Raw genomic sequence first — 68240 nt, 5'->3', positions numbered from 1 at the left:
ACACGGGCTTTTGGAGGACGTTTAAAGTCCCAGAGATAGCAACACCCTTCTCTGATCCTCATTATTCACTGAAACTAAAGCTTCATGACATGCAAGAAACCAGTCAAAAGAGGTTCACCTGCGCCCTTTATTCAATATCAGGGAAAATGTTTGGTTGTCTGTTTTATTTTTCTTTCTTTTCTTACAGTGCCAGGGATGGAGCCTCCCTGAATTCGCTAGGCAAGAGTCCTGCCCCTGAGCTACAGTGCTGGCCCAATGCTAAGCAGGAACTGCTTCCAGCTGTCTGCACAATGCCATTTGCTGTTCAAACTCAGCACTGAGACAGAATAGTTCGTTTGGTCTTAGGAACAGACAGTGAGGAGTTTGCCACAGACTTAGCAAAGCTCTGTAAGCATCTGCTGCCGTAGAAGGATGTCCTAACTTTTTTATGTATCCCTGAGGGTACAAATTGTAGGTCCTGAGTGATACCCTAAAACTCTGGAAACAAGCAGGCAGAGAACTTCTCTCACAGGAATTTTGCAAACCACACACACTCTTATTTTGTTACAGTGCTTGTAATTTGTCTTTTGGGAAAGAGGCACAGCAATCTTGACATAATTGGTGTAATACTTATTGCTTATTACTGAAGCTCTATCAAACAAAAGGGAAAACATAGTAGGGATGTCAGCGTTTCCCACAACAGTTGCCGATGTTGTATTTAAAAACTTGAAACAGGACTGGGGATGTGGCTCAGTGGTAGAGCACCTTCCTAGCTTGTGTGTGCTTTGCCCCGGGTTTCATCCACCAAGACAGAAGATTAAACCCTAACCCTTAGGAGTGGTCGTATTGCAAATTCTCTCAGGAAAACACCTTAGTTAAAATGAAGCAAATAATAAACTAGAACTTCCTATTGTGGACTGAGTTATTTTCACCAAAATATAGATGACTAACTCTTGTCTTAATTTCTATTTATTTGGGTGGGGTACTAGATATCAAACTCAGGACCTTGCATTTGCCAGACAGGCACTTATGCCACAGAGCTGTATCCCCAGCCTCTTTTTGTCTTGATTTTTAAAAAATCTGCTGGAATACTATTTGTAAAGACCCTTCCTCCTTGATATTAGCCTGCTATTGCAACATAGTGCTGTGTAACAAAACAGCCCAAATTCATAGGTGTACACCAACACATATCTGTTATATTCACAGATCTTAAAACTAATGGAAGTTGAGAAACTCCAAGTTGTAGATAAGATTTATTCAAATGAAAATAGCTTTGCCCTATATTAGGTTTATTAGATTTTGCCACTCTGCTCAGTCATTGAACTTGCACTGAAAATGTTTAGCAGCAATGTTTTTCATGTAAGGAACAAAATACAACTAGAGTCATGCCTTGCCTGTAATAAGTTCTTAAGTAATATTTGGAAAAAGAATAAAACAATGGAATATAGAGAAATCAGAGACAGCAAAACTTTCTGGAAATTATAATACTTAGGAGCAAACTTTGGACAAAGCTAAACAAGGGGCCACTATTGACCCATTCCCTTTGCTGTCCATTGTGGGAAGAATGTTCTCAGGAAGGGTCCAGGGCTAACATGGTGGACTGAGCACACCTCTTTCTATCCCATCCCCAAACCACGACAGTGACAGGAAAGGTGTGGAGTAAGCATGAATGTGTGTAAACCAAAAAGATAAGGGAAAATAAATCGCAGAAAGCTACGCACACTGGAGCAGGAGCAGGGGGTTGATATTCTAGTATTAAGAAAGACCTTCAGGGACCTCGGAAGGTGGGGTCACGGTAGGATCAAAAGTTAAGAATTGATGAAATGGTTACACAGAGAAGAACCTGCCCATGTCAAATAACTCTGTTTTAACAGAACAGGAAAATAATTTATTCTGAGCCAAATCTGAGTGACCAGGAGCCATGAGCACAGATCCCACTTAGCCTGAGTGAAATGGCCAACCGTAGAAGAGATTAGAGGAGCTTTTATTTATTTATGCTGGGACCTCAGATTGATTTTATTTCCTCATATGATGTGATCAGCAGTGTATAATATTTTGCAAATATATTACCTAAGTACAAGATTTCATAATGTTTTATAAAATGTCAGTACTATATTTCATATGGTTAGATTTATACAAAACTTTGGTAATTTTGAAAGCATTGATTATGAAAAGAATATACCTGCAATGCAGTGGGGATTGTTTGTGGCAGTAATTTCTATTCATCTGAAGAACATAAAGCCTGTTCTATTCCCTCTGAAGGTGCACTTGAAGTTCACTTTATTTGTTGGGTTTGGAGTGGTTGTTTTTGGCTCATTTTATAGAGTACAATAGAAGACAATCAAATTTAAAACATTCCATTTGGTGGTAATTGCAAAAATGGATTTAGCCTGTAGCTAAGTGGCTGCACTGTTTTACATTCCTACCAATAGTCCGCGAGGATTCCAGTTTCTTTACCACCACCCTCCATCTACGCTTGCTACTTTGCCCTTTTTTCCCTTCAGAATTAGGGATTGAGGGCCTTTGCACTGCACTGCATCTCAGTAGCCTTTTATTTTTTCCAAGACAAGACCTCATTAGGTCACTAATTGCCCAACCTGGGCTTTAACTTGCACTCTTCCTGCCTCAGGCTCCAGAGTGCTGCAATTCCTGGTGTGTAGCACCAGCCAGCTCTGTCTGTCTGTCTTTACTATACCCACCTACCCATCCCAGTGGTGGTAAAGTGGAGTCTCACGGTCTTATGTTTCTCTGATGAGAAGCATGCTGGGCACCCTCTCACGTGCTTTCTGACCATTCGCATCTGAATTTTGGAGACACGTCTATTCAGATCCCTCCTGCTGTCTGTGTTTTCACTTTGCTGCTGGGGATGGAACCCAGAGTCTTGAGCATGCTAAGCACACGCTCTGCGCAGAGCTTCGCCTCCTCACCGCTGTCCAATGTTTAGATCAAATCGTTTTGTTTTGTGCTGTTGTTATGGTTGAGTTGTTGCAGTTCTTTATACATTCTGGATACTAACATCTTATCAGATACAGGATTTGTAAATATTTTCTTTCACTCCTTATGTTGCCTTTTTACTTTGTTATTTCCTTTGATACATGGAATTATGTTTGATAGTCCTGTTTGTCAGTTTTGTTTTGTTTTGTTTTTGCTTTTGTCATAAACAAGAAGTTGTTATTAAACCTAATGTCGTGAAGATTTTTCCCTACGTATCCTTCTAGGAATTGCATAACTTTAGCTCTTAACTTTAGTTCATTAAGCCCTTTTGAGTGAATCTTTGTGGTATAAGGTGAGTCCCACCCCTTCTGCCCCTACATGACCCTTCCTAATGTGCTAGAGACATTTTTCGCACCAAGTAGACTTAGTTCGTCTGCCAAAAATCACCTGTCTATTTTTTGTATTCTGCCCCATTGTCTCTTTAATCTCCTTACCTGTGATTGTCAAGATTTCCAGCTCAATTGTGACATTAATGTGGACCGTCTTCTAAAAGCATATATTCTTTTTTTCTTGCCTTGGACTTGAACTTTTGCTCTTAAATTTTTTCTGGTCCAGATTCCAGATACTTTTTTTTTTTTTTTTTTTTTTTGTCTTTTTGAGACAGGGTCTCACTATGCAGTTCAAGCTGGCCTTTGAGCTCACTTTATAGCCCAGGCTGGTCTTGAACTCACAATGATCCTCCTGCCTCAGGCGTCCGAGTGCTGGGATTATAGGTGTACACCACCATGCCGGGCTTCTGGTCCAGATTCTTAATTCCTATTTTATTATGCTGTGGTATTTGTTCTTAGCACATGGAGCCACATGCGCAGCCTTTGCAGAGAAAATGAGACATCACATAATTCATCAATCAGACACAGTCAGTCAAAAGTTCACAGTTATTGGAGAGGCATGGGTTTACACCTGGAACCATGCAAGACAGCAGCTCTGTCTGTTGTGATTTAGGTCTAGACGTCACTGGTGAGCACCAGGCACTCATAGGCAAGGCTTTTGGAAGGTGACTGAATCGTGGGGGCAGCATAGCTAACTTGCTTTCCAGAAGTGGGGTCCAGGCACAAGAGGTGGGCACTCAGGCTGACCGGAAGGGTGTATCTCCCTCCCCAGCAGACCCCTCTCCCTCTGCTTCCCAGCACCATGCTGTGAACATGCTGCTTCTGCCCTGAAGCCAGTCCAAACTTCTAAAAAAGGTTGGCCAAAACAAAGCTTTTCTTCTTTAACTTGTTGGTATTAGGTATTAAATCCCAGCAATAAGATAATGACTGGAAGAGTCCCCATGGGGGTTCAGATAGCAACATCTGGCTGGGGGGCAGAAGAACTCCAGGGGAAAGAACACTGAGGGGAGACTGGGCTTCTAGTAATATTTATCTTAGGACAATAGGCTGGAAGTAGAGAAAACAGAGCCTTCTCTCAAAGAAAGGAGTCATATGGGACTCCGGTGAGATGCTCTGATTGGCTGAAAACTGGTAGACGGGGCGGGGCATGGTGGCACACACCAGTAAGCCCAGCACTTGGGAGGCTGAGGCAGGAGGATTGCCCTGAGTTCAAGGGCAGTCTAGGCTACAAAGCAAGTTCAAGGCCAGTCTGAGCTGCATAGTGAGACCCTGGATCTCAAAGAAGCAAAACAACACAAACACACAAAAACTTGTGGACTGGCTGAGTGAGTAGGTGCAATGGGACCATTCACAAAGGAACTTGAATAACAATGAGACACTGGTATTTTTTTATTTTTATTTTTTTATTGGTATCAGGGATCGAACTCACGACTGCCTACTTGCAAGCAGGCGCTTATGCCACTTAGCTAAATCCCCAGCCCCAACAATGAGACATTGGAAGCTTAATTTTTTCTGCATTCCCGTCCACCTAGGAACTTAAAGATCATATCGTCTACCAGGATACAATGTCAAGGTTTCAAGCTGAGGATTTATTAGATTTTTCTGGACAAGAATATTTCACCATGAATTGCATATGGTAAATGGAAGTACTGTTTCGGGTGCATATCTGGGTGTGTAACTGGGTCACCGGCCAAATGTTTCTCTCTTACTGCGAGTCATATAATCAAAAAGGTGAAACACTCTGGTATACAGGAAGATATGGTTCTGTCATAGATGAAATATATGGCTTTGGTATTCAGGGAAAAGTTCAGATGAACACATACCTGCACACACCACCCAAAACACGCACATCAGCCAACACAATCACTCCAGACACGTAGCTCGGCCCTCTTTGTAGAGCATGCAAAGCACTGTGCAGTCTCTAGGCTGTGGCAATACACACGTGCCCCATGCTGCGGCCCAACCTGGGCCCTTGCTAAGCCTGGCTCCCTGGGCTGGTAGATCCTGCTGTCTGGCCTGAATGCAAGTTCATGTCACATGCTTCAGACTCAACTGGACCTGATCTCAATCTCGGAGTAGCCACTTATGTGTCAAAGTTGTGAAGCCATTCTGACCACAGTTTACTCTTCTATAAAGAGGGGATAATACCGCTCTCAAAGAACTGTGATCAGGACTTAAAGAATATGTCGCCTTTGATCAAGCTCTGTTCTACTTGTAGGAGTTTATCTGTTAGTTCTCATAGAGGCAAGGATTCATATGGATGATTGCAGTTTATAAAATTAAAAATTTAGAGATAATTCAACTATTTATCAGAGAATTGACTTGCTTCAAGTTATGCTATATCAGTAGACTAGAATAGCTATTAAGAATGAAGTAGCCCTGTATCTACTGATATGAAAAAAGATATCTTCAATACTACTTAGTGAAAAAAACAAGTTACAAAACCATAATACCATTTCTTATAATTCAGGAGTGTGTCATTTCACAATAGGATACATTCTGGAAAATGATTCATTAAGTGATTTCACAGTGGTATGAATACCAAAGAGTACTTGATCACTAGACTGTATAACCCTCCAGGACTGCCATCCTCTGTGTGCTCTGTCACTGATTAAAACACTGTTATGAAATATACAACTCTACACATGCATGTGGATTTTGGGAAACGCAGCATAAAGATGGCTATAATGGCGATCTCTGGAAATCAGAATTATAAGAGATTTTAGCTTTCCATTTCGTAGGGGAAAAAAACAATGTTTTACAATGAGTGTGTACAGCTTCTCTATTCAGGGAAAAACTTAGCTGAGCACATATCTACATACTTACACAAGTACCCCAAAACACACACATCAGCTAACACAATCGCTGGGAACACACACTCAGCCCTCTCTGGAGTTTATGGTGGCTCTAAGTCCCCCTGGAGCACGTGTGTGCTGCATGCTCGGTCACCATCCCTGCCATGGTGGAACAGCACTGTGTCCAGGGCTTCAGTGTGAACATGCACTGTTTTTTATTCTTGGCAGTCATCGTTAACGTTGAGGCATTTTTAGGATGTCATCATTTGCTTTGTTTTTATTTTATTTTTCGGCAGTGTTGGGAGTACAGCTAAGGCCCTTGTGCATACTAGGCAGGTGCTGTGCCACTGAACTACACCCACACCCCCTAATTTTCTAAATAGCAATGAAGCCTAGCTTAATTATTCAAACACTACTACACTTATTAAAGTTAAAGGTCTTCACTTTCTGTCGTTCAGTCTCATCATCCAAAATGGTGATGGGTCAGCATATGGTCTTCATGATTTCCACACATATATAAATGTGTGTCTGTGTATTCTTGGTAGACTAAAAAGAGCATAGTACATATCCCCAAAGTATCCTTCAGTAGGGTTAGAGAGCATATGTTCCTTTCAAGAACTGCATAATATTCCACTTTCTAAGTACGTGATAGTTTGTCATTCCTGTACTGACATAATTTTCAGCTGGGTGTGGTGGCACACACCTATAATTCCAGCATTCGGGAATACGAGGCAGGAGGATTGCTGCAAGTTTGAAGCCAAGTGGGGCTACAAAGTGAGCCCAAGACAGCCTGAACTGCATATTGAATCCCTGTCTTTAAAAAAAAAAAAAAAAAAAAAAGGAAAGAAAGAAAGAAAAGTCATGATTTGTACTATTGCTACTGGTACTTCAAAAATATTGTTTTGCGCATATTTTTGCCCAATTCAGTGAGTAGATCTTTGGATAAATCTTTACAAATAGAATTAGTGTCGGTCAAAGAGTACATGTGTGGGTAACCACTAGTATTACTTTGCACTAATTTACGTTAAAGATTGCATGAGTCTCCCTCATCTCTCCCTTACACAGATGGTGCTCAGCTCACAATAGTTTGATTTAGTGATTTTTTAAAACTTTATTATGATTGGAAAGCATACACATTCAATAGAACACATCTGGAAATTTGAATTTGGACCTCTACCTAGTCTGTAGATACGCAGTCCCATCTTCTGTTACGATGCTGGGCAGTGGCAGGGACAGTGGCTCCCTGTCAAGCCTGTAATCCCAAGGAGAAATAGACTCTGCAGTTCACTCCGTACCTAAGCTAGCACGTGTGGCAGGTTAGATGCATTAAGTGCATCTTCAACTAATGGTATTTTCAGTTTAGGGTGGATCTATCAGGACAACCCCATCACACGCTGAGGAAGCTCTGTATTATATATTACCATTATTATTTTAAAATCTTTATCAATTCCATATATGAACAATGGAGCTCATTGTTTAACTGAGTTTCTTTCATTATAGGTGAAGATGAGTGTCTCTTCCTTGACAACACCTGTTTATAAATGTCACCTGTTTTCTGCAGACCTAACAGGATACCTGACTTAGATTTAGTAGTCCGGGTTAAAGAGTAGCAGGAGCAGCTTAATACCCTTAGATATGTGGTCTGCAACAGGACACTGAAAAAGAGGGAAGAGAAAACAGTGCTGGAGAGTATATTTTGGGTTTCTCTTTTGGACATCCTTGCAGGGATCACAGACAGGTTTGCCTGTGGCTCATTTCCATGTAAAGGAATCCATAACTCTGTGACTGCCAATTCAGCTGCCCCCACCCCCACCCCCCACCCCGTCTGAACTGAGTCATCTATTCAAGTTTCTCCAAAACTACAGACATGGCCTCCATTAGGCTCTCTGCGTCTTTCCCCACTGAACTCTGGCATGGTACTAATTCAGCACCCGGAAGAGCTGCAACAAATTTACTGAGTGTGCATCGCCCCCTAACAGTGCTCGGAGGCCCGAGGGGTTGCGTGGAACTCCGTTTCAGGGCCACGACTTGACACATGCTGACTGAAGACCTCTGCAAAGAAACATTTAAACAGCGGCCAACTACAGGCAAGGCTGACATGTAAAAAGTGTTTGAATGTCTTTACAATCAGTGTTTTGGTGATCTCTCCATTATTTCTAATCTGTGAGTTTCCATTTGTAGGACATCTGCCCACTGGCATATATGCACTAGAAAGTTTCTTCCCTCCCGGAAGCAGCAGCCTGGGTAGATGGGAAAGCCTCCTAGAAGGGAGAATGCCACTAAGGAGAATGTTCACAGGAGATGCTGTGACAATGGGGACTCCGGTAAACATTTAGGGTGTCTCTGCTGATTTCTTCACGCCACTATACAGAGATATACTGAATTTAAGGAATACGGTACTTTCTGACTACCTATGTGTCAGAATTAACTTTCGAGACCATTTTCCCTGCTTTGGTTTGGTCTTGTTTGGTCTGCTTTGGTCTGCTTTGATCTGGTTTGATCTGGTTTTCCTCAGTGCCAAGGATTGAACCCAGGGCCTGGTGCATGCTTGGTAAATGTTCCTCCACTGAGCTATGCCCTAAATCTTTTTTTTTTTTAAGCTCAATCAGCTTTTAACCCCATTACGTTAACCTTACATCTTAAGATTTTTGTCTTCCAGGCACACAGACTTCACAACTAGTTCATTGTTTCCCTTTTTTAAATCAAGAAAATATGCACATAAAATTGCACATGTAGGTTTCTGGTCAACCAAGGCAACCAGCATTACCTCAGAAGTGTGAACTCAGTCAAAAACAAGGGAATATAATACGCCAGTTTTCCTGTGGGTAAATATGGTCTCATCCTCCCCACACTGCTCCATTTATCTTCTTTATATTCCTAAAAAGGGAAGGACCCTGGGCTGGGAAGGCCTCAAATTATTCGGCATGATATGAGTTTCCTTCAATCCACTCCTCTGCCTTTGATGGTTAGTCTGTGATCGGCTAGGAAAGAAGGTCCAGAACCTCCCACCTCAGTCCTCACCTGAAAAAACAGATTTTTCTTCAAGCTTTGCTAGTGACAGGGTCCTCCAGCCAGGAGCTGTCTGCAGGAAAGATCTGGGGAGGGGCTGCTTGGTGCCTGGCACTGAGGCACATTGAGTTCCCTGCCGGGGATCAGGCCGTTAAGACCACAGGAGGATGAGAGGCTGTAAAAGTGCCGGCCTGTTCCTATTTAAGTTACCAGAGCACATAAATCCACTGACAGCTGCTTTAAACCATAGTTCTTGACTTTTAGTAAAATTTTAAAATGAGCACCTAGCTTGATTATTTTTTTAAAAATTTTCACGTGAGATAGTGCAGTAGAAAGGTATAGATTGGGGCCCCACAGAAGGCATCCAAATACAGGGAGCGGTGACACACTTTTATCTGAGTTACACATGTTCGAATCTAAACTCAGGTGTTACCAAATAGTTGGCCATGCGGCCTTGAGAAAGTTACTTTTCAATTCTGACGGCCTTTTCCAGGAGTGGGAACAGTCCTGGCTGGCAATCTTAGGGAAGTTTAACTGGACAGGCCCGGCTGAGGAAAGCGTAAGTCGCCTGCCTCCTTTCTCAGCTCTTCAGATCGCCCTGTGTCAGGCCTTCCATTGTGACTGCAGCTAAGGGAAGCCCTGGTGACACTGACTCAGAAGGTGACAGACCACGGGCAGGGGTGAGGTAGGAGACAGGTGATTGCATCTTGCTGTTAAAAGCAGGTCACCCTGAGCATCGGCCTGCAGGAAGCGCTGGGAAGCTCTCTCCTCCTCCTCAGGGCTTCCCGCCGCTGCTGCACTGCCATCTCAAGGGCAGCCGAGCAAACACAGCAGCTCCTTCCTGGAGAGCCGAAGAGGGCAAGAGGGAAGGTGAAGCGCCCTCTCCCTCTCCTGGCTCTGGCCTGTGCCTCCTCCCCCAGAAGTTTCGCTCTGAACTGAAGCTTTGTTTCTGGCAAATGAAAGGCAGCAGACCCAGGTTAGGGGTCCCAGCAGCAGCTGCCCCCTTTCTGAGACAACTGCTCTTTTTAGCTTCCTTGCCAACCTCCCTGGAAAGGGGAGAAGGGTTAGAAGCTGATCACAGCCACTGTGCCTCTGCTCTGGGGAGCACCCTGAGCAGCTCATTAGATGAGACAGAGAGAGAGACAGAGAGACAGACACAGAGACAGAGGGACAGAGACAGACAGAGGGACACAGAGAGAGAGACAGAGAAGACAGAGGGACAGAGAGAGAGAAAGAGAGAGAGAGAGACAGAGACAGATATAGAGAGACAGAGAGAAAGACAGAGACAGAGACAGACAGAGGCAGATAGAGACAGACAGAGATAGACAGAGACAGAGAGAGACAGAGGGACAGAGGCAGATAGAGACAGACAGAGATAGACAGAGACAGAGAGAGACAGAGGGACAGAGACAGACAGAGACAGGGGCATACAGACAGAGATAGACAGACAGACAGAGAAAGACAAAGACACAGACAGAGAGAGTCAGAGAGACAGAGACAGAGGGACAGACAGAAAGACAGACAGAGAGAGACAGAGAGATAGAGACAGAGGGACAGAGACAGACAGAGAGACAGAGAGAGACAGAGAGACAGAGACAGACAGATAGAGACAGAGCATAGAGAAGGGGAGGCAGAGGCAGAGACAGACAAAAATGGAAATAGAGACCGAGACAGACATAGTGAGATAGAGAAGCAGAGACAGCAAGACAGAAAGAGACAGACTCAGAGACAGAGACACACAGAGACAAAGACCCAGAGAGAGAGAAAGAGAGAGAGAGAGAGAGAGAGAGAGCGCCTCACGGCCCCCTTGGGGTCACAGAGCATAAGACTAGAAATGAAGACTAGGGAGCACAGAGACCTCAGGCTGATTTTAATCTGAGACACTGACACAAAACAGTGTCCTCTGCTTCCAAATCATTAAAACAGGCTTGGAAAACTGCGATCCGCCCCTCCCACAGCAGGGAGGGCGCCTTACCAGGAGAAAGCCTGAGCTCCGGAGGCAGGGGAGACCGGCTCTCTTTGGGCTGTCCCGGAACATGTGAGAAGCCCAGCAGTCCTGCGCCTCCAAATCTCACGGTCTCACCACACGCCGTGGGCACTGTCTCCCAACAGCCCTGTGCAGGAGGTGCTATTGTGACCCCCATTTTAGAGATGAAAACCCTACAGCTCTGGGTTAAAGGATGTGCCCACAGTGGGGCCAGCAGCACTGTTCTCAGTGCAACCCTGCTCAGCCCTCAACTCTTCTCTACAAAATGGGGGTTAAAAAATATTACCGCATGGAGTTAGAGAAGTAATGAATAATTCGTATCTAAACTGTGGCATGCGGTAGGTGTTCAGTAAATGTACATTTTCTTTTCCCGTGAGAAAGAATCCTAAAGATACCAAAAAGGGGTAAGAGGCCCTGCTCATGAGGATGTAGCCTGGAGGAGACCACAGTTATGACACCATATACACAGCCATGTGTCACCTAGCAAAGGGACACATTTTGAGAAATGCATTATTACGCGACTCTGTTGTGTGAACACCACAGAGCCGGACACTAAGACAACAACATCACTAGACAGGATAATCCTACGGACCGCCATCATACATGTGGGCCACTGTAGAATAAAAAGCTGTCAGTTCCCACATGACTCTACATGTACAGAAATGAGATACTGATTTGGTTTCTCTTAGGAATCCTAAAACAGTGTCCCACGATTGGGAAAAGTTAACAGATATGATGAAAAACTATTCAGCCGCTAAAACATTTATGAAAACAACATAAAGTGAAAAGTATTTATAACATTACTATTATAATATTAATTAATGTAATATGTTACTATTATAATATTAATAAAGAAAAACACAAAATAGTATATGCAACCTGATTTATAAAATTTCAAAGATATAAAGGCAAGGATTTGGAAATGAAATACAAAAATTAGGGCTGGGGGTTTAGCTCAGTGGCACAAGCGCTTGCCTGGCAAGTGCAAGGTTGTAGGTTCAATCCCCAGTACCGCAAAAAAAAAGAAAGAAAAAGAAATGCAAAATTAAAAATTGTTAGAGATGATTGTGTCTTCCTGTTGTATATTGACTTTCAATTTGAACACAAAAGCAAGTCCAACAAAAACAAAGGCAGGGCCAAGTTCCATAAGCAGTAGCCGCTGGCAGCGAGATCAGGAGATAACCTTATTGTGTGCTAAATGTGCAGAGAACGCCAGTTCCTCTCGACCACACCAGCATATGCAGAAAGTGGGCCCCATCAGAAGCATCGTTTTGTTATTGTTGTACTAAAAGTGGGAACACATCTTTTGGACACAACCTGAAGAGAAAGAACCCTTGGCTTCAGGAGATACAGTGAACGCTGACCTCTATGATTTGAGTATGGTTTGAGTGTGACCCCAAAGCACTCATGTGTTGAAATTCCAGCCCCTTTGGGAAGCATGAACAGGATAAAAACTTAATCCAGCTACAACATTAGGAGCCTAGTCCTTTGGAGGTTATCAGAATTAGGTAAGGTCATCAAGGCAGAACCACCATGACTGAGTCCTTGGTGGCTTTATAAGGAGAGACACCAAGGGACAAACACACACACAACATGTCTCTTGCCTGTGGTGCCCTGCCCTGCCTTGGTACTATGCCATCAAAAAGGCTTATCAGATGTGAGCCCTTGAACCTCCAGAGTTGTAAACCGAGTAAAACTTTATCAAGGTATCCAAACTCAGGTATTTCATTACAGAAAAGAAAAGCAGACTGCTACACCAGTCAACCGATTTCATTGTGCAGCTTCAGTGAATTTCACGGGTCAGTGATTCGAAGGTGACGTCCACAGAGAGGTGAGAGCTTCGCGCAGAGGCCTCTGCCCTCACCCAGCTGAGGTTAAGCAATGCGCAGAATTTCTTTGATTAGAATAAAAAGTGCTCTTGCACTTAACCTCCAAAGGGATTATTTCATAAAATATTGATTTTTTGCACAAAAAGGAGACAGTTTATGAATTAAAAATGTAAGCGTAAGCAAAAATTCTTTGGTTCTCTCAGTTCATAAGGATGAAAATTAATGAGTCCAGCTTACAAACCGAGGCTGACATCTAAATCTGCAGGGAGCGGGGCAGAGCTAGGAAATTCTTCTTCCTCGGCCCTGCAGCACCAGATGGAGCCTAACCTGGATGGCACAGCCTCTTCCCGCAGGCTGTGGCAGCAAAGCTGTGGTCCTTGTCCCACACTACCAAAAAAATTGTTTTTGGTCTGTGGACATCCCAGTCTTCAAGGACGCTTTTTTCCCAAGATAAGACCCATCTTCCTGTACTGTTCTAGGTCAACACTGCCACTGGTTTTTGCTGAAGGTCAGCAGCAGTGTCACATCGTCTAAGGTGGCTCTGAAGGACCATGTCCTGATGGCATTTCTGCCTGAGCTCCAGTCCCCACTCTACCTCTAATCCATCATCATTCTTTACCTGATTACAGGCAGGTTGCGACCGTGAGGTTGGAATAGGCTGGTGTGGGAGGAGACTAGTAGCCTCAGAATCCCGAAGCATGATTCCATCTAATTCACATTCCGTCGCTAACCAAGCTACCTGGACTGAGTTGGTGAATTAGTCTTGATGTTCACTCCTTTGTGTGTAAGCCATGCTGACAGATACTGTGAAGATCAGATGAGAAAATGCAGGTGAAAATGCTCTAAAACCAAGCACAATACCAAAATGAAATATTGTCTCACCTGCTAAGATTGCTATAATCAAGAAGACAGAAAATAACAAGAATTGAACAAGCATGTAGAAAAATTGGAGCCCTGATAGGTGGTACCACTGTTTTTCAGAACAGTGTGACAGATCTTCAAAGGTTAAACATAATATGACTCCTAGGTATGTGCCCAAGAGAAATGAAAACATAGCTACACGAAAATGTATACATGAATGTTTTATGCTAGCATTGTTCAATGGTACAAAAGGGGAAACTACTCAAGTGACCATCAACTGAAGAGTGGATAAAATATTGTATTATTCACACAATGGAATATTATTATTCAATAACAGAAGGATATATTTGGCAACATACATAGACCTTGAAAACTATGCTAAGTGTAAGAAGCCAGTCAACAAAGGTTACCTGTTGTGATTCCATTTATAAGAAATATCCAGAATAGGCAAAATTCAAAAGTAGCTAAAAAGTAGATTAATAGTTGCTAAAGGAGAATTGGGGAATGAGATGGATGTGCTAACTGCTAATGGTTTCAGGATTTCTTTTTGGAATGATGAAGTTGTACTAACTTTGTCAGTGTACTCCGTGAGTGTATCTAAGTGTCACTGAATTTTATTCTCTGAGTTGGTAAATTGTGTAGTATATGAGTTTTATCTCAATAAAGCTGCTCTAGAAAAAGAATAAATGTGATACAAAGACCATTATTAATAACACTATTTTCTGCAAATAACCAAACAAAACTGAACTCTAAAACTAATTCATTAAGGACTCAATAAACTTACTACCAACATCAAAGTTCAGGATCCAGTCAAGGATGTCACACAAGTCTACTGGTCAGGCCACGGCTGTCATTACCTACACGTACAAGGACGTCAGAAGCACTGTGTTTGAGTTTAGAAACTGAGTGTTACTTTGAAAAAATCCCAAAGGAAACTTGACATAGTGGCTTACAGCTGCAATCCCAGCACCCTGGAGACTGAGGCAGGAGAATGGATAGATCAAGGCCAGTTTGGGGAACATAGCGGGTTCCAGGCTGGCCAATCCTATAAAGTGAGACCTGGTCTAAAGAAAAGAAATCCCAGAGAGCAGAGAGAGGCAGTATTTAATCTCTGAGAAACAAGTATTTGCAGGAAAGGGACTGGGAAGAATGATAAATTATACCATGGTTGGCCATATCCTTGAAGCAGGAATCAAAATTACACAAGCAAAAAGCACAACCCCAAAAGCACTGGGGACCTGCAGATCCCCTTACAAAATGATCCATCAGGGAGACTTTGGGGATCCAAAGTCTGGCACTTAGGGAATAAGCAGTAACACGGACATGAAGGCAAACAAGTGGTTCAGAATCCCGGGACTTGGAACTCAAAGACAAATTAGGAGTATTTTAAATCAGTTTATTTTGCTTAGATTTTTTTTCACATATGCAAAAGCGTAGCAAATGTTTCCAAAACCTAAATCTAAAAGAGCAGTTTCAAAAAAGATAAAACAAAAATCTTAAGTGATAAGAAAGCCTCATGTCACAGTTTCACTGGCAGAATTTTTTTCTTTCTTAGTGCTGATTAATATACAGTGCGATCATCGATAGCCTTACATTTGACAGACTCTGGCTTCCCACAATTCAGCTTAAAATGTTTCAACGTTGCCCGGTCGTGAAAGTGACATAAACGCAGCAGAAACTGCATTCAGATGTAAAGGTCGATCTTTTCCCGGGCTAAGGCTGTCCATACCCCATGACACTGTCCCAGCACGATGACCACACAGTGACCGCAGCTCCTGCCAGCCCACAGTTGCCAGGGAAACAACCCATACCATGTGGCATCATGTACCCAAAAATGTAGATGAGTTATTCCGCACTTCATTCACTAAATAGGCTTTATGTTAGATGACTTTGCCCAGGGACAGGCTAATGTCAGATTCTGAACATACATAAGGGAAATTAAGCCATGAGCATCATATGAACTTGGGTATATTAAATGCATTTTTGACTTACAATATTTCAGCTTACAGTGGCTTTATTGGATGTAACCCCAGTGTAAATCATGTAGCATCTGTATTTGGTAATTTTTTATTTAGTAAAATTGTTCATGGAGGTGACAGGACCTGTTTTCTAAGTTGCATGTAATGCTCTTTGCTACGTTGAACTGACATTCCTAGCTGCTTGCCTGAAGAATGTTATGGCATCATTCTTACTCCTAAAACTAATCAGCACTTTATTCTAAGACTTCCCAGAGTCCTACCGTGAAGGTAAGAGCTGTGTGCTATTTTGCTGACCGATCCTCTGTGTCGGGCACCAAGCTGAATGCTTTCCTTGCATTTTTTCTGGTCACCTAACAACAACCGTGTATGTATACACATAGTTCTATTTCCTGCTTTTCAGAAGAGAGGACCGAGGTCACAGCATATTGAACTAACCCTTTAGGGACTAAGTAGCAGGACTAGGACGTGAATCTATTTAGTGCCAGAGATTCCTGACCACTGGGCCAGGACAGCTCGATGGATGATCTAAGTCGAGTCCTAAAATCACAAATGATTAATCAAGGTCTGAGGGAAGCTGGAAAAGCAAGGTAGGGACAGGGGACAGAGGAGTCTCGGCCTCTGCTTTCTTCCTGCAGCTGGGAACCTGAATGTGCTCCGGTTCCAGCCCCAGCGCGTTAATAGATAACCTGCCCCTGGGGTGGGAGGTGCAGAGCCCAGAGCACGCACTGGACTTTTTCATTTTTTAAGTTTTGACAACTGACCAAGTATTGTTTCTAAGCACCTTCTTCATTGACATGGAAATCATTTTTTTTTAGCTAGAATCCTCTTTGTAATGGTAATTTAGACAAAGATATTTTACCTGTATATGCTTTTGATGATTCCCTGAGTTTGTAAAATATCTACACTAGCCTGATTTTTGTGTCTTAAAACTAAAACGTAACCCCAGGGCACACAAACTGTGTGTCTAGGTACATCTGTGCTTCAAATGATTCCTTTCATAGTGTTTGTTTGTTTGTTTGTCTTTGTGAGACAGGGTCTTGCTATGCAGTTCAGACTGGCCTTGAGCTCACTTTGTAGCCCAGGCTGGTCTTGAACTCACAATTCTCCTTCCTCAGCCTTCAGAGTGCTGGGATTACAGGCATGCACCACTGTGCTGAGCTTCCTTTCATGTTTTTTAAGCGCATTTCTCCTAAAATAATGTTTTTAGCAAATTAATAAATGTAAATTAGCATGACAGATATTTAAAATTAAATTTTTTTGTTTTTTTCTATGTTAATAATAATTCTAGAATTCCAATTGACATTATAGCTTTATGGTGATTAAATAAAGTTATTTCAATTATGGATATTTTCCTAGTGAATATTTATGGGATGTAATATTAAATATTAAATTTTGCTCAGTTAGGGTACTAAAAAGAAGTACATCTCAGTTTTCCGCTGCTGTATGACAAAAGTGGTCACACACACACACACACACACACACACACACACACACACACAGGCTCCAGTACCTAGCACCTAGCATCCTGCTCTTCAGGACAGAGTCAGCATGCCAGAGCCAGGTTCTCTGCTCAGAGTATCACAAAGCTGATGTCAAGATGTTGGCCAAATCTGCTTGGAAGCGTGTTTCTTTTCCATGGCAGAATACACCTCTTGTGGCTTCTGATGTCCTAGTTCCTCACTGCTGGTCAGCAGGTCCTTTCTCTCTGGTCTTGAGCCCAACTCGCCAGTCCTTTCCCCACACCTTCCAGCCAGCAAGCTCGAGTCATTCATCCTGAGCTCGAAGCCTCTGTTTGCCTTTCTGCCTTCAGCTATAGTAAACTCAACTTGATTTTGTTGTCATTGTTTCTGTTGTTCATTTGTTCATTTTAACTTTCAACATGCACAAAGATTGTACCTACTGCTGGGCATAGTGGTGCATACCTGTAATCCCAGCACTTGGAAGGCTGAGGCAGGAGGATCCTCACAACTTCAAAGCTAGCCTGAACTACATAGTGAGATCTTGTCTCAAAAAAAAAAAAGAGATACTGTGTGATGCTTCAATACATGTGTGCATGGTGAAATGTTCCAACAGTGAAGCATGCATTTATCATTTCACCACTTTTTATGGCAAAAACACTAAAATTTCTTTCTTCCAGCTTTTTGAGGTGGTATTACGTTATTGTTACCTGTAGTAACCCTAGTGCTACTGCAACAGCACACAGGACTTCTTACTACTGTGTACTGTGACCTGTGTGACTTAGTACCCACTGATCACCCTCTCCCCAGCCTCTGGGGACCTTCGGGGAAGCACCTTAAACAGCTGACTGTGAAGTCAGCCCCAGGGGAGCCCTTCTGCACTGAGAGCCAGCGGTGCCATCTGACATAACCTTGCCCTGGAGTCCAATCTCCTCACGTTCACCCAATGCTTCCGTTGTCTGAGGGGAAGGGATTTAAAAGGATGGGGGTCACTGAGGGTCATCTTAGAATTCTGCCTGCCACAAAATGACACCTTTGAATTCTTCAAAGTTTAAAAACTCGGAAGTAGATATGATCAAAGTGATCAAAATATGATGAGGATGTGAAATCTTTTTAATGACTATTTGAAACGAATCAGTGCTGTAGTCATTCATAGAAGGTGACACCAAGGAAAACAGCTGTAGGAAAGGCCACAGAGAGTTTTAAAAGACTGCACGAGGCCCCGGGGGATAAGAACCGCAACAGCCAACATTTACCGTTTTAACCCTCCAGGACTGTGTTCCTGCTGTGACATTCTCGCTCTGTCCTTGCCATCCCTAGATTTTACCGTCCATTCTATTCTCAGTTTACAGATGAGGAAACAGTTGAAACTGCTGGCAAGTGACAGAACCAGGCACGGCGCCAAGCCAGCGTGTTCCTTGCCATCACCTGACATAACAAACATTTGCTAAGTCGTGACCCTCCGCTGGGTCCTGGACCAAGTGCGAGAGATACAAAGGCGAGATCCGACCCCTGCCCTCCAGAACTCACCTTAGGGCCCAGGAAGCAAATCCGCGCCCAGAGTACACAAGGGGGCGGGGGAGACACAGGGGGTTTATGTACAGTTTGAGCGTTCCTAATCTGACAATCTGAAATCCAAAGTGTTGTCTGAGATATGAGCTAGTGCTCAAAATTTATATGTGGGGGTACTGCAGATTTTGAATTTTCAGATTAGTGATATTAGTGCCAAAGTGAAGTTCACACAAATATTCCCCCAATCCAGGAAACTTCGAGATCTATCGCCTAAGTGGTCCCAAGCATTTGCAACAAGGGATATTCAACCAGCCTCACAGGACAAGAAGTGGCCAGTTCTGTTTCAGTGTAGGTCGCCAGAGGCTTCTCGGAGGAGGTGACATTGGCGGTACAGTCACAAAGGGTCTTGCATAACATAATGGCCACTCTGAATTCATCCTGTATGTCGGAGACCCACTGCATTGTTGTAAGCAGGAGAATATGGTAATGGTTGTGTCCCCACCACCATGCACACAAGATTTATACACCCAGCCCTTTTTATTTATTTTGAGGCAGGGCTTTGCTAAATTGCCCTGGCTGGCCTGGCATTTGCAATCCTCCTGCCTCAGCCTCTGAAGCAGCTGGGCTTACAGGTGGGAACACCTGAAAAATAACTTTAACAGCTATCTTTGGGAGATAACTTGAGCAGTGTCAATGGAAGACACATTGGGGAAGAACAAAAATAGAACTTCGAGGCCAGTTACAAAAGCATCCACCACACCAGCTCAATGTAGGGGTACAGGTGGTGGCCAGGGCAGACCCCAGACAGCCCGGGAGCTGGCGGAGCTAACTCTGGCAAACTCAGAGAGACAGAGCTTCACTTTTGAAGGAAGCTCCAAAAGACACTCAGATGAATGGCAATGTTATTCATGGTCAGGATCGGTATCTGACAACCAAAAAGCTCCAATAATAATAACAGCAAACGACAGAAGGAACTGGAAGCCGAGCAGCTGTTCAGTGAATCAGCTGCTTTCGTGGCAGGTGTAGTGAGCGCACTGCCAGAGGTTCAGGACCAGCTCACTGAAAAGGGGGAGCCAGGAAGTGGAACGCAAAGTGACTACCTGCCCGGATTTGCGCCAGGAGGACCGTGAGGATCCGGAGAGATTCGTGCAGACAGCCAAACGCTAAGGGGGTTCTTCGCCCTCCTCAGGGAGTCATCACAGCCAAACAACAAATAATCCATTTTTATTTTAACAAAATTGTGATATAACTACGCAAGTGTGTTTATGAAGAGGGCAAAAACTACAAAGAAATAAATAAAACTGGCACAGATAGGTAGATTAGATTAGACTGGGAAGTTAAGAAAAATGTGATGGAAGATTGATCCGAGTTAAGTGAAAAACCACGAACTGGCCCCTGGAGGTCACAGCAGTACAGATTTCAGGCGGTGCCTGTGCCTCTGTGGCTCTGAGAGTCCGTCCTCATGCTGTGACCAGGCATCTCTGTGCGACATCGCATTGTTTGCTTTGTGTCGTTTTAGAAACAGCTGCAGGGAGATGAGACGTGGCTGTGACCCAGCACACAGCCTCTGTGTGTCTCCCTGAGTGTGACCGTCCCCCACAAACCAGCGGGCCCTGGTGGCACCTGCCAGCCCCTCCATCGCGTCCTTGGGTTTGTCTTGTGCCAACACAGACCACAAGTCACACTCCGACATGGGCTGTAAATACCTGGCACTTCTCTTATTTTATTTGGTGTCTTATTATTTTCCTATTGTTTTAACCACCTTGCTTTCTTCGGGGCATTTGTGTAAGGCCTTTGTTTTGCTCATACCTCCCCGCTGACATATCTGATCATGTGTTTCATGCAGTTGCCAGTATTCTTAACTGAAAATAATGTGGTTTACTATAAGTAAAACGGGAAACTTGGCTCTGTGGTTTTCTGCAGAGGGAGAAGTGTTTATTTAATAATTACCTATTTTAAATCTCTCTGAGTTGGAAGCAGTTTCACGTTCAAGGAACAGGAGAAGCTAAAAATTGTAAGTTTAAATCAGTCCTTTAAAAATATTTTTATTCTTTTGTATAGATAAAATTCTTAGGTTTTGACTTAAAAAAAAAAAAAAAAAGAATTCTCACAACCATGCAGGTGGCAGTTACCCAAACCATGACATGAGAGGCAGGCAAATATGAACGAACAAGAAAAGGGGAGGGGAGATTTGGTGGCTAATTAGAAAGAGAATTTAGGAGGACCCCTCAGTGTGATGTAGCTTGTTGTTTGGATAATGGTACCATTAACTAAGGGGATTTAAGATGAAAAAGAAAATTCATTATTAGCCAAATTAATGTTATCAGTGTCACAAGTAGGTGCAGATAATCAGAAGTTGGACACAGGTGTGGAGCTCAGGGTTAAAGGCTGACCCAGGAAGATAGTTTTCTGGAATCTTCTGAAACGTGTTCAGCACTTTTTTATTCAAGTTCTTATTGCCTGACGCTAGGCCCCGGGCACAGACAGGACAATACCACTCCTGCCCTCAGGAAGCTATAAGCCACACACACCTGCGCCAAGGTTGCAAGGTTGGCTGAGCCCGTGTACCGCACACGAGAGCAATTGGAGGAGGTTGTGTCTTGAAACGGATGATTCTGGGGAGGCAGGAACATAATCAGGAGGGCATGGTGGAAGAAACCTGCTAAGAGCAAGTGGAAAGGGGCTAGAGAGCCAAAAATTGGGGCAACTAGAGAGGAAAGCGAACCCAGCAAAGACAGTGTGGATTCTGGGGGTGCAGCCTCCCCATGCACTCAGCCTGGGCAATGGAGAAGACACAGCTGGGGAGAGGCAGGTGCTCACCAACAGCTTCCCCAGGGCATGTCACCCTCGGCTGGCCCACAGTGGCCCTGGGCCTGTCCCTCGGGCTCTGAACTCACTTCATCTGTTAGCTGCCATCAGTATTGCTGGTGAGCTTTCCCGAAGTCCTGCTCCCCAGGCTGGTTGCTCATATGTAAGCATAGATGTAGGCACAGTTAAAGGCCGAGGCCTGTATCGGCAGGAGGCCTGTATCTGCAGGGCAGCCGTCCTGGGCAGCCTGGCTACCCCAGGCAGGACTCCCACCTTGGGAAACCAGACTGCTATGATTACTCTGCAGTCACAAACCCATGAAAGCGGTTGTTAGGTGGTTTCAGTGTCATCTGGGGTCAGAGCCTGAACTGTCCCCTCTTTCAAGGCCAGGGGAGCTCACGGATGACTGCCGTCCACTTCAAGCTGCTTGTCTATCCTTCTGTAACTCTTCTAGTCCCCTAAGCCAGGTTCAAGTTTGTTTCTGCTCCCTAAAAACCATGCACTTTTAAATCCCGCTGCACTGAGACCACTCCCAGGCTTCCAATGATGTTTTGGGTATTCCAAACTCTCCAGCTGCTCATTTACAGGGTTGGCAATCTCTTCATTTACTCCTCCTGCAGGCCACTGTGGGTAGACTCAACTTTGCAAATCTCAAATGACAGCTTTAAATCTCAACACTCCTGGCAAAGATGAGTCAGAGAGAGCAGACCAGGAGGGTAGGATTAAACCGAAATGTCCTTGCTTGAAAATCTGGCCAAAACATCTGTGCCTGTTCTGGGAGAACTGGGGAGGCCCTGAAAGAATGGGTTTGGGATGGGACAATGGTCGGGTGCTATCAGTGTTTGGTGCAATTTAATTTGTGGCTGAGCATAAGCTGCACGGAATAAGACAAAGGTCACAAGGATCCACTTAGGAAGCCAAGGTAATGGAGCTGGATGAGACATGCAAGGCCAGAGCTGCCGTGGTGGCAGTATCAGGAGAGGAAATGCCACATCCCCCAGACACTGAGAGAGAGAACCTGTGAGAGCTGGTGTGTGATGAGCTACAGTGGGTAACTAGGAGGAAGATGTTCACACTTCTTAAAACACTTACACTGTACGCTTGTTCCAGGAATTTCAATTGATCTATACTTTGTTTTAGGTGTATGGATTTTTCTTCAACTTTTATAAGACCATATTAATTACACGAAATAATGCATTTTGTTTGGCATATTGGTACTTGCATATAACAATGTATGGGTTGTGTGTAGTCATTTCTGAAGTGCTGGGGATGGAACTCAGGGCCTCATGCACGGTAGGGTAAACACTTTACCTTTGGCCTACGCCACCAGAGCCCTTCGACATAGGTTTATAAGCACTGTGCGTGCATAGCTTTACTGATTCTGGCACTTTCACCCTGGCTCTCTTTGAGCATTTATACAATCAGCAATTAAAAATTCAATCTGTCAGCTAATCAAGACCCTTAAATCTCTTTAAAAGTTTTTTCCTGGTATAAACAATAAGTTTCACAGCCTTCCTGTACACGAATAACAAACTCCCTGAAAGAGAATTCAGGGAAGAAACATCTTTCACAGCAGCATGCAAAAAAATGAAATGCCTAGGAATCCATCCGACAAAGGATGCAAAAGACTCTACATTTTAAATGACAGTACCCTGAAAAAGGAGACTGAAGAGAGTATATTAGAAAATGGAGATTCTATGCTCTTGAGTAGGAAGAATCTGTATAGTGAAAGTGGCCATAATTTCAAACTGTTATACAGATTTAATGCAATCCCAATCAAAATTCCAATAGCATATCTCACAGAATTAGAGAAAACACTCCTAAAATTCATTTGGAACAAGAAGAGATCTGGAATAGCAAAGGCAATCCTGAACAACAAAGACAAGGCAGGGGGCACCACAATCCCTGACTTGAAATTATACTATAAAGCTACTGTGATAAAAACAGCATGGTACCAGCAAAAAAAAAAAAAAGAAAGAAAGAAAGAAAAAAAGAACAGACCCAAAGATCAGTGGAACAGATTAGAAGATACAGAAACAACTCCAGACACACTAAGTCACTTTATCTTTGACAAAGGTGCCAAACACATTCACTGGAAGAAAGCCTCTTTAATAAGTGGTGCTGGACAATTTGTGATAGCTAGATCTTGGAAACAACCTAAATACTCATTAACTGAAGAACAAATAGAAAAGATGTGGTTTTTTTATACAATGGAGTACTATAGGTAAATGGATGCAACTAGAGACCATACTCATAAGTGAAATAAATCAGACTCATGTGTAAACATTGTACTATCTCCCTAGTGTAAGAAGCGGAAAGAAACTATATATAAATCATACATATAGCTATATATGATAGATATGATAAATTATGATATATATAAATGATACATATGATAGTTAAGATAGTTATATTACTAAGTTCTCTTAGTTCATTGAAAAGAAAAGTTTTGCAAATATTGTTTGGACAATTAAATGCAGATATCTTGTTCTCTGAGTAACTAAAGACTACCGTATGCAATGTATTAATCATTGTTACCATATAATTATCTTTTCTTGAAGTTTTAAGTTTTTTTCTCTTTAAAATAAAAAAGTAGAGTCAGGGATATAGCTCAGCAACACAAGTACCTGCGTGGCAAGCCCAAGGTCTTGAGTTTGATTCCCGGTACCAAACAATAATTAAAATAAAATAAAATAAACAGTAAGTTTCAAAGAATAACGAACAATATTTAGACAAAGCTGAGCAAAGTGGAGGGCAGGAGTTGGGTGGTACTTTGGTCACTTTTCACGCTGCTGTGACAAAATACCAGACACACAAAGTTAAAGGAGGAAAGGTTTATTTAACTCAGTTGTAGTTGGCTGGCCCCAAGGCAGGATGGCATAGAGAGGGGCATCACAGAGGAGAAACACTTCATGGCAGGCAGAAGGCGGCCAAGCAGCAAGCAGCAGGTGGCAACAGCGACCCTCTTTCTATCCCTCATATGCCATCCCGTAGGGGGAGTAACACACCCCGTGGGCTTCCCATCATCCACTCCCAGGCTGCGGCCAGCCAATCAGTGGACGCACCGCCCCCTACCATGCTCCTCGCTAAGGGCAGCCTCTGCCCTCCTCCCCTCTCCCGCCTACCTCTCCCGCCTACCTTCCCCGGCCGCTGGTTGCACTACTCTACCCTCCCGTGTTCCACAGAAATCAGCTTCTTTCTATTCCACCCCTAAGTGGGGGCGCACAACTCTTGTCTCTGAGGCAGCTTATCTCACTCAGCATAGTGATCTCCAGCGCCATCACTGCTGTGCAAAGGCAGGAATTGTTGCTTCCTCTTCTCGGCAGTCCTGGGCACCGAACTTCAGCCTAGGGCCTTTGTGAAATACATTCCCCTTTCGAAAAGTTTTTTAAAAAGTGAGAAAAGGAGGAAAAAACGGCAACAAAACTTTTATAAATAGGGCGTGGAGGAGAGCTTGAAGGGAGGGGAAAAAAAAATCAAGCTATTTCAGGTACAGGTGTAAATTCCTATAGTGAATATGATCCATTATGTGTTTCTAAAGTGTACCAAAACTTCTGATGGAAAAACATGTTTGCCCTTTCTAAATATTTATTTTGAAGGCTGGGGATGGTGGTGCATGCCTGTAATCTCAGCAGGCTAAGACAGGCAGATTGCTGGGTTCAAGGCCAGCCTGGGCTACGTAGTGAGTTCAAGGCCAGCCTGAACTACATAACAAGAATCTGTCTCAAAAAAACAAACTAACAAAAATAATAAAATATAAGTACTTATTCATTTATTTATATTCATTTTGAGACAGGCTCTCATTAGGGTATGATGCTGCCGAGGTGAGGCTTAAACTCAGTTCTAGGATTATAGGAATACACCACCATGCCCAGTCAGGATTTCATTTTTTATGGTCAGGTGAGAATTTTTAAGTACTTTTTACTCTATACCTATGGTCACTCATGGTACTGTGGACACTACAAAAGCTGAATGAATATCTCTTCCATTTCAATAAGGAACTTACAGCCTTCTTGATAGCTAGATCTTACTCTCAGAAATAACCAGAAGCAGCTGGAGACATAGCATTTGAGTGCAGGCACAACCCTGGGTTCAATCTCTAGTCTGGAAAAAAAAAAAAAAACAGAAACAGAAACAAACAGTATTAGAGGGTAAGGTCTGAGTTATTCTTTCTTTTTTTTTGGTTTTGTTTTGTTTTGTTTCCAGTACCAGGGCTCAAACTCAGGACCTGGTACTTTCCAGGCAGGAGCTTAGGTCTCCTGAGCCATATTTCCAGCCCCAAAGGCCTGAGTTATTAAGCATATATATGAAGACCAGCAGAGTTCTGTACACCTCAGTGCTGGTCCTCTGGAAGTCTCAGCAGATGAAGAAAATAAAAATTGAAGAGAAAACAGCCAGGCATGGTGGTGCATACCTGTAATCCCAGCACTCAGGAGGCTGAGGCAGGAGGATAGTTGCAAGTTCGAGACCGGCCTTGGCTACAAAGTGAGTTCAAGGCCAGCCTGGGCTACATAGCGAGCTTAAGGCCAGCCTGAACTACACAGAGAGACCTTGTCTCAAAAAGACAAAAAAGGGGCTGGGGATTTAGCTCCACAGCATAAGCGCCTGCCTTGCAAGTGTGGAGTCGTGAGTTCGATCCCCAGTACAAAAAAAAGACAAAGAACAAAGAAAGGAAACTTTTTAAAAAAGAAAAAAATCATAGCTTGAGAAGAAGAGGCAAACGGGCTCGTAAGTCTAGGAAGAGACTCCAGGAGACTTTTTATCCTTTTTTCTTTCCCTAGCGGCTTATCCTTTGCAAAATTCTTTCATGTATATTAATCTCATTTTAGCCTTGACACCATCCAGCAAGGAGGTACGGTAGGGATCAAGAAAGGGGAAAGGATTTGAGAGAGATTCATGATGTAGGGCTTCAAGACCGATTAATCTTCTGGTAGCGATCTGAGGTTGACTCCTCCCACGCCCTCGTTCAGTTATTAAATCTCTCACAGAACAGATGCCTGCTGGATCTGCTACAGGTCCTGTCTCTGCACGGTCCTAGACTTCCAGGTTCCAGGCTGAGCTGCAGGGAGATGACACTGCCCTTGCCCAAGGGAAGAGGCAGGACGGGGTACGTGGAGCTGGTATTGATCACCTCTCACGGTCCGGCCTCCACCCTGGTGATCTGAGATACACATGGGACTCCTGGGAGAAACTGACAAGTTTCACAGAAAAGTTTGGTTTTCTTAGGACAGAAGTCTGAGACATGAAACAGACAACTATTAGCCTATAGATAAGCGTTAAAACTGAGAATAAGGATACCAAATGTGCATGCCTGTAATTCCAGCTACTTGGGAGGCTGAGGCAGGAGGATTGTGAACTCCAGCCCAGCCTGGGAAACTCAACAACTTAGCAAGACCTTGTCCCAAAACAAAGCAGTTTTCTAAAAGGGTATGAAATGTAATTCAGGGTAAAATTCCTGGGTTCAATCCCCAGCACTGCAATAAAAAGAAAAAATGTTAAATTAAGGGTTGGGTAGGACTGGAACTCTGAGGGGGTAGAGCTGTCGCATGTGTGAAACCCCGGGCTTGATTGCTAGTACCACAAAAAATAGATAAAATTAATTAATCAATTTTTTTCTTTTTTCTTTTTATCGGTACCAGGGATTGAACTCACGACTGTGGGGAAAAGGGAACCCTTTCTGCTGTTGCTGGGAGCATACACTAGTGTACTGTGGAAATCAGCGTGGAGACTTCTCAACGTAGAGTTCCCATTTGGCCCACCTATTCCCCTTCTGGGCATCTTCCCGAAAGTATTAAAAGCATCATACCACAGCGATGTACATGCACTCATGTTTATAGCAGCACAGTTTGTAACAGCCAAATCTTGGAAACAGCCCAAATGCCCATCAACTGGTAAATGGATAAGGAAGTGTGTGTGTGTGTTTACACAATGGAATACTACTCTGTCATACAGAAGGATAAGCTTGAGACCTTTCTAGATAAGTGCATGCACCTTGGGACCACACTCTTAAGTGAAATAAATCAGACACACATGGTTAAATAAATACCATAGGGGCTGGGGATTTAGCTCAGCGGCATAAGCACCTGCCTTGCAAGCGCAGGGTCATGAGTTTGATCCCTGGTACCGATAAAAAATAAATAAATAAATACCACATTGTTTCTCTGGTGTGAGAAGGTGAAAGTGTAGATAAGAATAAAAATGTGTAAGAAGTACTGTAAAAAGGAAGAAAATGTTCAGATGGGGAGAGGAGCAAGGGAGTGGGGAGGGGGAAAGGAAAAAAGGGAAGCAAAGCTTTTGTAAACAGGTAAGGGAGGAGGGAAGGGGGAACGAATTGAGTTGAATCGAGTTATATCGCGTACAGGGTCAAATTCTAAGACGAATGTGATCGCTATGTATTATCTAAAATGTACCCATAAAATCCGATTAAAAAAAAATAAAGACGTAGCTCAGTTTGAAGGCTCCTCCTTCAATCCCAGTACCAAAAAAGAATTAACGTAAACGTGTGTTTTCATACATTCTGACCATTGGAAAGTGAAGAGGGGAAACTTACAGAAGTTTGAGAGAAAAACTCTAGTTGTGATTAGGAAATCCCCGATTGTCAAAATGAAAGACCAGGGGAAAGCCAGGATACTTTTAGAAAAATATTCAAAGCAAGATTGCAGGAGGCTCTGTCTTAATGGCGTGCCAAGGTGAAACAGGCCCAAGAGGTAATTTCCCGGCCTGCTTCTATTTATTTATTTTTCACTTCCAGCTCTGAGGTGTAAAGTTGACTCCCTTAGATGAGTCATTCTTGGAGGGTGATGCTCCTGTACCTCCATGCATCAGAGTGAAATGGAGTAAGAGAAAGCTTCCTGGCACTAGACACTGAGTTACCCTTACTGTTAGCAAGGCGAGGTGAGGCAGCTTCTTGAATTTCTATTTATCTAGGTGGTTTTTGGAGCAGGGTCTTAGGTAGCTCAGCCGGGCCTCCAGCTCACCATCCTCTTGCCTCAGCCTCCCAAGTACTGTGATTACAGACATGTACCCCTGTACCCAACTCTTGAAGCTCTGACTCTCGAAATTCAAACGGTAGAGCCAGTAAGGGCCAAGGCTTAGTTTATTTTTGGTGTTGCAGGGGCAAAGCCAAAAGGAACCAGATGCTTTGTTCCTTCAGTCATTCATCAAACATTTACTGAAGCTTTACTAGGTGCCAGACATTGTGTTGATTGCTAAGGATGCATGCATGAAATAACAGTCCTTTGCTCCTAACGATCTTCCAGACTAGTGGAGATCACATTATTGGCTTTCTCCTGACACCTCTGAAAGCACATGCAGAATGCTGGGGGGTTAGGGCTAGAGCCAGGATGTCACACAGGCTGAGGCACTGAAGGTGCGCACATGAGTGCGGTTGCATGGGGGAGGGGGGTTGAACCTAGGGCACTGCAGACGCTAGACAAGCGCTCTACCACTGAGTTACATCCCTAGCTCCTCTCACCCCTTTAATTTTTTATCTTGAGGTAGAACCTCACTAAATTCCCCAAGCTGCCCTCCAGCTTGAGCTCCTGCCTCAGCCTCCCAAACACCTGGCGGGTGGAGGGGCTGCAGCCTGAGTCTTGGAGGGTGAGTAGGCAGCGGCTCAGTGAATTTGGAGTTGAAATCTCCAGGAGAACTCACAAGGGGGCTCGGAAAGTGGGAGCCCGGGGACGCAGGGAACTGGGGCTGCAGAGCGGCTGGCGTGTCACCGGGGTGTGATGAGATCGCCCCGGAAAGCCTGCTGTCCACCCCGAGCTGCTCCGCCAGCCCGCACGGACGGAGGGAGCGCGTGGTCCGGCCGGCGGCTCCCGGCCCGCGGTCGGGCGGCGGGAGGAGCCAGCCCGGCCTCCGCCTGCGCATCCGGACGGGACGCGGAGCCCGGGCCCCAGACGGCGGGCGCGTCCGCGGCAGCCCACGCGCGTCGCCGCCGCTGCGGAAGCGCCCCGGGCCCGCGCCGCCCTCGCGTGGCCGTGGCCGTGGCCGTGGCCGTGGCCGTCGGTGCGCTGCGCTCGCGCGCTGCCCGGGACGCAAGCCGCCGGAGCCCCGCTCGGCCACACCCTCGCCGCGCCGCCCTCCGGGCACCGCCAGCCCCGGCCGGCAGCCCTGCCCCGCCAGGCCCCAGCGCCACCCGGCCCCCGGGCTGCAGAGCCCCGCCCCCTCACCGTGCCCCACTCCGGACTGGCTGGCTCTGTCCCCCTCGCCGCGGCGTCTGTCTTCTCCTCTAACCAGCTCTCCGTGTCCTTAGATGAAGACAGAGCTGACACCGAAGTCACTCGCGGAGTGACTTCCTGCGCTCCGCTCCGCAGGCAGCAGAAGGGAGACAGCAGGACCGAGGGCAGGTAGGTGGCCTCGCTCACCCTCCTCTCCGTGCCTGTGTGCTTGCGCTTCTCCCCAACACAGGGCTGAGGGCTGGGGACTTAGCTCAGTGGCATAAGCACCTGCCTGGTGAGTGTAAGGTTGGGAGTTCAATCCCAGGAACCCAAACAAAACACAAAGTTGAGAACCAAAATAAAGCAGTTGGTGTCACCAGCTGGTTGGAGCTTGCTGGTAGAGGGCCTGTCTAGAGCATGCAAGGTGTTGTGGGTGTCACAAGAAAAATAAAAAAGGTATTTTGGAAAAACTGACTTTACAGTACTACATCTTTGCCAGTTGACTTCATAAACCTATATATTATTCGACAAGAAACAAAGCACAGATTTTTATATGAATACGATGGTTTGGGTGGTTCCTCCCCTTTCTCACCTCCAGCCCTGTATCTGGTAATTCTCCTCTCTGGTTTTAATCAGAATTTCCCTACAGTTTCGCTTTTGTCTTAGTGCACTCTGCAAAAGGGAAATTTTATTTTTACTGTTCATCCCAAAAGATAACTCTCACTGTAATGAAATTGCTGTTTAAGTCTAACCCACAGCTACCCTAAGCTTTTCTTTCTACCCCAGCTCCAACTCCTTTGTTTAGTTTTGTTTTTGCTTTTTAAACAAGGCCTTGCTATGTAGTTCTGTCTGGCCTTGAATTCTCTGTGTAGCCCAGGCTGCCCTCAAATTTGCAGTGATCCTCCTGCCTCAGCCTTCCAAATGTTAGGATTACAGCCAAATGTCACCACGCCAAGGTTAGCTCTAATTTTGATGTGATCGGACTAACTGGTTGTCATACTTGTTTTTAAATTACCACCCTGGACATCTCTGCATTATTATTATTACTATTATTTTTATCTAGCTTTCTCATAGGTCTTCCATGTTTTGAAAAGAAATGAACACCACTAGCCCTGAAAAGATGCTTATTAATGCTAAGCATGAGAAACAGGTTTTAGATATAAGAGATTATCTTGGTTTGTTGGATGGAGCGCAGGAAGACAAAGGATAGGACACCAATTTAGTCCAGATGTTTAGGGTGGAGCTTTTATCCCACGCTGAGGTGGGGCCAGTCCCTAACTGTCCTTCCTTCCAGCTAGCCTGCTCCTTTCCAGCCCCTTCTGATGGTTGCAAATTATCTTCTAAATAAAACTCACATATCTTAAAGGAAATAGAAAGTATTCCTAATCTGATTCACCCATCTCCCAATTTGTATCTGGAGATTTTCCTGGAGACTTAGATTCTCCTTCATCGTGCTGATTCTCCATTCTCAAAGCCCCAGTGGATCCCCTCCGCTATTTACATTTTCCCTACCTCAGCTTTTCTGAGTTCTGACAGTCTGCTTTATCTTTATCTGGGTCTCTGCTTTGCATATGGGAGGTTCCCTCCCCCCCAAAAAAATACCTCCCAGGATCAGTTGCCAGTGAAGAATTGTTACAGCTCCAAATTGTTCTCCTAGTTTCATTTTGTCTTTTTGAGACAGGGTCTCACTATGCAGTTCAGGCTGGCCTTTAGCTCACTTTGTAGGCCATGCTGGTCCTGAACCTGCAATGATCCTCCTGCCTCAACCTGCCAAGTGCTGGCATTACAGGTGGGTGCCACCACACCTAAAGTACTCTTGTGGTTTCTTTTGCAGTTGATTTCCAGTTTCATTGTGCTATAATATTCATGGAGTAGTTTTTTTTCTTTTTCTTTTGTTTTTTATACCGGGAGTTGAACACATGAGATAAATTCAATTCCTTTTCGTTTACTTAAGCATGTTCTACGTGGTCTTTTTGGAGAACATCCTGTGTGCAGCTGAGAAGAATGTGTGTTCTCATATTGTGGGGTGAAACACTCTAGATGTCAACTGAATTCATGTGTTCAGAAGTTTGTTTCAGTTCTGGTGTTTCATTGCTGATTTTTGGTCTAGTTGGTTTGTGAAAGTGGGGTGTTGAGATCTCCCACTACCCAAACTGATGTATTATTTCTTTATATATTTTTGGTGTGCACTTTAGTGTAGGAGTTCCTGCTGCACCAAACACTTCGCCTGGGTGTTCATTTCTGTTGACTCCTCTCCTTTATCCCTTCAGGTCTTACAGAAAGGAAAGAGTTCTGAGGCTCTGCTGCCTGCATTACAAGCCCAGCTCTGCCACTTAGAAGTTATTCTTTTAGTGGACAGATTACCTGGACTCTGCTGTAGTCTCCGTGTCTGTAAAATGGGTCTGACCACAGTAAATGCTTCATGGGGTTGGGGGGACCTCAGAGGGAGCCACAGCCCATGGCAAGCACCCGGGAGTTTCTGGCACATAGTAAAGGTTCTGGAGCTGTTAACTGTTAATATTGTTATTTAAAGATGCTTTAAAAATGCTAAGGGTGTGTGTGTGTTTACAGTAAATTTTTCGACACAAGATTTTTTGTAAATTACAGTAACTTTCTTTTTGCCCACTGAAATCACAGAATTATCATAAACTATCTAATTACTCTCTTTTAGCACACTTTTTCTATGAAACCTGACAAGGGACATATTTTCTTTTTAGACAGTAATTTATTTTTTTATATTGACAAGAGAATATCAAAGTTTAGTTACTAACATAGAAATGAAAATTTTCATATATATAATATTAACGATCTAAACCATGTGTGATGGCGCACACCTGGATTCTGGACTCCGGAGGTTGACGCAGGAGGATCACCATGAGTTCAATTTGAGGCTAACCTGGACTGCATAAAGGAATGCAAGGTCAGCCTGTGCTGTGTAGTAAGACCCTGTCTTAAAAAACAAAACATCTAGCTGACTGGAATCTTAAGTTTAAAACGTATATCAATTTGTAATTTTATTTTATTTTGATTTTTGGACAGAGTCTCACTGTGTAGCTTAGGCTGGCTCTGAACTCCCTGTGTAGGTCAGGCCGACCTCAAACTCATGTTGATCCTCCTGCCTCAGCCTTTCCAGGGCCGGGATGACAGGCGGATACCACCAGCCAAAAATTTATATTTAAACTCCACTTGCTTAAATTATGATAGCATTTATGCAACCCTGAAAAATACCAAAATATATATATATAATTGTTTACTTTGCAGAAGTAAATTTGGAACATCCAAATATGATGTAAGGGAAATGTTTAATTCCCAACCTACTAGACGTCTGATAAGCCAAGCTTGTGTTCTCTAAAAATCAAAAATGAATTCTAGAATCAGTGGAGGTTAAGGGTAGGAAGATACGTGTTGAGCGGATCGAAAGCTGCTATCAGAGGAACAGAGGGGTCCTGAGTAGATAACAGAGGGCCCGTTTTATAGGGAAGTATCACCGAGCAATACCCACATGGATGCCACATGGGCTGTAGCTGTGGTTAATCAGTAAGAAGAGTTGCTTAGGTAAAAACGATCCAGTGAGGGAACCAAGTCACAGAACAAGGATCATGCAGAGAACAAGCTTTTTTCAGGAAGTCTTGGTCTCCCACGGAGGTGACTGAACATTCAGCCTGGAGTTTGCCCTGCGAGGAAGTGCACAGGCCTGCTCATTTCATCTTTGTCTTGGGCCCTGGACCCCAACAGATGTCTCTCCAGCCACAGTTGAGATGTGTTTCAAAGGCCTAGGCCGATCTGATGGCCCATCATATTCCTGGCTAGTTTAACCATCTATAATACACAGATATACGGTCTGTACTTTATAGTTCAGTAAAGCTGTTTTTAAAAGCCTGTATGCAGGCTAAGTGTGGTAGCGTACATCTATAATCCCAATGTTAAAAAGGCTGAGGCAGGAGGATTGGTGCAGGTTCAAGGCTCTGTAGTGAGTTCAAGGCCGGCCTGAACTACACACTAAGGCACTATCTCAAAAAAAGAAAACAGAATCTTACAGAACAGTGGTAACCAGGGCAGAAGCCCAGACACCTGGCAGCCTTGGAGGAGACAGACACCTCCCGCTGCGGGCCAGATCTCAAGACAAAAGGCAAGGCAAATAAATATGGCCACATCCTGAGTATAAACATCAGGGATTGATATTCTAAATCGGTGTGGATCACCTTGAGGAAGCCAGGAGCCCCAGCCCAACCCTTGCAGGAAGAGTCACTGCTCTTTAAGCATGGCCTCTTGCTTGGGGACTCACTTCCTCATTCATCCCTGATATAGTCAGTTTACCTGAACTTACTGATTGACCATAATTCTGTCCCACCTCATGTCCGTCTGTCTGCCTTTTGAGTTCCCAGTTTTTCCCACCTTGGACACATCTCATCTTGTAGTTTTACTCAATAAAAGTCCCTAGAAAAGACGAGGCTTTGGCAACCCACTTGGGACCCCTTCTGTTTCTCTCCTAGACAGAAGCTTTCTTTCTATCAATAAATATATTCTGCTCTTTAAAAAAAGAACAGTGGTGGCAGAGCTATGGCATGCATGCTGTTTGGATCTCTGAGAGTTCTAAAAGGTTCACCATCATTGCTATCTAAGCTGTTCTGGGTAAATGACCAGAGAAGCTCTATATAAAAAAAACCTGCACACATAAAATTATTAACAAGAATCTTACAAGAAGAGAATGAGATGGGGAAGTGGACCCTAAGAATACATTTGACTTTTTAAATTCTATATCTGATGTTTTATAAAGAGCATAGATATGCTTTACTTTTGGCCTGCTTTGCCCACTTATGGAACCCCAGCACATGGGTTACGGAAAACAGAGGTTCAACAGAACTCATCAGATAAGTAAATAACTAATGTTTTTTGAAATATACTTTGTTTTGTTTTTATAAAGTATATTTTAAATGTAAAAAACAATGAAGTACATAATACCTTGATTGGTCTGTGTGTGACCAAGTCAAACCTAATTTTTAAAATCCATTTCGAAGACAGACTTATTGAAGTGTTACTGTTTAAGATCTATTCTAGAATATTCTGAATGGGTTCTGGCTTTAAAAATCCAAGCTCTGAATTTGATTTTAGACTTCAAAATTTGGCCATGCTAGGGATTTCCCTAGCTTATCTTTTAATCAGTCTGTCATAAAGTATGCATGGTAATTTATCTTCTTTATATAAGAAGATGAGATGTAACTCAGGCACTATGTTAAATGGTTTAAACAGGTTTTTTTACTTATATGTGCTATCAATTACTTAACTGAAGGTTTTTGTTTTGTTTTGTTTTGTTGTTTTGGCCCTAGGGATCGAATTCATGACCTCATGCTTGCCAGGCAGGCGCTGTACTGCTGAGCTAAATCCCCTGCCCCTACCTGAAGGTTTTCTGAGATAGTAGTGGAAATAGCACATTGATAAATGCAATCAAGGTTAAAAATTTGTGTTTGACCCTCCCCTATGGATTTCTTGTGTGCATATTAAGGTAAATAGTTAATGCATGTCTGAAACGCTAGCATGGCGTAAATGTAGATTGGTGGTTAAATGCGGTTACTAGTCATGTGATCCTTGTTTATAATACTGACATGTTTTCTTGCTGTGTGCTGAAATGGAAGTTATTTGTTATTGTTTAATGCAATGATAAATATAAAAAAAACCTTCCCTCGATTTTGGTCTTTCTCTTCTAAAACAGGGGTTCTTTACCTCTTGCAGGCTCTAAAGCCCTTTGAGATCTGACGAAGACCACAAACCTCTGCTCCATGAAAGGTACAGAACCTGTGAGGATGGTGCCTACCCTCAAGCTAACAATTCTGATTCTTAACCTCGAAGATCCAGAGACAGCTCCATATCCAAATTTGCACATTTGCATTAGTAGCATGTAATGTGACCAACCCTCTTCGCCTTCATATGGATGGTGACTCCATGTAACCTGAGATTTTGGAGATATCCAATCCTTTATTAGAATATCATATCTGGGGCTGGGGTGTGGCTCAGTGGTAGGGTTCTTTCTTTGTATGCACAAGGCCCCAGGTTTGATCCCTAGGACCACACACATGAGAAAAATAGAATATCATAGTCAGTTTGCTTCTCAAGGCATGAGATACTCAGATGGCTATCGGGTGACAGGCCAGTGATCTTCAGATTCACTTTAACCAGCGGTTTGGGACAGAGTCAAAACAAATCTGTGGCACACGCCCATAATCCCAGCTCTCGGGATGCTGAGGCAGGAGAATTGCTGCAAATTCAAGGCCAGCCTGGGCTACATAATGAGTTCAAGGCCAGCCTGAATTGCATAGCAAAACCTTGTCTCAAAAAGAAAAACAAAATCTCGAGGGGGCATTTTTCCCCAATCAGATTTTATTGGTACATTTTAGATATACATAGTGATCGCATTCATCACAGAGAATTTATACCGGTGTGTGATATAACGTGTTGCTTTTTTTCCCCCATCCTCCAACTTTCCCTTCAACCCCTCATTTACAAAAACTTTATATTCAGGGGCTGGGGATTTAGCTCAGCGGCATAAGCACCTGCCTTGCAAGTAGGCGGTCGTGAGTTCAATCCCCGGTACCGATAAAAATGAAAAAGACAAAAAAAAAAAAAACTTTATATTCATATTTTTCTTCTTTTCTCTTTTTACTTTCTCCCTCTTTCCTTCCCCCCCCCACCACTCCCTTGTTCTCCTCCCCAACTGAACATTTTCTTCCTATTTTAATTCTTTTGGAAAGATACCCAGAAGGGGAATAACTGGGTCAAGTGGTGGAGGGGGAGTTTTGAGACAGGGTCTCACTATGTAGTTCAGACTGGCCTTGAACTCATTATATAATCTAGGCTGGCCTCAAATGCAAAGCGATCTTCCTGTCTCAGCCTCCCAAGTATTGGGATTATAGGCATATGTCACCATGCCTGGCCCTAAATGTTTTTTTAAAATGCATTCAGCAGCTTTCTAAATTATTGAGATAAAGTCGTTGCATAATTATTTTCAGGTGATGTAACTAACAGATTGACTTTTTTTTTTTTGGTGCCGCGGATCGAACTCATATTCTCGTGTTTGCCAAGCAGGCACTTACGCCACTGAGTTAAACCCCCAGACCCTCAGATTGACTTTTCTTTTCTTTTTTTTTTTTACCGGTACCAGGGATCGAACTCATGACTGCCTGCCTTGTCTGCTGAGCTAAATCCCCAGCCCCTACAGATTGACTTTTCAATGTTCCTCTTTGGTCTTAGGGTCCTAAGAAGTAGTAACTATGGTTTTTAAAGAGGGTGGGACCCTCAATTCATGAAGGGTTCTTTCTCATGCATTGTGCTTCTGTGAGAACAAGGAAAGATGTTATGGTTTCTAATGTGGTTTGGGGCACGCTCCTGAGAGTGGGAAGATCAGTTGGGGGTCAGACTGCGAGGCTGCCTGAAAGACAGCAATATAGGGAAAAAGTCAGCATGAAATAGGAGAAAAGGAGACTGGAGGAAGTACCAAGTTTAGGGTGGGTATGGGAGCTACAGTTGTGAACACTTGAGGAGCAGGATATTCACTGATGAAGAAGCACCCAGGGGGGACACCAGAGATGGAGTGGGACCACGTCGAGCTGAGCACACCGCACACACGGGGAAAGGAAGGGGCTGGGGTGATTCCGGCCTCATCTTCAGGGCAAAGAATTAGCTGGTTCCCTTTCCTCCATCGGTGGGCTATGGGGGAAGAATCATTGCATTCATGTGCAATTCTGTGTTAGGCAGCTCTGTGCTACTGTAATAAATACCTGAGGAAATCTGTTTACGAAGAGAAAGGGTATTGCCTCATGGTGTCACCAGTTCCAGTCCGTGGTCAGCGGCACGTTATGGGAGGGCCATGGAATGGAGTGGAACAGGTCGCTCACCTCTTAGCCAGGAAGCAAGACGGACACAGCGGGGCTCCATCCAGGGCTCCCCTCACCGTGACCTGAAGACTTCCCTCCAGGACCCACCTGGTAAGGGCTTCACCACTTCCCACATTGCTACCCCAAGGAGCAAGCCTGACCGTGCGGCCCTCTGGGGAGCACGGAAGGCCTGGACTGTAACAAGGTCTGTAACTGACTTGGGCGGGGCTCAGGAGCAGAACTGTGAGGGGCAGAGTGAGTGAGGCAGGCCTTGCCTAGCCAGCCCTCCCAGCACCCCCAGCACCCCAGCAATGCTCAGTCCCCGGGCCCCGCCCACTCCCACCTGACCCTAACAGGATAAGGACAAGTGTGTGACAGGAGAAACTGCAGAAGACGACCATGGCATCTGTCATACACAAGTCCTGATTGAGCTTAGTTGTTGCATATTTTCCGTGTTAATGAAAATAGAGTAGGTGGTGGATTACAAAATGAAATCAGTCTGAAATAATCGTTGGAGATGCTCAGCTGTGAGTGAAAAGGCTGAACAGATCAGTGCATCGGTAGGGACCCTCCCCAGTGGAGAGTCCTGGAGGCCAAGGGGAGGAGAGGAGGGCGGTGCTGAAGAGGAGATGGGTGAGTGCAAAGGTCTGTACTTACAACTGCAGGGCAGGAAGGCTGCACTGGGAGGGGCCGGCTTGCCCAGTTCCAAGTGTTAATCTGACTCTGTTCTCTTTGATAATTCTGAGGATCGGACTAGACTAGCACCTCCCTGCTAGGCAAGTGCTCCACCGCTGAGCAGCCGAAACTTCTAGAAAAAGGAGTGGGAAGGACACCATGTGTAAGCCTCTGGGATGGGCAAAATACATTAGGAGGAAAAATCTATTAGGGCATCAGAGGCGTCGCTGTAATAGAAGAATGTCTGTGTGGAGGAGAAGTCATGCTGAAGAAGGAAGGGATGGACAGACGGAGAAAAGAAGGGAGGGGAATGGGGCCTCCAGTCAGGCTCACGGAGTCTGTTCTCTTACATGACCCCAGGTGTCAAGAAAGTTAGCCGGGAAAAGCATCCTTGTCGTCACCCCCTGGATATGTTGTATTTCACTCTGAAAGTCCATCCACAAGGATGTGACACCTCTTTCCTAAAGAGCTTCTCCCCTTGATAGCTGCCTAGAGAAAGATCAGCTGGAGACCACATCTTGGTGCTCCATGCAGTGTTTGGCGGGGTTTTCTCTGATGTTCCGTGTCTGAACTGCTGGATGTGTCACATAAATGCATATGTGGGGTTCCTGACAAGAGCCAGCATTTCCCGCTTCTAATCACCCAGCACCGTGCCCCACAGCTATCAAGGACGGGGCTGACCGCTTAGGGAGGAGGTCCAGGTATCAGGCCGTGAGTTCGGAGATTGGTGGCAGGCCGTTACTAAGGACCAGCCTTTGGTGAGCCACTGATAGGAGGCCTGAAGGGAGGAGAGGTGTGGCCATGCTCTGCACCTGCTATCAGGAGCACAGAGATGGCACCCATAGACCAAACTGCTAAAGAAAAATAGTCTCACAACTTCCACCCTTCCCTTTCCTCTGACCTGGTTACCCTTCTTCAGGTTCCTGGTGGAATCATTTTTCTTTTATTTTTTTTTGTCTTCTTGAGACAGGGTTTCACTATGTAGTTCAGGCTGGCCTTGAACTCACAGGGATCCCCCTGCCTCAGCCTCCCGAGCGCTGGGATTACCGGCCTGCCCCACCATACCTGGCTCTTGCCACTTTCTGAGGCAGATTTGAAAGTCTTCTCTCGTGACCATCTTTGATTGCTCTGTTGTGGTTGCCTCAATGCCCCGAATCCATTCAAAAGATTTGTCTTTCATAGTCACTTGGACTTGGGGGGAAGAGTTAGAAGTTGCACAGTGCCAGATCTAGAGAGTGAAGAGGCACCGTAATGCTTTTATGTGGCATAAATCACTAAAAATATTTTGTTTTGTTTTTGTTTTTTAGAACAAGATCTTTTAGCACAGGCTGGCCTCCAATTTACCGGGATCCTCCTGCCTCGGTCTCCTGAGTGCTGGGATTACAGGCAGGCCCCACCACACCTGGATCCATAAGCTTTTTGAATCGATGCAGGACATAGGGTACGCCACAAAGAGACACTAATGAGATAGAGCTCCCCAAACTTTCCTAAAGTTGCAAGAACAGTGGAATAAATGTGCTCAAAGTCAAGGGGCAGATTTTGAGGGAGATTAGTGGCAGTATGTTTTGTTTTGCTTTGCTTTTTACATGTTGACTTTGTATTTGAATCTCATTATGTTTTTTATCACACCTCATACACTAGATTAAAATAAGAAAGACGCTGAGTGTGGGTGTGCTCCTGTAATCCCAGCACTCTAGTCCCGCAGAGCCTGAGGCAGGAAGATTCCAAATTGGAGCCCAGTTTAGGCAATTTAGCAAGACCTTGGCTCAAAATTTGAAAAGGCCCGGGGGTGGGAGTGTAGCTCAGTGCTCCCTGGGTTTAGTTTCCAGCACTGCACACGCAAAATGGAGCAAAACTCAAAAGAGCAGGTCAGCATTCAAAGATGGATCACGTTTCAGTTTGAAGTTGTACACATGGATCTGTGAGCCCTGGAGGCCAGGACCCCAGCTTTGGGAAAATGACGGTGGCAAGGCAGACCACACGAAGGAGGAGGAAGCTAAGACGGCCAGGCAGTAACCTACTGAAATAATCCAGGCAAGAGGCCATGGTGTAGAACCTAAGAGAGGAAGTGGATGTAATGGGTGGGAAATGGCCCAACTGTTCTTAGATGGACCTGAATTAACCCAATGATGGAATACTATTCAGTCATACGAAGAGTGAATACTAGCTAGGTGGGGGAGTGCACTCCTATAATCCCAGCACTCCGGAGGCTGAGGCAGGAGGATCGTTGCAAGTTCGAGAGCAGCCTGGGCTACAGAGGGAGCCCAAGACCAGCCTGAACTGCATAGTGAGACCCCGTCTCAAAAAGACAAAAAAAAAAAAAAAAAAAAAATACAGTGGCGGTGCCCAGTGGGACAAGAATGGGGGTTTGATGCTTAAAGGGTACAGAGTTTCAAGGGGTGCGGGGTGCTTTTGATAAAAAAGTCCTGAAGATGGATGTGATTGAATAACAATGTGAATGGATGGAATGGAATTGAACCGTGCGCTCAGTAATATTAAAGCAGCTTTATGCTGTGTATATTTTATCACAGGAAAAACCCCCACTGTTGTGAACTTGAAACAAACACAAATGTGAGAAATGAATTTGAGAAAAAATTTAAATGTACATCTAAAAGAAGAGCAGAGGTGATCACCAAGCTGTCTCGAGTAACTGATGGGGCGGCTGACTGATGGGGACACTAGCCAAGACAAAGACCATTACTGAAGAAGAGAAGCCAGCCTGGGAAGAGCAGACTGTGATTCAGTCTGAGAAAGGGGAAGACTGAGTGGCTTGAAGAGTATTCCGTGGCAGATTCCTTAAATAACATTTTTTCCGGAGTCCTATACAATAAATGTACACTATTCAAAGTATGTGATTCAGAGTTCTCTCCGAAGGTCTCTGTCTCATTCCTGCCTTCCCGCCCCACCCAGGTCATGGCCCGTCTGCTGTTACAGGCTACTTTGCATTTTCTTGTATTGTATATAAATAGAAGCTCACAGTGTGTTGGGGGTTTTAATCTGACTTACTGTACTCAGCATGATGGCCAGAGCATCCATGTTGTTCTGAATGGCTGTGGTTCACTCCCTTTTGTTATAGACTGACAACTCTCCAGCTGTGGCCTCTCCAGGTGTGGCTGTGCCACATTGCGTTCACCCGCCCACCTTTGATGGGTGGTGGGGCATTTGGTTTGCTTCTGGTTTTCACTGTTACAGATAAAGGTACAGGACTGTGAATGTCACTACATCTAACTATGTAAATAGGAATAGAACAACTAGATCAAAAGATTATTTTTTTAAAGGAACCGTCCAAAAAAAAAACAAAAGAAACTCAGCTTTCCAAAATTGTACCATTTTACATGGGTTCATTCATTCTTTCTTTCTTTGTTTTGAGACAGGATTTGTAGGTATGCACTTCAGGGTGGCCTTGAACTCACTAGGCAGTCAGGGCGGCCTCAAACTTGCAGCAATCCTCCTGCCTCTGCCTGCTGTAATCACCGGTGTGTGCCACCATGCTTGGTTTCTACCACTTTAAAGACTGCATTGTCTTACGAGTTTTTGTTTGTTTGTGTGTTTGTTTTTGTTCCAAGGTTCAAACTCATAACCTTGCGCTTGCCAGGCAGGCGCTTACACTGCTGAGCTAAATCCCTGGCCTGTCCTACGAGTTTTACTAGTGCTTTATATAGTACAGATACAGTCATTTATCAGGTGTACATACTGCAAATATGTCCCCATTTATACCTTTTGCTGTTTACTTCTTGGCTCAGCTTTGATAATTCGCATGTATCTAGGAATCTGTACATTTCTTCTGTGTTTTCCACCTTTTTGGAAAATAGGTTCCTGTAGGACCTATTGTGATTTCACCCTTTTTATTCCTAACTGCATGAATTTGAATCTTTTCTTTCCTTTTTTTTTTTTTTTTTTTTTTTTTGATAAGGTTGGCTGAGGTTTGTTAATTTTATTTCATTTTTCAAAAAAACTGTTTGATTCATTGATTCTTTATATTGTTTTCTTAGTTTCCAGGGCATTGATTTTTGCTCTACTCTTTATAACTTCCTTCCTTGTACAACTTTTTTTTTTTTTTTTTTTTTTTTTTTGGTCTTTTTGAGACAGGGTCTCTCTATGCAGTTCAGGCTGGCCTTGAGCTCACTTTGTAGCCCAGGCTGGTCTCGAATTTTACAATGATCTTCCTGCCTCAGCCTCCCGAGTGCTGGTATTACAGGCTTATGCCACCATGCCCAGCTTCCCTTGTACAATTTTTGGGCTTAATTTGCTCTTAAGAACCATCCATGATAAGTACCTTTTTCTAGACATCTTCGGTTCCATATTAGGTTATTTGAGCTCTCTTTATTTTCCTAATATGGTCACTCACTGCTGTAAGTTTCCCTCATAGGACTGCTTTCATTGTCCCATGAGTTCTGCTTTGTTTTACTGGCATTATCATTTAACGGTAGAAACTAATTTCTAATTTCTTCTTTAATTTCGTCTGCATCCTATTGGTTGTTCTGGAGGATGTTATTTAATTTCCATGTGTTTACACAGTTTTTGTGGTTCCCTTTGCCATGGATTTCCAATTTTCTTACATTATAGTCTGATAATATGTGTGAGAAAATTTCAGTTCACTTGCATCTACTTAAGCAAGATATGTGGTTGGTTTTGGAGAATGTCACAAGTGCAGCTATGAAAAATGTGTATTTAGATGTGAGGTAGAACACTCTGAAAACTAAATCCATTTGTTCAAAAGTTTGATTTAATTGTAATATCTCATTGTTGATTTTTTGTCCAGTTGATCTATTTGTGACTGGGACATTGAGGTCCCCCGTTATAATTGTATTAGTGCTTTTTCCAGGTTCCTGTCACAACGAGTACTGTTTTCTATCCTTTGATTTTTTAGCCTCTGAATTTTTTTAATTAACTGTGTTTCTTGCATGCAGCATATTGTTGGATCTCGCTTCCTATGCATTTTGCCAGTCTATGCCTTTTGATTGGTGAATGGAGACCATTCACATTGGTGGTTATAACTGAAATGTATAGATTTATCCTGTCATGTTATTTTCCTGTTGCTGGCTCTCCCTTTTTCCCTCTCTGGTTAATTCTTTGTCTTGCCTGGTGAATTCTGTTGGTGTTCATGGAGTTGCAATCCTTGTCATTATGTCTTTCTAGAATATCTTTCAGAACATTTTGGGATGCTTGGCTTGGTGTTCATAAATTTCCTCAGGAGTTCTTTGTCGTGGCAGTGTCTTGTTTCTCTATCAATTTTGAAAGATAGTTTTGTGGATCCCTTTCTATTTTAAGAAATCTTCCTTTTCAGGATCGCTGACCACAATCCTGTCTTCTGTCTCTGAAATTCTGTGCTCATGTTGGCTCATTCTGCCACGTACACTTTCAATGAAATTTTTAGTCTCCTGGACATCTGTTTGAATCTGTTTCATGGATCTGATTTATTTCCTATGTTGAACATTCATGATTTCCATCACTTTCTTAAGCACCTCTATTTTTTAAAATCTGTATATACTTTACTAAGCATGTCTTTCCCTATGGTCACTGTCTCTATAGTTATTTGTGAAACTATTTCTGATTTGATTTTTGGCTAGTGCCTTGTTCACCAGCTTTGTTTCTTCCACTGTTAGCACTATAGAGTCCAGGTGGGCGAATTTCAAATGGTTCCACCACATTGCTGGTGAGTTTGCCTTTGGTGAGCTGGATGTTTAGGGTTGCAATCTTATTTGTGTCTTCTCATTTTCTTTCTTTTCTTTTTTTTATTTTTAGTTTAATTCCTGCACTGATGCTTATAAATTGCCCATGGTAAATAACTTCATTGCTAGTGTTTAGAACCATTAGGAAATGACTACTTCTCAAAGGTGTCTTCAGGGTTGAGTCTGTTGGAGGATCCTACGTCTTCACTGTATTGGGCATGAGAGGTTGCTACCCACTTGGCCCAGCCCCTGAATCTTTGGCACTGGCCTATAGTGCTTTTTATGACCCTTAGGCAAGCTCAGTCGTGGTATACCAGAACCCCTTATATCACCTTAGCTAAAGTGATACAATCAGCAATACAGTAGCATCGAACACAGCCTAGAAAATGACAAACTGAGGTAATTATTATCTTGCCAGCTTTAAATAAATTAACCAGATTTGTGGTTTTATAACAAACTGTAAAATGAACCAAAAAATTGTATGCAGTAAATAAGCCCTCAGTATGGCAATTCTACCCTGAGAGGAGAAAATTTAAAAGGAGTTGGGAAAAAATAGAGAAGTAGAAGAGGGAGAGATTAGAAGCAAAGCTGTAGAACAAAGGAAAATCATGCAAACTTTGAGAAACTAGTGAAGAAGACAGGTGAAGAAAGAAATAAAAACAAAAACAGAACAATAAAAAACTAGAAATTGGGGCTGGGGATTTAGCTCAGCGGCATAAGCGCCTGCCTTGCAAGCAGGCAGTCGTGAGTTCGATCCCTGGTACCGATAAAAACAAAAAAGACAAAAAACAAAAAAAACTAGAAATTGTGTTTATACTCATACAAAAGCAAGACCAAATAACAAAACACAAAAACAAGAAAAGAATTGGGTGTGGTGGTGCACGCCTGTAATCCCAGCACTTGAGAGGCTGAGGCAGGAGAATCCGGAGCCAGCCTGAACTGCATAGTAAAACCCTGTCTCAGAGAAACAAAAAAACAAAACAAAAAGAAGTCCACTTCCAAGTGTGTCTCCACCGTCAGTGGTACAGTGTAGGCAGTCAGTCTAGATGAATTGACTAATCCCAGTAAAGCAGCCATAACTTTATTGCCGGGCAGTGGATAATCCCAGTGAGCCTGCACATTAGTTCCTCTGAGGTTTAGGCTGGTTTTCGGCTGTGAGGCTGGCAGCAGTTTTGCTCAGCCCGCAGCAGTCCGTGCACCTCTTGCCTGCCTGAACTCAGCTCCCTGACCTTATCACTGGGAGCCACTAGATGGACCCAGCCAGAGCTGTTCTGAGCTCAGTAGTCATCTCCTGGGGAACATCTGAACCTGAATAACTCGCCGGCCACTGCAGTCCAGTGTGTCCACTGCTCCGTTCCCCTGGTACATCTCTCCGTGGAGGCCTCTGTGTGTCTGCAGGTTCAGGTCACCCCTCCATGCGTGAGTCGGGGCTCACCTACCACGTCCTCCTCCTTCTTCATTGCACCCCCCTCTCTTCACGGTCCCCATGAGCTCCACGAATCACTTCAGAACCTTCCTGGGTCGTGGGGACCCACTTCCCTCCTCCTCGTCTTCCTCTCCTTGTTATATTCCAGTGTCTGGACCCCCAATCTTGGAGAGGCTCTTTCTGTGCTACTCACTACACCATCATCTTTATTATCATTTTCTTAACTATTTTTCTAGGACCAAATTTTAACTTTTGATAAAGTTTAGTGGGGCTGGGGATTCAGCTCAGTGGCTTAAGTGCCTGCCTGGCAAGCACAAGTTCCTGAGTTCAATTTTTGGGACAAAAAGAAAAAAATTCCAAACTTGGGTCTCTGCCATGGTAAATGTATAGTAAACTATATGTAAGGTCAAGTTTAGTTTATTAATTTTCTTATTTATAAAATTTGTGTGTGTGCTGAGATTTCTGTTCAACTCTAGTTTTCTAGGTTTTGGTTTTATATGTAGGTCCAGCATTCATTCTGGTAATTTTATATCCAATGAAAGTAAAGATCAATATTCATTTCTCCGTACAGGTACGCAGTTGTAGCACAATTTGTTGAAAAGACTTTCTTTTCCCTGCTGAATTACTTTACCACTGCTTTTGAAAATCAATCGACCATATATGCATAGAACTATTTCTGGAGTCTCTGTTCTGTTCCAGGTGAAGATATCTGGTGGAATGTTTGAAATAGAGAATTAAAGCCTTTTTTTTTTTTTTTTTTTTTTTGCTGATATATCAGTGTATCTTTGCCAGCCCAGAGAGAAAAGTATCTGCCTTCAGGCAAGCCTGCCTACCACCATGAAATTTGCATGCCAATCCTTGAATTCTTTTTGGTTTGTTTGGGTCATCTGTGTGTGTTTGAGGCAGGCCTCCCTGTGTAGTTCAGGCTGGTCTTAAACTCACTGTGATCCTCTTGCCTCAGCCTTCTCAGTGCTGGGATTACAGGTATGTGCCGCCATGCCTGACTGAATCCTTAAATTCTTTTTTTTTCCCCCTTTGGTAAGGGAATCGAACTCACAATCCCGAACTTGCCAGGCAAGTGCTTATGTCTGAGCTAAATCCCCGGCTGAATCCTTAAATTCTTACCCAAAATATTTATCTCCTACTGGCTTAATTAACAACAGCTGCTGCAGTTGCCTGTAATAATAAAGCAGAGAAAAATATGAAAATGTAATTTCAGACTTGGTCAAATGCAGATTGGCAAAAAGTATAATGCGGAACCTACTGCTTTGAAACTCCAAATGTATTCATTTATTACTTCTGGGAAAAATTTACAGGCCAAAGAATTGGAAATACCTAGAAGGCAGCTTGAAAAGCTGGGATTTTCTTTGCAGAGACTATTGGAACCTAGGCATCGGCAAACTTTCTAGCTGCTCCTTATTCCTATGCGTGTCACGAAGCCCATCTTGCAGGGTACCAGGCCCTCTGGCCATCCTTGTCTTGGCATGAGCACAGTTGTATGGGCCTTTTTTTCCCTCTGGCATCCAAGAAAAGCAAGTTTTTCCCCAATACTTTATAGAAATTGATTCAGCCCCTATCAGAGACTCGTGGCCCTCTGCCTGCCTCTGAGTGTTTCAGGAAGGTCCCCTTGTTCCCATGAAGGGTCCCCTCATTTCCCCCTGTTTATGTTGGAGTCATGGCCACAAAGAAGGAAGTGTGTCCAAAATACTAAGTGTGTGGTAAATAAGAATTTTAAAATAAATATTAGGTCCATTCCAAAGATGTAATAGTAGAACAGACTAAATAAGAAATGTGATTTTAAGGTGTCATTGAGAAGGACAGAAGAATATATTGAAAAACAGGTATTCAGAAGTGTATGACCCAGTGAACCAAAGGAATCTCAGAATTCTAATTGAGGCACATAACCTGGTAATATTAACCTCTACTTTTTAAAATTGTGGGTACATACATAAATACCTACTTTTTGTTTCTGCAGTTTTTAAGGAGACCCAAGGCCTTGCACATGCTAGACGGGTACTCTCCCACGGAGCTGCATTCCTAACCCCAGTTCTTTATCTTAATGAGAGTTACGCATGCTATTAGGGCAAGTAATAGCAACTGTTTATGCCTCCTTAAAACAAGTCGATCTTTGGAAACAGATTACAAACAGACCTTCCCACTACCACATGCAGTGTTTTTGTTGTCGTAACTTAAAATTTCTACCCTTCTCCCACCAGGGCAAGTGCATCTTCTGGTTAAGATAGGATCTTTTAACAGAGGAATTCTGAGTTTTGTATCTTTTAACAAGAATTTTTAAAAGTGCCTTGAAATAAAAAGGTTTTGTATTGCTGAGTGAATGAACTTTCTGAAAGAACAGTGTCATCCTTAGACACACAGGTGGGAAAAAAAAAGAACAGTGTCAGATCCACCAGGTGCCAACCCTCCATCTTAACTCACAATGATCTGTGTAGATTCCCCTGGTAAATAGAAAGGAAAAAAATTTTTCTCCAACATTTGTGTTACTGTTCACTTGCTGTAGTGAATATTTGCACTGGATGCTCAGGTTAAACCTTTTGACTAATTATTTCACTTTAGGTTCTGTTCCTAAGCTATTATCATATGTATATACATACATGTTTGTATGTTCATATGTGTGTATATATGTTAGGTATGTGGAGAGTAGCGTAAGATAGATGGCTTGAAGTTTTCCATAACTGCAAACGTTATGGGCTGCCTGGAATTACATTAAGCCAATGAATACATTCAAGCACTGTCTATTCATTACTGGTGCTTGATTAACTACTTTGCATCTTTTGGGTCTAAATTATTTTATATTTATCACTATAGTAGCAATTCTGATCCATTTCCTAACGATGTTGCAATAATTATCTTAGCATCCAAATTAGAAAATACATTGCTGCTAAGAGTTTGGTTTTGTTTATTTAAAGTGGTAGTTTCACATTTTGTTGCATTATCATTGTTATGGTTATTATTGTGTTTGAAGTTTACCAGTAGGATATAACTAATGGTGTACATCTTGGACATGTTTGGTACATAAATACAATTTTGTGTGGGCCACCTGTTACATTTTGTTGGGTCCCCAAAAAGTTATGCAATAGTTCTGTAACTCTTTAAAGACATTGGCAAAATGTTTTCCCCCTTGATTTTTAAGCATTGTTTTGGAAAAGAATTTAATTAGAAAACAATATTTTTTTTCTGAAAAACTGCAGGCCCTTCCATTCAGCCAGTAATTTGTTTGAAAATAATCCACAGCTCCTAGAACTACTAAGAGTATAATTTTTCTCTTTAATTGGTAGCTTACTTTTTTTTTTTTTTTAAAGCCCAATGCCAAATGCAATGTGAGCTTAAGTTTTTTAGTTCAGTTCTAAACTTAGAACCCGTGATTTTCAAGTGGGTTCTAAATTTGGCAAAATATCTTCTCCTGCCATAGTAGCTGGTATTTTCCCATTCTTAAGAGTTCTTTCACCTCATTTTCTAAACAAACAATACTGTATCTCTTTACTTTTTGATAACTTTTTTCATTTGCCTTTTGTGAAATACCAAGTATAATACAAACTCTTTTAGTTGATAAAATAAAATAGATATATCAGCTTTGAAGAAAAAGGAAATGACATGGGGAAAAACATTTCACTTGCTTTTTTTTTTCTTACACTGAAAAGATAAACGTACTGTATGACTTAGAGATTGAATTATCCAACATTTATATATAAATTGGTAGAAATCAAGTCAAAACTCAAGTTAGACTTATTTTTTCTGCACCCTCTGCAAGAATACAAAGGAGTCCCAGCCCCCTCCAGAGAGAAGTGAGAAATGGTGCCCCATGCCATCCCCACTTAGAGAACAGTGTCCAGCAAGACTGGCTTTTGCATTTGCTTTTCACTGGAAGCCTGATGGCTGCCCATGTAGATGAAGACCCCAAAGTGAAGTGCAGAACTTGGGCGTGTGGTGCTCAGGCCAGTGAGCTAGAGGTACCGGCCTCTGCGGAGTTAGGTTGTCAGTGGACTCATGGGATAGGCGAAAAGACCCACCTCCTCATCCTGCAAGGCAATGCAGGACAGAAACCTGGTCGCTCCCAAAACACACTGCACACATCACACTCACCTGCACCCCTCTCTGCCTTCCTGCCCTTCTGGCTCAGGCCCCCCACTATCTTGTCCTTCTATCATTTTTTGGTGCTTTATTGTTTTTTGGTCTCCCCACCACCACTGGAATGTTTCCCATAAATTAGGATGACCCACAGGAGAAAGACTGGCATGAAAATCAAGGTGAAATGGCACTTCTGTTCCTTCTGTTCCCCTCCCGTACAGACATTTGGCACAGGTCACTCCACCTCCAGCATACACCTCTGCAGCAGCTGGCTTTGTGTTGCTCCAGCATTTTGGTGCATTGTTCCAACCCAGTTTCAGAGCTCTGCTTTGCTGCCTGGTACACTTCCTGGAGGGTTTGCAAATAGGCATCCTACCGCTCTGGTCGCTCTGGTCTCTGCGGGCCTTGCCCTGCTCTCTACTTCGAAGGAAGAGCCATCCAGCCTTGTCTAGCAGCAGGAGGCCTGGAGCACCTGGAGCTGCCTTGCCAGTCCTGTCCGACAGGTTCTCCTGCTGGTTTTTCTCTTGCTTCTGCAGTGCCAACAAGCAGGAAGAGACTACTTAAGATATTCCCCCACTCCCAGCCTTCCCGGGCACTGAGATTCTGCCTGTGGGAATGGGTGGAGTGGGCCACAGTGGGATTCTCCGGAGGAGAATGGGCACCTTCCCTTCAGCCGCACTGCCTCCACCGACAGCTGCTCCTGCCTTACCCAGGAAGTGCTGGTTGAATTCCATTGACCTCAGCATTCCTAGAGTGACTGGCATTGGCGTGCAGGGCCAACCGTGAAGGGAATGTGGCAGTGGAAAGACCTGTGCACTGCCCCTGCAGCCCAGGCCATAGATGCTCGAAGAAACTCAAGTGAGTTCGCTTGGGTCAGCAAGTTCTCTGGACCAGCCTCCTGCCTCTGTGACACCAGGGCTATTTCATGAGAGAACACCCTGGCTCCACCATGTCATCCACAGTTTTCAAGGTGACTACCGGACGGTTCCACCTTACCTTAACAATACGTTATTTATCAGGCCTTGTCTCCAACCTCTGTTTCTGGTCTCTATCATCCGCACCAGTGTTGCAATATTAAATAGGTAACACACAGACCCTTAGAGTAGGGTTGAGCACTGCCATCAAGTGCCATCTGATACTGGGTGAAGCACCCGGCCTTTCTGGGCCCTACTTTGTTCATCTGAAACCGGGAGGCATTGAAACTGACCACAACTGTTTTTCAAAATTCTGAGATGCCGAGTGTGGTAATGCACACCCGTAATCCCAGCACCGGGGAGGTGTAGATCTCTGTGAGTTTGAGGCCAGCCTGCGCTACATAGTGAGACCCTGTCTCAATAAATAGTAAGTAAATAAATAAAATGCCAGGATTTTCTTTAAACTGGAATAATAACAAGCAAATTGTATTTCAACTGTTTGAGGTTGGCGGGCTTATCACATGCCTCATACATGCAGGGTCCTGGGTTCCATCCCCAACACCACTGGAAAAAATAAAAAGATTTTAAAATGGTATTTTTCAAGCTGGGCGTGGTGGCACGTGCCTGTAATCCCAGTGCTCAGGAGGCTGAGGCAAGAGATCACTGTTAGTTTGAGACCAGACTGGGCTACATAGTAGATTTGAGGCCGTCCTGAACTGCACAGCGAAACCTTGTCTCAAAAAAAATTTTTTTTTTCCACACAATCATCACAATTGTCTCAAAATTACTTTGGTCCAACCCTATGGCATATTGCTATTTCTAGGCTTTGGGTCACCCTATGTGTACCTTTCGTGACCGAATTGATTTAATTCTTTTTGTTCAGCTTTACTGATTGCAAATCTGTGCGTTCTCTGTCTGAATTTTATACCTTCACACAGAAAGTCTTAAAAGTGTTCGGATCTGTGGGGAGAGCCAGGGAGAGCCGGGTCTGAATAAAGCACAGATGCTCCAGGGAGGACAATGGGCTTCCTGCCTGTCCCCCGCCTGCACTGCCTGGCCTGCTGGTCCTGGAGCGGCCGCTGCATGCCTGTGCGGTGCTTCCCGGGAGCTTCTTGTGTGTTGCGAGTGGAGGGTCGGAGTCCCTCACCTTGTAAACACATCTGGAATGTTCACCCCAAGTGCTCCTCTTTGCCTCCTGCTGTTTGCACCTTTGCACATTGGCACAGCTTTCCTTTTTCCTGTGCATGATAGCTGATGAACCTTCGCAGGCTGGAGACCAGTGCTCTGCCCCCAGCCACACTACAGCCCCAGCACTGGCAGCCCTGAGCCCCTTGGGGTGCTGGCAGTTGAACCTAGGGCCTCCACTCTGAGCTGCATTCCCAGCCCCAGAAGGTTTTCTTCGGAGACAGGGTCTCGACAAGCCTCTAAAGTGTCCAAGCTGGGCTCAGGAAGAGAAAAGAGAATGAGAGAGAAAAAAGGTAGAGGAACAGATCCAAGTCAGATTTAGGAACATTTCTAACTAAATGAAAGCTTTGCCCTCAAGAGCACCTTCTAGCATTCGGGGCTGCCCTCTCACAGGGGCTGGCCTGAGTGGCAGGAAGCTGGACGTGGCACGCAGTGCTGACCGGACACCCCGAGCAGCACGCCCGCGGACCAGAGAGGTGATGACTTCCGCACCCCCCTGGGCTGGGTTCTCTCCCAGGGTGACAGGTCTGAACAGAGGCATGCTAGGGCAGACTGGCCCCAGCAGAACTGGAATCCTTCCTTCAAGGCGGAGGGTGCCTTGTGCCCCTGGCCAGATGCTCCACCAGCCCAGCCTCGATCCTTGTGTCCAGTAGTTACTAGCTCAGCTATGGTGAGACTGGCATCTTGCTTGGGAAAAAAAAAAATGACTGTTCTTTGCATTGGGTCCTCCCCAAACCCTTCAGTTTAGAGCGCACAGAAATTCTTCCTCCTCCTGGATATAGATAGCATCTAACCGTTGGGTTTAGGACTTGCAAACCTCCTCAGGCCGTGTTGGATACACCTGAGGAGCATTTTTGAGTGGATCTCTCTTTGGCACGCTGGCCTCTGTTCCTCAGCCTTCCCTTTCCCCTTCTTGGCATTCTCCCGTCACTCTGGCAGCTTTCTTCACTGGCATTCTTCTGCTCCACCCAGAAATCCCTTTGAAAGAGGGCCCAGTAGTGTATGCCTGTCATCGCAGCTATCTTGAGAGGTTGAGACCGGAGGACTGCAAATTCGAGCCCGTTCTGGGCAACATGGTGAGACCCTTTCATAAACTAAGAGGGGCTGAGGCCATAACCCAGTGACAGGACTCCACGGTTTGAAAAAAGCTCCCATGCATTTGTGCAGGTCCGTGCACACATGTGCACACAGCCCTTTAAAAAATGAGCCAAGGCTACCCACTGACGAGCTCGGAGACATAAAAATATCCATTGAATTTTCTGTTATTAATGAATATATCTGGCATACCTGAAGGCAATTCAATACCAAACACTACTTAGGTTAGGACATACTTTCTACCAGTAAGGAATTTTACATTTATTTCTTATTGTGAGATTGAGGGGAAAAGAAAAACAGCTGCAAAAAGATTCAAGAGATAAATATTATACTGCTTTCTAGAAGATAGGCAGAGAAATACAAGAGAGCCTCGCAAAAATCCATTCTTCTGCCTTGGATGAAACTATTGATTTTCTTTAGTTACTGTTTTTCTCTGAAGGGTTGGAGTAAGTGCCTTTTGATGCACAGAGTTGAGAAAAACTTGTTCCCCAAAGCCACTTGGCCCCTATAAATCTCAGGAACTAGGAAGCACGTGCTTTAAAGCCCTGTGTTTATAGAGAAGGAACCGGGGTTGTCGGAGAAGGGCTGGAGGGGCAGCGAGAAGGGGAGAGGGCAGATGACAGTGATGGTTCCAGAAGGCTGCTGAGAAGAGAGCCCCCTGGAATCCAGAGAGGCTCCTCGGGGTTCTGCCTTGCCCTCCCTCTGAGTTTCCAGCTCCCCCCAGGAACTGTGCATCACTCTCCCACCGCACCTGTTAGATCCAGGATAGTTTACGCAAATGTAACTACTTTCATCCAAATGTAAAACTCAGACTGAAGCCTTCAGGGGTGCCTGCCTGTAATCCAGCGAGCAAGAAGTCTGAGGCAGGAGGATCACAAGAGAGTTTCAGCCCAGCCAAGCTTGGGCAACAGAGAGAGACCTTATCTGAAAAAAGAACAGGAAACACCCAGACTGAACTCTGGAACAACCTTTTGGATGTGAAGTGGATATTCACAAGGAGAGCGGTGATGTGGGAGCTTATGAGCCGTGGTGCTGTCTAGCGCTATGTAGAAAAGTCATACTGTGGAAGAGCATCCCTGCGGACACACCATGCGTCACTTAGACACCTGACCTAGGCCTGGGAGCTGGCTCAGGGTTAGGGCACTTGCATAGCACGCACAGCGCACTGTTCCATCCCAAGTATGGCAGGAAAAAGAGGAAAAGTAAGGAGGGGAGTTGAGGAAAGACAGAATGAAGGAAGACAGATGGAGGAAGGAAGGAAGAGAGGAAAAAAGAAGCCTGATGTTATTGTTTTAGTTTTGAAGGTCTGGAGTTAGGAGTTCAGACAAGTTTCACTGTGTAGTTCAGGCCATGTTAAACACACTGTGTAACCCAGGCCTCAAACTGATGGCCACCCTCCTGCTTCAGCCTCCCAAGTGCTATTGTAGGCCTGTGCCTCCAACTTGGCTGTAAAGATTACTTATTTTGGTATCAGAAATTGAACTCACAACCTTGTGCTTGCCAGGCACATGCTGTGCCACTGAGCTATATCTGTGGTCCTCTGTAAAGATTTTTGATAAGACACATGAACTGATATAAAAACATATTTACAAATTTTCAACTATAACATTTCACATAGCAAAAAAAAAAAAGTTAGCAGTTTGAGGGGCCAGGGATATAGCTCAGCATAAGCACCAGGTCCTGAGTTCTATTCCTGTACAAAAAAAAAAAAAAAAAAAGTGCAATTTGCAAAAAAAAAAAAAAAAAAGACCCCAAATCATCAAGAGAGGGATCAATCCGAAGCAATAGAAACAAATCACACAAAGCTGCCAGTATCAATTGATTTTGAACAACAAAAATGATAATGTGATAAAGGCTGGCATACTATAACAGTATAACTTATGAAGGGGAGGGAATTCTGGGCATCATTTTTTTTTTTTAAGTTGAGCATCAACCAATGTGATAAATATGCTAAGAAAAATTAATCTTTACATTCAGTGGCTTTCTTGAGTACCTATGATGGGCAAAGAGCACCGGAGAAATAAAGATGAGAAAGACAGCCGGCTGTGTACAGACTATTTACATGGCTTCCAAAACACACAACGTATTGGTGTTAGCAGGCAGCACCTGCCAAAAGCACCCCGACAAGTAACAGTTTCCGGGTTTCGCGGTGCTCCTGTCTCCTTCCGGCGTTGGATTCCAGGTTCTTCTCATCTTGAACAAAGAATTGAACAAAACGAGCAAAAAAGAGGTGACAAAGTGAACAGGGAGGGAGAAACGAGCTCTGCAGAGCAAGGTTTGGCTGAGGAGAGGAGGAGAAGCCAGGACGAAAGCACAGGGTGGAGGACGCAGGCCGCGGAGAGGAAAGCCGTGATCCTGGCTCGGCACGGTCTCTGTGCCTCTTTATGACGCTGTCCACATCCCGAGGAGACCCGCGAGAACTTCCACACCAGGGTCTTCAGAAAGTTCCCTGTGCAAGGCTTTGGGAATGGTTGTGTCTGTGTGGTTTGGGGATCTTGTGATTTTATTTATTTTTTTAAATAGGGCTTGCTTTGTAATCCATGTTGGCCCAAGTTGGCCTGAAATACATGGATCCTCCTGCCTCAGCCTCACTAGTGCTGGGACTCCAGGCGAGCGCCACCACACACACCTTATTTTCACCAGTGCTGATCCTTTTGTAATGTCTGGGGGGGATGCACACCCTGCCACGCTACACCACACTGTACTTCTGGGGTGCACTGCAAGCCTCTGCTGTGCTGGAGTAGGTATCTCCTGCTGACCCTGAACCCAGTGTGGGTAAAGAACTGAAGAAGCACTTTACAATCAAAGAAGATAATTTATTTGAAGTTTGGGAAGGAGTAAGAGAGAGATAACAGACGGGAGTATTCAAGAATGAATTATTCTAGGATTTTGTAATTAACATGTCCCAACTACTTCCCCAGCCAGTTTTGCCACACCCTAATCTCCTAGCTCATTGTTGTTATATTTATGAAACCATCCGTTAGAAAGTCCGGGACAAGCCAGGCGTGGGGGCGTGCACCTGTAATCACAGCACTCAGGAGGCTGAGGCAGGAGGACTGTGGCAAGTTCAAGACTGGCCTGGGCTACAAAGTGAGCTCAAGGCCAGCCTGAACTGCATGCTGGAGACCCTGTCTCAAAAAGACCAAAGAAAGAAAAAAAGAAAGAAAGAAAGAAATGTGGGGACAAGAAAAAGAGAATAGAAGAAAAAATAGAAAAAAAAGCTTTTGTAAATAAGGAGGGGAAGAGAGATTGGAAAGAGAAGAGAATGAGAAAAAAGAGGCAAGATATATCATGTACAGGTACAAATTCCCTATGATCAAAGTGACCATTATGTGTATCTAAAATGTACCAATAAAAAAGACTTGGAATACTAAGGAAAGGAGAGCCAATCGTGATGGCACATGCCCGTAATCCCAGCATTTGGGAGGCTGAGGCAAGAGGATTAACATGAGGTTGAGGCCAGCCTGGGCCACATCGTGAGTTCAAGGCCAGCCTGGGGTACATAGCAAGCCTCTGTCCCAAAGATAAAAAAAAAAAAAAGAAAAGTACAACCAAAAGTGACAGGAAATTAAAAAAGAAAGCTCATCAAGTTGAGAATTTTAAAAGGTCAGGAAGGTTTAGAAGGACCCGATAACCCTCGGCTGCAAAGGCAGAGGAAGGACATTGTAAGCCAAAGAGACAGCTTGACCTGCTCCAGCTCAGCTGCTGGCGAGTACAAGGTCCAGTGTGGTGGAACCTGGGAGGGCCTAGGCAGGAAGGCAAAGGGAGAATTTCACCATATTAGGGAGGGCCCTGAAGCCAGGGGAGGATTTTGTAGTTCAGTTGAAAGCAAATGTTGAAATTAAATGGAGAGTTTTTAATTATATGTAAGACCAGTTTTAAAACCATCTAAACAGCCAACATCTGCTGATCACTGACAGTAGTCTAAGGAGTTTAGCTTTAGCTTTATGGATATGGGCTAATTTAAACTTAGAACCCCCTCGGAAAAGGGACTGTCACCCATTTCAACAGAAGCAACTGAAGCTCAAACAGATCAATTCACTTTGCCCAAGGTGACACAGCAGGAGGATCAGGGCTAATATGTTAACCCAGGGACATCTGGTTCCAAAACCTGGGTTCTTAAACACAAAATAACAAAAGACGGGCTGGGGGTGGGGGGGCAGCGGGGGAGGTGGCGCCCTCAGGGATAGAGCTGTTTCCTAGTTCCTCAGCCCTGGAAAACAATAGTAACAAAAGCCCCAGCTAGAAGCCTGGTGTTGTGGCACAGGTCTGTAACCCTAGCATTTAGGAGGACGGCCAGTTAAAGCCACTCTGGGTTACACAGTGAGTTCAAGGCCAGTCTGAACTACATAGCAAGGCCTTGTTCAAAAAAAAGCAGAAAGAGAGGCGTCTCAAAACGGCTGTTTCCAGAGCCAGCGTGGGCCTTCTGCAGGTGGGAAGATGGAAAGAGTGTGGTTTACAGGGTGCACAGCGGGCCGGAGAAACTGGGAGGTGCTGGGAACAGAAGCCTGAAGCCCAGGCGAAAGGCTGAGGCCAAAGCGGGATACAGGTCGGTGCAGATGCTGCAAATCTGGGATAGAGTGAGTCTTGGAGCTCGCTCGGAACCGTTATCCCGCAGACTGAGGCCTGGGCAGCTGGGCAAGTGGGCGATTTAGGAGACCGTGTCACAAAATAAAGAAGAGCTGTCGTGTAGTCAATGCAAAGGCTCTGGTTCGATCTCCAGTACAGAGAAAGAGAGCGAGAGAGAGAACACAAAGATTCAGAGTAAGGACCAAATTGTAGAGAAGGAGGAGTAAAGAAAGGCCACTATACATCAGGGGCTGGGGACATAGCTCAGCGGCACTGTGCTTGCCTGGTAACTGTGAGGTCTTGAGTTCAAGTCCCACTTCTACTTCCAAAGGCCACAGTGGTAGTGAAGAGCAGTGAGCAGGTTTTGTCAGGAAGACAACAGCATTTTCCTCCCAGCAGTACTCAGTACGGTCAGCATTATCAGAATGGTCACCTTTTGCTAATGGAGGTGATGCCTTTGCCTCAGTTTATTCTTACAGGTGCTCCTGTATTTCCTAAGCGCTTCTAAAGGACATAATGAAGTCTTTATTTATTGGTACTGGGAATTGAAAGTAGGCCCTTTGTACTGAGCTGTGTCCTGTGACTCCAACCCGCTCTGTATGAGGGTGGGTGGGTAGAATTTGCAATACTGCCCTAGGCCCTCAGAGTGCTGGGATTACAGGCATGTGCCCTCATGCTCAGCCAATTTTTTTTCTTGTTTTATTTCTTTTCATTTTTGCTTTTTTTTTTTGAGACAGATTCACTATGTAATTCAGACTGGCCTTGAATTCATGTTGATCCTCCTGCCTGAGCCTCCCGAGTGCTGGGACTATAGGCATTTGCCACCAGTACTGGGGATGGTATCTAAGACCTTGAGTGTGGCAGGCAAATACTCTACCACGGAGCCATTCTCACAACCCCTGAATTTTTAAAAGTTACTTGAATCTTTGAGTCTTGTAGTAGCAAATTGCTTCTCTTAAAAAATTGGGTCGTTTTAGGCAGAGTATGGTGGCCGGTGCCTATAATCCTAGCAGTCAGGAGGACGAAGCAGAGGGATTTTTGAGAGTTCAAAGGCAGCTCAGGGTACCTAATGTGTTTAAAGCCAGCCTGAACTACATAGCAAGATCCTATCTATAAATAAATAAATAAATAAATTAGTGGTTCTGAAGTCAGGTGTGGTAGCACACACCTATAATCTCAGCTACTTACAAAGCTAAGAAAGAAGGTTTGCAAATTCAAGGTCAGCCTGAGCAATTTAGCAAGCTCGTGTCTCAAAATAAAACTTTTTAAAAGGGCAGGGGGTATAGCTCAGCATTACAGTGCTGCTTTAGTATATGTTAAGCTTGGATTGAACCCCAGCACTGGGAAAAAAATGAGTTTTGTTTGTAATTATAAGTAACATAATCTAAATGTGTAAAAAAAAAAAAAAGAAAAAAGAAAAAAAACTTGGGAATCAGTGAGAGAAAACAAAGATTTTCATCCAGTAGAAATATATTTTTTCGGGCTTTTTAATATTCACACACACTTTTTTCAAAACAGATTTTTTTTTTCTGAAAATAAGCTAAGGCAGGACGATTGAAAGTTGGGGTCTGGCCTGAGTCGCTGAGTAGGCCCTGTATCAAAATTTTTAAAAGGGTAAGGTCCACTGCACAAGCTCAGGGAAGCCCTGGGTTCACGCAGGTCTTACTTTCTCATTGCTGGGACTCAGTACCCAGCACCCACAGAGGAGAAGTTTATTTCTGGCTCACAGTTTCAGTCCTTGGTTGGCCTTCTAAGGAAGAAAGGGGCTGGGCAGAGGCCTGGAGAGTCATGGCGGTGGCCAGGAAGCACAAAGGGGAGGGAGGAGCCAGAGACAAGAATGCACCCTTAGTGCAGGGCTGGGGGGGGGGCAAAAATATGGCTCAGCGGCACAAGTGCCTGCCTGGCAAGTGTGAGGTCCTGCATTTGATTTACAGTACAAAAAAAAACCTGCACCCTTCCTGGTCATACCCTCTTCCCACAGGGCCCATCTCCTCACAGCACGTTTAGCTACCAAAAGCCTCAAATGAATGAGTCCTGGGGCTGGTGATTTAGCTCAGCGGCATAAGCGCCTGCCTTGTAAGCAGGCAGTCGCGAGTTCGATCCCTGGTACCAATAAAAACGAAAAAGACCAAAAAAAAAAAAACAAAAAAAAACAAATGAATGAGTCCTCTAATGAGGACAGCTCCCCCAGGATCAAGGCACCTTCCAAACACAAGAAGCTTTGGGGACACATTTTAAGTCCTTGCCCCAGTATAAATTATTGTACAGTTATGGTGGAGGTCTAACACGGTGGAAGGCCGAAGCAGGAGTGCTTACCACTTCCTATTCTTCTTCAGCCCTAATGGCAGCTCCTCTTCCTGTTTGTGTGCACAGAGAATTCCAATCCATTCCTCACTCGTGATCAGTATCCACCCCATGCGCCACTTCAATTAGAGGTCATAGAACCCTCTGCCTCTGTGTGTCTGGGTGAAGGAGACAGCCCAGCGCCATGGGTCGTGTGCTCCTTTCCATGTCCTCAACTCAATAAACCTGTGCATTTTGTACTTTTATTTCTCTGTTGTACCAGAATACTGTAACATGAACCATAACAAATCCCCAGTCCTTCAAACAAACAACCCAATTCATGGAGGATTGTGATGTGGCCTTGTCCTTCCAGCCACTCAGGAGGCTAAGGCAGGAGGGTCATTTGAGCTTAGGAGTTTGAGGGCTAGGGATGTAGGTAACTGGCACAGCTCCTTCCTGGCAAGTGTGGGGTCCCGAGTTTGATTTCCAGTACCCCCCAAAAAAGTTTGAGACCAATCTGAACAACCTAGGGAGAATCCATCTCAAAATAGAACTGCTTTTGGTACAGACACTCGAACACAGGACCTTGCACTTGCCAGGAAGGTGCTGTGCCGCTGATTTATATTCCCAGCCCCACATCTCAAAATAAACAAAACAAGCCAGGCATGGTGGCTCACGCCTGTAATCCCAGCACTCGGGAGGCTGAGGTGGAAGGATCGTGAGTTTGAGGTCAGCCTAGGCTACAAAGTGAGCTCAAGGCCAGCCTGAACTGCATAGCGAGACCCTGTCTCAAAAAAGACAAAATAAATAAATAAACAAAACACACACAAAAGAAAAAGAACAACAAAAGACTGAAATTTAACTCAGCCCTCTTATTGGACATGTCCATTGTGGTCATATTATAAATAATATTGCAATTGACACCTTCGTGTTTTTTATGTATTTCTGATTATTTTCCAGATATTTCCTGGAAGCAAAGTCATGGCCCGATCCAAGGCCATGAATGGTTCCGAGGCAGAGTTCCGTTTCTGAACGTGCCTACCACTTGCTCGTAGTACTCATGTTACAAGAGACAAAATCGTGCCGCGTCCTTCCTCCTTCCTCATTTCCGTTCTTGGAAGTCAAAAGGAAGCCTCAAAACAATCATCAACAGCCACTGGCAGCAAAAGCAGGCCCGGATTCTGCTGAGCTCACCTCAGAGCCACGCGTGTGCCCTGATGTGCACCTTGCTGGGGCCGCAGCCCTGGTGGGCGCTGGGTCTCTTCGGGTAGAGGAGGTAGGAACCCAGCCCGTGCCTGTGCAAGCTAAGCAAATGCTCCAGCGCGGAGCTACGCGTCCTCCCCGTTTTGTTTGTGTGCGTTCTTGCAGGGTTTATTTGTAGGTGTGTGTATTACGCAGGGCTGCTGTGTCTTCAGCGCACTGGACGCTGAGGCTGTCCAGAGCCCTCCGGCAGTGCGTGGGCCTCTGACTTGGGGAGATGCACCGACGTGGGACCTGAACCCCAAGTGCAGAGGCAAGCTCAGGGCCTGTCTCTGAAGATCTGGAAAATTGGAGGCATCTTTGGTGCCTTTCCTTCCACGAGGTCCCCTGCTAGGATGCCTGTCTTACCCCAGCGGTCCAGGCTCGGAGAGACCCCGCTTTCCTGCTCTCTGTCCTCCGCTGGCCGGCAGCCGCGGGGCTGGCAGTGGCCTCCTAGAGCTCCGGGGAGCTTGGCTGCCCGCCCTGGGCGGCCGCGTCTCTGCGCCTGCTGCTCTCTGCCCATTCAATCAGCCTGAGCACCTGCCCCTGTCAGTTAGGGCCCATGTCACTCTGGCGGGGAAAGCGGACGTCTTCGCTATGGTTACTCAGATCCAGCATTTTGCAAACTACAGGGTGCGCGAATGGGTAGGGAAGTGTAGGTAAAATACCAAAAGAAAAAAAATCGGAGGCATTCACAGTAATAGTAGGTATTCATGATTTTTTTCTAAATTTTAAAATATTTTCAAAACATTTGGGTGCTACCAAGAACCCTCGAAAGCCAAGGCTCTAAGCTGTGCATTTCAAACTCATGTCAGGATTTCCATAGATACACAAGGCGTCTTGGGGTGAGAAATGTGATGCATTTCTTATATTATTTGCTAGGCTAATAATTGTGAGGTCGTGTAACTTAGTGGAGGAAACGCTTGTTAGAGTCAGAACTGGGTCAGTACTGTCACTGGCTCACTAGCTGTGTGATTTGGGCAGTTTAACAGCTCTCCCAGAGTCCACTTAGTATTATCTGTAAAAGAAAAGTAAGCGTCCTGGCCTCACAGGGTCGCAGCAATGATGAAATGAAATGCCGGTTTAGTGCTTAGCTCACATGAGGCACCGATAAATAAAGCTTATTTTCTAGTTTTGCCTGGGCTGCAGGGCAGCATCTCTGCAGAGCAGCCAGACCAAGAGGGTGAGAGCTGGGTACAGTGCTCTGGGAGTTCTGTTGTGACTGTGGATAGCTACAGAGAATGTCCCCTCACGGGAGGTGCTGCTTCTTGGTTTACATCCGGTTTGCAAGCTCCTGGCCCTGTGGGTCAAACTTATTGGTTCTCTGAATTTTCGAAAGAAGCCAGATATCTGGATTTTTTGGTGATGTGAGAATTTCCAGCTTAATCTAATGAAATCCGTAGGGTCAGATCAGGCCGGAGGAATGCCCATTTGCGCTGTGAGATCTGACCCTGGAAAGCTGGGCTTTCTTCTCTGGCATCTGAGGCTTCTGAAAAACTTCCCCAAGTATACCTAGAAAGCACTTTTTCCCAGTACCAAGGATAGAGCACAGGGCAACTCAGGTCCTAGAGAAAGACTCCAGCGCTGGTCTACATCTCTAACCCCAGGAACTGCTCTTTTAAGATTACTATTTTTTAACGAAAAATATACCTTAAGACTATGTAACTCCACTAACAGGCAAAATTCCCACCTTACAAAAGGAGGGCCACTGTTTTCAGATGGTGTTAAACACCAGGACAGCAGGAAGGAACTGGGAAAAATTGGCAAGTAGGTACTGTTCCTTTGTCCCTTGCTTTGTCTGTTTGGTTAACCAAAACCATTCATAAGACATTTATTCCTTTTTAAGAAGTGGCCTCATTGAGACATAATTTATGCACCATACAATTTTCCCACTTAAAGTATACAATTCAATGGTTTGGGGCTTATTCACAGGGTTGTACAGCCACTACTACATTCTAATCTTAGAACAGTATTGTTCCTCTAAAAGAAACCTCGTACGCATTAGCAGCAAGCACTGTCCTTCTCCCCAACCCTGGCAAACTCCAGTGTACTTTCTGTCTTTATAAAATTTCCTATTCTGGCCGGACATGATGGCCCATGCGTATAATCACTTTAGGACCTGGAACAAGAGGATTCCAAATTCAAGCCCAGTCTGAACAGTTTAACAACACCCTGTCTGGAAATTAAAAAAAAAAGTTAAAAAGGCCGGGAATCAGTGCTAAGACCAAAAGCAGCCTGTTTTTACTTCTGGTTTTTTTATTTAGCATGTTTCATCCACAATGTAACACATCACTACCTCATTCCTCTTTCTTGTCATGTAATAATTATTCATAAACTACATTTTATTTACCTACTCATCAGTTGTTGAAAAGTGTGTTGTTTCTACTTTTGGCTGTCACCAGTTGGACTGCCATGACCAATTATGTACAAGTTTTGTTTGGTTTTGTGGCACAGTACTGGGGATTGTACCCAGGGCCTTCTTGCTAAGCTGCGTCACCAGCCCTTTCTATTTTATTTTTCACGCTAAGTAACTTAAGTTTCCCCAGACTGCACTGGAACTTGTGATCTTCCTACCTTAGCATCCCAGAGCGCCGGCTTCAAGCTCGAGGGGTGTACGTACAAATCTTTGCATGGACATGTTTTTGTTTCTCATGGTTACATGCTTGCAGGGGGAATCACTGGTCATAATCACTGGTCTTTTAAGGAACGTCTAGTTTTCCAAAGTGCCGGTACCATTCTGCATCCCACCAGCAGGAAGCTGTGCTGCGGGGTTCTGGCTTTTTTCCCTACACGCTAACCCATGCTTGCTATGGACTTTCTTTTTTTTGGTCTTTTTATCGGTACTGGGGATCGAACTCACGACTGCCTGCTTGCAAGGAGGGCGCTTATGCCGCTGAGCTAAATCCCCAGCCCCGCTAGGGACTTTCTTATACAGCCATCCCTGTAAGCGCTCAAAAAGACATTTATTTGGGAAGTGTGTGGCACTCTTAGTAAGGAAGCTGGATTTGATCTGTTGATGTGGCTCTTAAGCTTAAGACCTTGAAGAGTGTGCTTGCCTGAATTTAGATCACCATGCTGTACACGGTTACTAATGCGTTTCCCTCACTTAGCATGCACCTTCCTTTAACTAGCGAGCAGTGCTTTTATTAAGGGAAGATATATTTTCTCCCTTCATGCCAGTTCCAGAGACATCACTGGTATAGATTAACTTCTGCGCCCTGTTCTCCGTCTTAACCATCCATACTGCCCACCACCCCAGGGGCAGGGGTCAGAAAGACCCTTCTTCACTGGCCAGTGAATGCACCTGCACTGCCGCTCCTACTCCGGCCTGTCTTTGGGCCTATTCGTTTAGTCATGAGACATCCTTTCAAGTTAGATAAGGCAGCGATAGCCCTGAGGAAGTGCTGTGCAGAGTGCTGCGGTGCCAAGGCCTGCACATAATGAGGGGAGATGGGGCGAGGAGGGGAAACTTAGTGCCCTCTCTTCTAGCCTGGGGTTCACAATTACTCTTTTTTTGCACCGAAAATCGGGAATCGAACCCATGACCTCACATTTGCCACCATCACTCTTTTATCCTTTCTCTTCCATTCTGGGAATCTAAGCATTCAGGGCTTTCTAAATCAGAAGGCAGGAAAATAGAATAAAAACACATAAATGTTAGGATACTGAGGCTGACCTCAGATGCTAACTGTACCTCATTCTTATGCATGGAAGAGTTTACAAACTGGGTGTGGCGGAACACTGTGGGAGGCTGAAGCAGGAGGATACCAGGTCTGAATCCAGTTTGGTAAAATTCTGTCTCAAAGCAAAACTTAATAAAGGGTTAGCTGGGTGTGGTGGTACATGCCTGTAATCCCAGCACTCAAGAGGCTTAGATAGGAGGATTGCTGTGAGTTTGAGACCAGGCTGGGCTATACAGTGAGACCCTGTCTCAAAAAAAAAAAAAAAAAGAAAAGAGCAAACAAACAAAACTGGCCCTTTTGCAAAGGCTAGTTTCAAGAGGATTCACACAGCTTAACTGCAGGATTCATTGCTCGACAGAAGAATCTTTATCTTCTAAGCAATGAAAAGACACAGCCCCAGACTGCACTCTGTACTTCTCACATTACGGTAAGTTTCTGAAGCCCATTGGAAGCAACTTCTGGGCAAATCTTCCTACAGCTTTCTATAATAAATGCTAATTTGGTGTGCCATAGTTCATTATATCCAACAACATCAACATCGGCCTTTGCCCAAAGGGGCGGTGGTAAATACAAGGTCAACTCACGAAGTTGGTTTGTTCCAGGATTTTGTTCACGTTTGTGATTGTAGGGGAAGGGTGGCCGCCGTGGCATTTGTCACCTGAGGCAGAGTTCCTGAAAAACGAAATTTTGACGAACGCTTCTATTCGTGAACCTAATTGTTTCAAACAAAATCATTGGTGAACTAAGGTAGCGCTATACTAAAATTGGGTTTACTTACATTTGAGTCCCTCTCAGGCTCCCCTTTCACTTTTGAGTTCTATGAATGAGGTACAATTAACACCCATCCTCAATCTCTATGTCCTGACATTTACGTACACTTAAACTGTTCTATTTCCCTGCCTTCTGATTTTCAAAAAATCCAAATGCTTAGATCCCAGAATGGAGAATGAAACCCGAATTTTTTTTTTTTTTTTTTTTTTTTTTTTTTTTGTCTTTTTCTTTTTTATTGGTATCAGGGATCGAACTCACGACCACACACTTGCAAGGCAGGCGCTTATGCCGCTGAGTTAAATCCCCAGCCCCAAAACCTGAAAATAAGACACCACCACCACCACCACCACCACCACCACCACCACCACCACGACCTCCAACCCCCGAACCCCCCACCCCCGGTCCCACAGGGCCTCACCACGTGGCCCGTTCTCCTGCTGCAGTTGCCCAAATGCTGGATTATAATCATCTGTCACCTGACTGTTGTGCTATAGGTATTCTTTCAGCTGTTAATTCATTACAACTCAATACACTCAGTTAGGGCACTGCTATACCCAGGGCCTGTTCCAGGTCCTCCAGACTTTGCTTTCTTGTGTTTTGTTTTATTTTGTTTTTTTGAGACAGGGTCTCACTATTCCAGGCTATCCTTGATTTCTTTTTTTTTTTTTTTTTGTCTTTTTCTTTTTTTATCGGTACCGGGGATCGAACTCGCGACTGCCTGCTTTCAAGGCAGGCGCTTATGCCGCTGAGCTAAATCCCCAGCCCCTATCCTTGATTTCATCATGTAGCCTAAACTGGTCATGAATTCACAGCAATCCTCTTGCCTCAGCCTTCTGAGTGCTGGGATTACACCACCACTCCTGGGTAGGGTCCTTGCTATTAGGTAACGCAGTACAATAGAACAAGCAGAAACATAACTGGCTAATTACAAATGTGAGTGCAGTAATTGATGTACAGAATATGATGGGAATGCCAAAGACAGGCACAGCACTTACTTTAAGGGGTCAAAGAAGGGCTTACACTATATTAAGGAAGATCTGTCTCTCAGTTGACTAAACTGCTTCCAACAGAGGGTGCTGAGACTTTTTCTATTAGATAATTTTTATAACCCAATACCTCTACAGTAAAATATATATTAATATTGGCTGACTCATGTAGAAGGAGAAACATCTAACATCATAAATAAGCAAGATCAAAGTTGTAAGAAAAAAGCTATAGTTTGTAGGGTATATATTCAAATTATCTTTCTTTATATGGCCTTCTTTATCTATAACATAGAAAAGCAAATATAACACCTGAAATCCTAGTAAGTGGAGGTTTGTAAACTCTTCTGCTACATTTGTGAATAAATAAAGATACCATTATCATCAAGAGGAAGATTAGTGCTGTTTGAGGCTAAGATTAGAAAACAAAAACTTGCCAGGCATGGCGGCACATACTGTAATCCCAGCACTTAGGAGGCTGAGACAGGAAGATTGTCTTGAGTTCCAGGAGAGCCTGGGCTACATAAGTGAATTCAAGTCCAGCCTGCATGACACAGTGAGACCCTCTCAAACAAACAAACCCAAAAAACCTCCCAAAATATAACTAGATTTGCAACCACTTGCTTACATAATAAAAGTATAATATGAAGAAAAAGTCAAGATTTTCTACACTTGAGGTTTTCTAAAATATGGGATTGTAGGAGTCTCCCTAATTCTAAACCTCTAAACAAGTTCATGTCTAGGGGTTCATATCTCAGTGGTAGAATGCTTGCTTGGCACACACAGGGCCCTGGACTCAATTGCCAGTACTGCCAAAAAATAAATTTTTAAAAATAAAATAAAAAGTCAGAACCGGGCGTGGTGGCTCACGCCTGTAATCCCCAGCACTCAGGAGGCTGAGGTGGGAGGATCGTTGCGAGTTCGAGACCAGCCTGGGCTACAAAGTGAGCTCAAGGCCAGCCTGAACTGCACAGCGAGACCCTGTCTCAAAAAGACAAAAATAAATAAATAAAATAAAAAGTTAAGAAAATTCAATCTTAACCATCCTGTGTGGTTGCTTTCATTTTACTGCTAAGGTAACTGAACACAAAGAGGTTTTAAACTTGTCCAAGATCAGACAATTACTAAGTAGAAGAGGTGGGATATGAACCAATGGCTGCTTAATTCTAGCACTTACCCTGCCCAAATAGAAACCCTGTGTCTCACCATTCCCAGGGCCCAACTTTCTTATTGTTCTGGGCAGTTACCCTGGCAGGACTGAGCTGGAATAGACAACTGGTAGAGTGAGGGCCTGCACTGGAAAATATTGACAATGCCATGTTCAAATGCAAGGCACATTGCAAGATTATGGAGGCCACTAAAAGTATCTTAACCATTGTCATGAATGTTTTATAATATAAGGGGTGAAGAAGATAAGACAGGGTTGAAGTAAATATATACACTTAACTAAAGTATGAAATTTGATTAATAGAGGAAAGTAGAAAACAGTAAATATATGAAAATAATATGGTTCATTATACCAGTTTATATATTCTTTAATACTATCATATTTTTCACATGCATGGGTGGTGTATTATCTATTTGCTAAAATTATAATCCCAAGAATGTATTTAAAGAGAAAGCTAAACCCAATAGTTTAATAAATTTGAGCAAATATATTAGGTTATGGATGATTAGAAATAATGTAAAAATCAAACTAACACAATGTAGGTGATTTCAATTTGATCTAGAGATATAGGTTGTATTTACAGGTATCTAAAATGCCATTAGAGAGTGAAGCATCAGGAAGTCTTTTATAACTGAATAGAGGTGTGATTTCTCCATGCTAAAAAGAATAGATAGCAGTTTTATAAAGGACTGGTGTAAGTGGTTAGTTTCCCTAACTGGCCATTACGGCTAGCATGTTTTCTCTACAGACCTAAGTGTGTCTATGAATACAACCACTTGGTGTGACAGAGAAACTGCAGCCTGTGGATTGGGTATATGCATTCTCTCCCTGCATCTAATCCTTTGGGTAACGATATACCTACAACTCCTGTAATCCTAGAGCAGTTACATGGATGCACTAAGTGGTGTGATGGGAGAGAAAG

At 44.1% G+C, this 68240-nt stretch overlaps 1 long non-coding RNA gene across 3 annotated transcripts; it reads left to right on the top strand.

Moving 5' to 3' along the window:
• The first annotated feature begins 29482 nt into the window (after window positions 1-29482).
• On the top strand, window positions 29483-41099 carry LOC106025176 (uncharacterized). 3 transcript variants are annotated; one of them, XR_010041755.1, is made up of 5 exons: window positions 29483-29890; window positions 35432-35485; window positions 37447-37680; window positions 39552-39685; window positions 40776-41099. It is a non-coding gene; the product is annotated as an uncharacterized LOC106025176 (long non-coding RNA). The 3 variants fall into 3 exon arrangements; XR_010041753.1 differs by having other exon boundaries at window positions 29484-29890; window positions 36858-37680; XR_010041754.1 differs by lacking the exon at window positions 39552-39685 and having other exon boundaries at window positions 29488-29890; window positions 36858-37680.
• The last annotated feature ends 27141 nt before the right edge of the window (window positions 41100-68240 follow it).

Source organism: Cavia porcellus, unplaced genomic scaffold (genome assembly GCF_034190915.1).
Source record: "Cavia porcellus strain 051 isolate PalLab524CR breed Dunkin Hartley unplaced genomic scaffold, mCavPor4.1 scaffold_21, whole genome shotgun sequence".
Taxonomy (NCBI): Eukaryota; Metazoa; Chordata; class Mammalia; order Rodentia; family Caviidae; genus Cavia; species Cavia porcellus.
Note: the sequence above shows the minus strand (reverse complement) of the source record. Positions and strands in the feature narration are given on the sequence as shown.